We start from the raw sequence: 72,089 nt of genomic DNA on the forward strand, positions 1-72,089 counted from the left end.
TATATATCACCCTGATATCACTACCACCTAAAAAATAAGGCAAATAGATTCCTTCATGTCACCGCTACATGTTCAGGCATGTCACACATGACAGTATTCCTTGAGTTCATTCAAATCAGGATCCAAAGAGCGTCTGTGTTCTGTGAGTGCTGACGGGTGCTGGCCATGTTGGAATCATCTGCTCTTGAAGGAGAGGCTGTGATGGTATTTGAATGGCTTCCACATCATGTCCTGAGGATGTAGCAGCAGCTTCTAGTCCACCTTGAACAGATACCTGCTGGATGTGTCCCAGGGCTTGGCTCCCCTGTTCCTCTTGCTGTTTTGTGCTTGGAGGTGCTCAAGAATCTTGACTCCAGACACATGTAGTCACTTTTTCAGACTGGAGTAAGACAGGAAGGAATACATCCCTTTCTGTTAGTGACAAAACAAGTGTGGTGCAGGATAATTAAATTTTAAAAAATTGGTTTTCTCCCTGATTCTGCTGAAGCATTTGGGGGAAGCATCTTAATAGTTTCAGTAACTTGAATATCTGAAGATAAGAGTTGCAGCCAAACATCTTTTGAGAAGTCAGGAAATAAGATTGGTACATCCTTTCTCCTTTCAAAGGAAGGTACATGGCACTGTGGGCAAACGAGCAGAAGGAGGATTCAGGGCAAGGCAGGGGGTGTCCGGACTTCCTCGCTGAAAAATGACAAGCACAGATGCTAAGGTGTCCCTGGTGGTCCAGTGGTAAAGGACCTGCCTGCCAATGCAGGGGACGTCAGTTCGATCCCTGGTCCGGGAGGTTCCCAAATAATCCAGAGTCTGTGAGCCACAATTGCTGAGCCAATGCTATAGAGACTGGAGTCCACAACTTCTGAAGTCCACGACCCACCTAGCACCTGCACTCCACAAAAGATGCCACAGTGATGAGAAGTCCATGTACCACAATGAAGAGTAGCCCCCACTCTCTGAATCTAGAGAAAGCCTGCGAAGACCAAGTGCAGCCATGGAATGTGTTCCCCCTCCCCGCCCACCCTTACTGTAGGACTTTTTAAAATCTTTTTTTGTTCCTGGACAAATTGCACAGCTTGTGGGATCCCAATTCCCTGACCAGCGATTGAACCTGGGCCATGGGGGTGAAACCACAGAATCCTAGCCACTAGACCACCAGGGAAGTCCGGCCCCAGTTTTACTTAGACTTCACTAACATACAGCACTGGGAAATGTTTAGATATCCAGCACAATGACTCACATTTTCCACAAAATATTTACTAAACACCCATCAGCTCATATACATGCGAAAATATATACATATTTTTGTTTACTGAGCTCAAAGCGTTGGACATGACTGAGTGAGTTTACTTTCACTTTTCACTTTCTTGCATTGGAGAAGGAAATGGCAACCCACTCCAGTGTTCTTGCCTGGAGAATCCCTGGAACGGGTGAGCCTGGTGGGCTGCCATCTATGGGGTAGCACAGAATCAGACATGACTGAAGCGACTTAGCAGTAGCAGCAGTAGAGCTCAAAGCAGATCTCTATAGTGAAAACAACAAAGTACTATTTGGAAGAAAACATTATTTCTGTTCTTTGCGCTTAAGAATGAGAGGCGACATCTTTAGGATGTTAGTGTCCATAATTCCCTTTGGTTGTATAGGACACAGTGTATATGTGGTTGTCTATTTTGAAGGATATGTTTTGTATGCCAACTATACAGATTAGCTAGTATCCAAGTCTGTGCTGTTCATTTCCCCTTCAGCATTTTGTGTTATACAGTGTACACTCAAACAGATGTTATCACAAACCTCAGAAGCCTAATATATACCTGGAGCGTGGATACTGACTATAGGCGAATTAGATATCTGGATCTAAGAGCGAGGAACACTCACAAATAATAAATGTCAGAAGTAGATTACCAAGAGCTAACTTGTGAAAATCTTCATTTTTTATTTATCTATTTTTTTAAAAGAACGGAAGAACTCTCTTCGACAACTTCAGAATAAGCTTTTTCGGGACTTCGCTGGTGGTCTGGTGGTTGAGAATCCACCTTGCAATGCAGGGCACGTGAGTTCCATCCCTGGTCGGGGAAGATCCTACATGGCATGGAGAGACTAAGCTCATGCCCCACAACTGCTGAGCCCACGAGCCATGACTACTGAGCCCAGGTGATGAACCTACTAGAGCCCAGGTGCCCTGGAGCTGGTTCTCCACAAGGGAGGCCACAGAGACAAGAAGCCCAAGAGGAGTACCCCTGCTCGCTGCACCTGGAGAAAGTCCCGTTAGCAGCAACAAAGACCAATCAATAAAATAAACCAATACATCCTTTAAAAAAATTTAAGAATGTGCTTTTTTTCAGTCGTTCTTTTTTTTTTTTCTTTTTTTAACTTGAGGATTAGTTAAGCAAGACATTAAAAATACAGCCAAGAAACACAGTTACACCATCACTTCTTAGAGGCAAATAAACGAACAAGCAAAATAAGGAATGTGACTGTAGCTGATGTCAGTGGAAGTGGAAATTAAAGTGCCTGGGATTGCTCCACAACCATAATCCTTATCTTCTGAGTTTTGTTTTTTTCTCCCCCCTTGGTCTCTCCTGCACCCACCAACATGTGTATCTTTCATCTCTGCCTCACTCATGTCTTTCTCTCTCCTTCCCTATCTTCTATCCATCCATCCTTTCATCTGTCTATGTGTCCGTTTGTCCATCCATCATTTTTACAGTCACCAGGTCCCCTTTAGGTCTGAGTCAGGAGTAGATACAAAGAAAGTGTTATCACATGGCTGTCCGTTAGGCATTGCTGTCTGGTCTGCGGTGTGGTTAGGGTTTCTGAGTTTTGTGGACTACATGTCCACCTTGAACAGGACAGATGTGTGGCCAGCTGTCTTCTGTGTGCGGAGTGCAGTAAGTGTGGCTTCCCTGGTCCCCTCTCCGCACCCCTTCACTTCCTTCTGTTACACTGAGTCCTCAAAGTATGGTCCTGACCCTCCCACTAACCCAATGTGACTTTTAGAAAAGCTCAGAGACCCTCACCCTTACCCCAATGACCAGGGACCCTGATGGGGGAGGGCCTGTTTGTAATTTAACAAACCCTCCAGGGGTCTCTGGAGCTTCCCAGGTGGCTCATGGGTGAAGAACCCACCTGCATATGCAGGAGATGCGGGTTCGACCCCTGGATTGGGAAGATCCCCTGGAGGAGGAAAGGGCAACTCACTCCAGTATTCTTGCCTGGAGAATCCCATGGACAGAGGAGCCTGGCGGGCTACAATCCATGGGGTCACAAAGAGTCAGACAAGACTGAGAAACTATACAATAACCAGTGGCCTCTGAGCCACACTGAAGTCTCTAGAACCACGGTGCTAATATTTTCCATCCCCCATCCTTAAATTACACATGCAATCCTTACCTGAGATTTAGCCAACATCAAAACAAGCTGGCTTAAAAAAAAAAAAAAAGGAAGAAGTATTTTATTGATTCATTGGATGTATCTACTTACAAAATTGAATTTAAGTATATTTGTTCCTGGGCTTCCCAGAGATGCCAGTGGTAAAAGAACCCACCTGCCAATGCAGGAGCGATAAGAGCTGTGGGTTCAATTCTCCACCTTTGGGAGCAGCAACCTGAAACCTTGGGGTAATTCAGTTCAGTTCAGTTCAGTTCAGTTGCTCAGTCATGTCTCTTTGCGACCCCATGAATTGCAGCATGCCAGGCCTCCCTGTCCATCACCAACTACCAGAGTTCACTCAACGCATGTCCATTGAGTCAGTGATGCCATCCGGCCATCTCTTCCTCTGCCATCCCCTTCTCCTCCTGCCCCCAATCCCTCCCAGCATCAGGGTCTTTTCCAATGAGTATGGACAGTGATTGTTCACAAGGTTTAATTCAGTTCAGTCACTCAGCCGTGTGCGACTCTTTGCAACCCCATGAGTTGCAGCACGTCAGGCCTCCCTGTCCATTACCAACTCCAGGAGTTTACCCACACTCGTGTCCACTGACTCAATGGCCATTCGACCATCTCATCTTCTGTTGTCCCCTTCTCCTTCTGACCTCAATCTTTCTGAGCATCGGGATCTTTTCAAATGAGTCAGCTCTTCACATCAGGTTGCCAAAGTATTGGAGTTTCAGCTTCAATATCAGTCCTTCCAATGAACACTCAGGCCTGATCTCTTTAGGCTGAATTGGTTGGATCTCCTTGCAGTCCAAGGGACTCTCAAGAGTCTTCTCCAACACCACAGTTCAAAAGCATAAGTTCTTCAGCACTCAGCTTTCCTTATAGTCCAACTGTCACATCCATACATGACTAATGGAAAAACCATAGCTTTGACAAGATGGACTTTTGTTGGCAAAGTAACGTCTCTGCTTTTTTATATGCTGTCTAGGTTGGTCATAACTTTCCTTCCATGATACCTAGCCTTACAAAATGGCCAGGTGTCCCACACTGAAATAAAAACAAGAACAAACCACATGATCAGGAAGGAAAGTTGCACAGGTAAATGCAATTCAGTGAAGAAAGCTGCCTCAGGAAATATGCCTTATTTGCTTTATTATAAGTGATATGAAAAGTTAAATTGCAACATGATATCACAATTGAGAAATCAAAAAAAGGCTACTGGTAGTATTTCCTGATTCTGTTAGATCCAGGCCATTTCTATTCTCCATTGCGCTAATCTTTGCAAGAAATATTCCTTTGGTATCTGTCATTTTCTTGACGAGATCTTTAGTCTTTCTCATTCTATTGCTTTCCTCTATTTGTTTGGATTGATCACTGAGGATGACTTTCCCATCTCACATTCACATCCACAACTGGTCATTGTTTTTGCTTTGGCTCCATCTCTTCACTCTTGCTGGAGTTAGTTCTCCACTGATCCTCAATAGCATTCTGGGCACATACTGACATGGTAAATTCATCTTTCTTTGTCCTATGTTTTTACCTTTTCATACTGTTCATGGTGTTCTCAAGGCAAGGATCCTGAAGTTGTTTGCCATTCCCTTCTCCAGTGATCCATGTTTTGTCAGAACTCTCCGCAATGACATATCCATCTTGGGTGGCCCTGCATGGCATGGCTCATAGTCAAACCTGTGGTCCATGTGATCAGATTGGTTCGTTTTCTGTGATCATGGTTTTCAGTATCTCTGGTCTCTGGTGGAGAATGATAAGAGACTTATGGAAGATTATTGATGGGAGAGACTGACTGAGGGGGAATCTGGGTCTTGTTCTGATGGATAGGGCCATGGTCAATAAATCTTTAATCCAATTTTCCATTGATGGGTGGGGCTGTGTTCCTCTCTGTGATTTGAGCTGAGACCAAACTATGGTGGAGGCATAATGAAGAAGATATCAGTCTCATTCAAAGGTCCCATGCACACATTCGTATGTACACTCAATACACACTCTGCTCAGTACCCTGCAGCAGGCCACACCTCTGCTGGATACTCATGGACACTCAAGGGCAAGTCTGGGTCTCTTGTGGGGTCACTGCTTCTTTCTCTGGTTCCTGGTGTGCATAAAGTTCTGTTTGTGCCCTACAAGAGTCTGTTTTTCCAGTCCTGTGTAAGTTTTGGTGGTGGCTCTATGGTGGGGTTAATGGCGACTTCCTCCAAGAGAGCTTATGCCATACCCAGGTCTGCTGCACTCAGAGCCCCTGGCCCTGCAGCAGTCCCCTGCTGACCCATACTTCCACAAGAGACACTTTACCACAGTTCTGTCTTAATCTCCATGGGGTGTCTTGGTCCTGATGTGCACAAGGTTTCTCTGAACCCTCTCAGAGTCTCCAGCAGTTATGGAGTTTGGTTCTAAGTGTGATTTCGCCCCTCCTACCATCCTGCTGGAGCTTCTCTGCCCATGGACTTGGAGTATTCAGGGGTACTTAGGACTGATTTCCTTTAGGATTGACTGGATTCATGTCCTTGCATTTCAAGGGTCTCTCCAGAGTTTATGTAGGTATGAATAAATATGTATCATCTTTTTGTTGCCCTTTCATGGAGAAATAGAAGAATGCTTATGACTGTAATTTATAAAATCCAGATGTATTCTTTATACATTGAAAAAGATACTGTATAACTTTATTAAAAAATAACACATGCTCATAACAGAAAACTTAAAGTTGCCAGAAAAATATAAATAAAGGGAAAAAATCACACATGATCTCACCTGACCATTGGCTCAGAATTCTGAGTTCCTGGGATGGGGAGATTAAAAAAAAGATAAGGACGTGCTAGTTCTTTTAGTATATTATCTTTTCTGCTATTTGAATGCTAATGTAGAACTTGGTTGTGATATGGGATTCTTGCTTTCCTTATCTTTAACCCTGTGCTTTTACAAATATCTAGCAATTTGACCCCTTGTTTAGAGACTGTTTGCTTCATGTATTTTTGTTTATTTGCTTTCCGTTTTTGCTATGTTTAAAAAATGTTGCATGTCTTGGCTATGTAAATAGTGCTGCAATGAACACTGAGGTGCATGTATCTTTTTGAATTAACATTTTCTCCAGGAAAATGCCAGTGTTGGTCATATGGTGATTATATTTTTAGTTTTTAAGCAGCTGCCATATTGTTCACCATAGTGGCTGTCCCAATTTATATGCCCACTGTCAGTACAAGTGGGTTCCCTTTTCTCCACACCCTCTCCAGGAATTATTGTTTGTAGAATTTTTGATGATGGCTATTCCAACTGGTGTGAAGTGATACCTCATAATCTTTTTGAACTCTGCATTAATAAGGTAAATCACCCTTTGTCAGCTATCTTCCAAATATTTCCCAATTTTCATTTTATAATCTTTGTTTATTGTTTATTTACCCACGCAAGAACTTTACTACAAAGTATAAATTTTCCCTCTTTATCTTCTAGACAAAGGTTCTTAAATTAAGAAATTTATTATTTTTAATATAAATTTATTTATTTTAATTGGAGGTTAATTACTTTACAATATTGTATTGGTTTTGCCATACATCAACATGAATCCACCACAGGTATACACGTGGGGGGGGTCCTGAACCCCCCTCCCTCCTCCCTCCCTGTACCATCCCTCTGGGTCATCCCAGTGCACCAGCCCCAAGTGTCCAGTATCATGCATCAAACCTGTACTGGCGATTCGTTTCACATATGATATTATACATGTTTCAATGCCATTCTCCCAAATCATCCCACCCTCTTAAATAACTGAATAAAACCCCAGGGAGCTAGAGGATGTAGGTTGAAAGATTGGTGGAGGGTGTCTTTCTGATTTCACCTGAATGCCTTTCCACATGCACTTTTCAACAAGCTTTTAACTTTACCCTGAAATATATCTATCTAGATATAGATATAAATAGAAAAAAATGAAGTGGAGGCAGGTAGCGCTATGATGGGCCAAGATAAAGCCAGGATGGATGAGGCTGCACCTGGGACTCCAAACAGATGAGTCAGCCACAGGCTTGGTCAGCCCGAAGCCAATGGGGACATGTCTCTAGAGCTGTGATTGGAGGACTCTGGGAGCCCCACCAGGTGCTCAAAGGCAAGGACGAGGAGGGAGGAACAAGCAGGGTAGTAGGTAGTAGGCCTGTCTACCTTGGGCCACAGGAAAGGTGATGTTACTTTTGTTATGGAAAATGTAGCCTGTGAATATTGGGGAAAGAACTTAGTCAGTGTATGGAGTGTTGAAAAGTAAGTAAAAACCATGATTATTTTCACTGCAGTTCATATTTTAGTCTATTTCCTCCCCATAATTTTTTAGTTCATATTTTTAAAATTGGAATTACACTTCATGTGCATTTTGGTTTTCATTGTTCTTTGTTCTGTACTTCTCAAACATTTTATTATAAAAATTTCCAAACAGTCAACAAACTTGAAAAATTTTCAATAAAGGACAGAAATGGTAGGAACCTAACTGAAGCAGAAACTATTAAGAAGAGGTGGCAAGAATACACAAAAGAACTGTACAAAAAAGATCTTCATGACCCAGATAATCACGATGGTGTGGTCACTCACCTAGAGCCAGAAATCCTGGAATGTGAAGTCAAGTGGGCCTTAGGAAGCATCACTATGAACAAAGCTAGTGAAGGTGATGGAATTCCAGTTGAGCTGTTTCAAATCCTAAAAGATGATGCTGTGAAAGTGGTGCAGTCAATATGCCAGCAAATTTGGAAAACTCAGCAGTGGCCACAGGACTGGAAAAGGTCAGTTTTCATTCCAATCCCAAAGAAAGGCAATGCCAAAGAATGCTCAGACTACCACACGATTGCACTCATCTCACATGCTAGGGGCTTCTCTGGTAGCTCAGATGGTAAAGCATCTGCCTGCAGTGTGGAAGATCTGGGTTCAATCCCTGGGTTGGGAATATCCCCTGGAGAAGGAAATGGCAACCCATTCCAGTACTCTTGCCTGGAAAATTTCATGCATGGAGGAGACTGGTAGGCTACAGTCCATGGGATTGCAAAGGGTCAGATACAACCGATCAACTTCACCTCACTTCACTTCACACACTAGTAAAGTGATGCTTACAATTCTCAAAGACAGGCTTCAGCAATACATGAACCATGAACTTCCATATGTTCAAGCTGGTTTTAGAAAAGGCAGAGGAACCAGAGATCAAATTGCCAACATCTGCTGTATCATCAAAAAAGCAAGAGAGTTCCAGAAAAGCATCTATTTCTGCTTTATTGACTATGTCAAAGCTTTTGACTGTGTGGATAACAATAAACTGTGGGAAATTCTGAAGAGATGGAAATACCAGAGCACCTGACCTGCCTGTTGAGAAATCTATATGCAGGTCAGGAAGCAACAGTGAGACCTGGACAATGAACAACCGACTGATTCCAAATAGGAAAAGCAGTATGCCAAGGCTGTATATTGTCACCCTGCTTATTTAACCTATATGCAGAGTACATCATGAGAAACGCTGGACTGGAAGAAGCACAAGCTGAAATCAAGACTGCCAGGAGAAATATCAATAACTTCAGGTATGCAGATGGCACCACACTTATGGCAGAAATTGAAGAACTCACTAGCCTCTTGATGAAAGTGAAAGAAGAGAGTGAAAAAGTTGGCTTAAAGCTCAACATTCAGAAAACTAAGATCATGGCATCCAATCCCATCACTTCATGGCAAACAGATGGGGAAACAGTGGCTGAGTTTATTTTTCTGGGCTCCAAAATCACTGCAGATGGTGATTGCAGCCATGAAATTAAAAGATGCTTACTCCTTGGAAGGAAAGTTATGATCAACCTAGACAGCATATTGAAAAGTAGAGACAGTACTTTGTCTTCAGCTTTCTACAAGCATCCTTCTAGTGGTCATATATGGATGTGAGAGTTGAAATATAAAGCTGAGCGCAGAAGAATTGATGCTTTTGAACTGTGACATTGGAGAAGACTCTTGAGGGCCCCTTGGACTAAAAGGAGATCCAAACCTTCCATCCTAAAGGAGATCCAACCCTTCCATCCTAAAGGAGATCAGTCCTGGGTGTTCATTGGAAGGACTGATGTTGAAGCTGAAACTCCAAAACTTTGGCCGCTTGATGCAGAGCTGACTCACTGGAAAAGAAGACCCTGACGCTGGGAAAGATTGAGAGCAGGAGGAGAAGGGGATGAGATGGCTGGATGGTATCGGGAGTTGATGATAGGCAGGGAGGCCTGGCCTGCTGCGGTTCATGGGGTTGCAAAGAGTCACACATACACGACTGAGCGACTGAATTGATTGACTGAAGATGCAAAGACTTCCCACCTAGATTATACTTGGCCAGAGAGAAGATGATGCTACTTTATTATGGAAAATGCAGTCTTTGGATTTTATTTTTTACCATATTGGAAAAGAATATAAGAAATAATACGTAAAAGATTTTTTCTTTTAGCAAAAGAACATGGTCAGTCCACAGAGTATGAGATATAAGACATGTTCTGTTTTACTACAGTTCATATTTGGGGGCTTCCTTAGTTGCTCAGTGATAAAGACGCTGCCTGCCAATGCAGGAGTCAGGAGTTAGATCCCTGGGTTGGGAAGATCCCCTGGAGAAGGGATTGGTAACCCACTCCAGTTTTCTTGTCTGGAGCATCCCATGGAGAGAGGAGCCTGGTGGGTTACAATGTATTGGGTTGCAAAAGAATCAGACACGACTGAGTGACTGAGCACACAATATTTTAGCCTATCTCCCCCACATCTTTTATCAGCTCATAGTTTTGAAATTTGAAATTATACTTCATGTGCAGTTTGGCTTTCATTGTTGTTTGCTCTGTACTTTTCCCAACACTTTAGTATAAAAGTTTCCAAACATTCAACAAGGTTGAACATATTTTCTAGCTAATACACAAAGACATCCCACCTATATTCTACTGTAACTATTTGAAAATGGTTCCATTCTGACGGGTCTATCCATTTGTCCATCGTAGTATCCATCAATTAATCTATCTTATTCCTTGGTATTTTTGACAAATTGCAGATATCATCAGTATGCATCTCCCTAAGTATTTCAGCAAGCCTGCAATGAATTGGTGACCTGTATTTATTTACAGCAATTTTCTTTCGATATGAACTTTATATACAATGAGACATAACAATTGTTTTTTCCCGTCATGTTAGTTTTTTTTAATTGAAGTATACACTATTGTGTTAATTTCTGCTTTATAACAAAATGACTCAGTTATACACATATATGTGTGTATATACATTGTGTGTATATATTTATACATATACATATTACATATACATGTATTAATCTTTTTTGTTTGTTTGTTTTTGTTTTGCTATGCTAGTGTTGTAGGATTAGTTCCTGAACAGGGATTGAACCAACACCCCCTGTAGTGGAAGTGTGGAGTCTTAAACACTCTACCACCATGAAAGTCCCATATGTATTATTTCTTATATTCTTTTCCAATATGGTTTATCATAGGATACTGATTATACTTCTCTGTGCTCTACACCAGGGCCTTGTTTTTAATGCGTTACATATGTGATAGTTTACATCTGCTAACACCAACCTCCTATTTCTCCCTCCACCTACCCCCTCCTTCTTCTAAACCACAGATCTCATCTCTGTTTCTGTGAGTCTGTTTCTGTTTCATAGATACATCCATTTGTGTCATACTTAGATTCCACATTAAGTGATACCACTTGGTATTTGTCTTTCTCTGACTTGTTTCACTTTGTATGATAATCTCTCAATCCATCCATGTTGCTGGAAATGGCACCATTTCAATTTTTATGTCTGAGTACTATTCCATTTTATATATGTACCACTTCTGGCTTATCCATTTATGTTTCATTGGACATTTAGGATGCGTTTATGTTTTGGCTGTTGTGAATAGTGCTGCTATGAACATCGGAGTGCATGTATCCTTTGTGATTACAGTTTTGACTGGATTTATGCCCAGGAGTAGAGAAAGCATTGGCAACCCACTCCAGTACTCTTGCCTGGCAAATCCCATGGACAGAGGAGCATGGTAGGGGTCGCTAGGAGTCCAACATGAGTGAGCAGCTTCACTTTCACGCATTGGAGAAAGAAATGGCAACCCACTCCAGTATTCTTGGCTGGAGAATCCCAGGGACGGGGGAGCCTGGTGGGCTGCCATCTATGGGGTTGCACAAAGTCGGACACGACTGAAGCAACTTAGCAATAGTAGCAGCATGCCCAGGAGTGGAATTTCTGGATCATATAATTCAATTGACTTTTCTCAGGAACTTCCATACTGTTTTCCACAGTGGCTGCACCAACTAGGAGGGTTCCCTTTTACCCACAACCCCTCCAGCATTTGTTATCTCTAGATTTTGATGGTGAACATTATGACTGGTGTCACATGATGCCTTATTTTGGTTTTGATTTGCATTTCTCTAATAATTAGGGATATCAAGCATCTTTTCATGTACATCTCGGGCATCCATTTCCTTGGAGAAATGTCTATTTAGGTCTTCTGCCCATTAAAAAAATTTTTTAAATTTTATTTATTTTTGGCTGCACTGTATCTTCCTTGCCATGCATGGGCTTTTCTCTAGCTTCAGTGAGTGCAGGCTATTCCCTATTTGCAGTATGAGGAGTTCTCTTTGTGGTGGCTTCTTTTGTTGCAGAGCAAGGGCTCTAGGGCATGTAGGTTTCAGTTGTTGCCATGAGTGTGCTCAGTAGTTGTGGTGCATGGCACAGTCCATTGCCCCTTGACATGTGGAATCTTCACAGAGCAGGAATCAAACCCATGACCCCTGCACCGGCAGTGGGATTCTTAACCATTGGGCCACTGGGGTTTTCCCTGCCCATTTTTTTTATTGGGTTATTCAGTGTTTTAGATATTGAGCTACATGAGATCTTTGTGTATTCTGAAGGTGAATTCTGTCTGACTTTGTTTGCAAATAATTGCTCTCATTCTGAGGGTTGTGTTTTCATTTTGTTTACTGTTTCCTTTTTTGTGTGCAAAAGGTTAATTATGCTGAAGCTTAATTAAGTCCCATTTGTTTGTTTTTAGTTTCATTATTCTAAGAGATGGCTCAAAAAAAGATCTGTGTATACATTAAATAATGTTTTTCCTATTTTCTTTCAAGAGTTTTATAGTGCCTGACCTTAGGGAGGAGCAACCCAAGGAGTGGTGGCTGCGCAGGCACAGGAGGGCCTAGGAGAGCTATCCCACGTTGAAGGTAAGGAACGGTGGCAGTGAGGAGATACCCCTCATCCAAGGTAAGGAGCAGCGGCTGTGCTTTGCTGCAGCAGCTGTGAAGAGATACCCCATGCCCAAGGTAAGAGAAACCCAAGTAAGATGGTAGGTGTTGCAAGAGGGCATCAGAGGGCAGACACACTGAAACCATACTCACAGAAAACTAGCCAATCTAATCACACTAGGACCACAGCATTATCTAACTCAATGAAACCAAACCATGCCCGTGGGGCAACCCAAGATGGGTGGGTCATGGTGGAGAGGTCTGACAGAATGTGGTCCACTGGAGAAGGGAATGGTAAGCCACTTCAGTATTCTTGCCTTGAGAACCCCATGAACAGTATGAAAAGGCAAAATGATAGGATACCAAAAGAGGAACTCCCCAGGTCATTAGGTGTCCAATATGCTACTGGAGATCAGTGGAGAAATAACTCCAGAGAGAATGAAGGGAAGGAACCAAAGCAAAAACAATACCAAGCTGTGGATGTGACTGGTGATAGAAGCAGGATCTGATGCTGTAAAGAGCCATATTGCATAGGAACCTGGAATGTCAGGTCCATGAATCAAGGCAAATTGCAAGCGGTCAAACAAGAGATGGCAAGCCCTAGTGTGCTGTGATTCATGTGGTCATGTATGGATGCGAGAGTTGGACTGTGAAGAAAGCTGAGCACCGAAGAATGGATGCTTTTGAACTGGTGTTGGAGAAGACTCTTGAGAGTCCCTTGGACTGCAAGGAGATCCAACCAGTCCATTCTAAAGGAGACCAGCCCTGGGATTTCTTTGGAAGGAATGATGCTAAAGCTGAAACTCCAGTACTTGTGATTAATGCAAAGAAAGAAGAAAACAATAGAATGGGAAAGACTAGATATCTCATCAAGAAACTTAGAGATACCAATGGAACATTTCATGCAAAGATGGGCACAATAAATAACAGAAATTGTATGGACCTAAAGCAGAAGGTATGAAAGAGGTAGCAAGAATACACAGAACTGCACAAAAAAGGTCTTAATGAACCAGGTAACGATGATGGTGTGATCACTCACCTAGGGCCAGACATCCTGGAGTGTGCAGTCAAGTGGGCCTTAGGAAGCATCACTCTGAACAAAGCTAGTGGAGGTAACGGAATTCTGGCTGAGCTATTTCAAATCCTAAAAGATGATTCCGTTAAAGTGCTGTACTAAATATGCCAACAAATTTGGAAAACTGCTCAGCAGTGGCCACTGGACTGAAAAAGTTCAGTTTTCATTCAAATCCCAAAGAAGAGCAATGCCAAAGAATTTTCAGACTGCAGCACAACTGCATTCATTTCACATGGTAGCAAAGTAATGCTAAAAATCCTTCAAGGTAGGCTTCAATGATACATGAAGGAAAAACTTCTATATATAAAAACTGGATTTAGAAAATGCAGAAGGATAGTCCCAACATGATGGAGGAATAGGACATCTTCCCCGTCACCCAAATTTATCAGAAGATCTGACTGCTGAGCAACTTCCACAAAACAATTTCTGAACACTGGCAGAGAAAACTAGGAACTCAGAAAGGCAGCCCATTCTCTTCGAAGGAAGTAGGACAAAATATAAAAGACAAAAAGAGAGACAAAAGACTTAGGGGCAGAGACTCATCCTGGGGAGGGAGTCAAGGAGAAGTTTCCAAACAGCAGGAAATCCTCTCACTGGTGGGTCTGTGAGGAGTTTTGGATCTCAGAGGCAAACATAACTGGTAGAAAAAGCAAAACAAAACCACAGAATAGGTGCCTAACTGCAACTGCCAGCAGAGAAGTAGCCCAGATGCACTCGACCCCCACCAGTGAGTGGAGGCACAGGTTGCATGCTTAGGGTAAGGAACTGGCCTGAATGCCCTGAGCACAATCTGAGGGAGCTAACATGAGATAGCAACCCAAACTGTGAGACAGAGAGAGAGAGGAAAAAAAGAACTTTCCTGAAGAAGGCTCTAACCTAACACACAGCCTGGCATGCTGATAGAAAAAAGGATTGAGCGAATACCAAAGGAGAGCTAGCCAGGTGCATACAGGCCCCTCCTCTACTGCCACAGGCAGAAAGGTAGGTGAGTAGCAGCCAGAGCCAAAAGGCAAGGGGCAATCTTGACACCAGAGAGTGTCATCCTCCACCAAACTGTGAGCAGGCTCCAAGTTGCCAAAAAGTCTTCCTCAGATCCTGAACAGTTGACACCTGCCAGGAGCATTGCGGCCTGAGATCAGATCCTCAGAGGAGACACACAACACACCTGAGACGGTGCTCCCGTGGTGCATCAGGGAAACTGAGCGGCCTGGACCAGGGAGGTGATTAAGATGCATGGCCCACCTGGGATAGTGTGCTCACAAAGCACCTGGTCTTCTGAGCTGCTCAGACCTGGGAAGACACAAAATGCATGCACAACTGAGTCCGTGTCTATGCAGAGTACCTGAGAACCTGAACCTGAGCAGCTTAGACCTGGGAAGTGCACCAAGCGTAGGGCTCAATTTGGACAGTACCACTGCAGAACAACCTGGAGCCTGAGCCATGGAGACCCAGAAAGCACATGCCACTGTGATCTAGGGCAAACTCAGTGTGGTCCATACACTGTGAGCACTCTGCCCACCTCCCACGCACACACTCCAGCGATATTTGTTTCCAGTGTTCCCGCCTCCCCACAATACAATTGAACAAGGGACCCTAAATAAGCGACCACCTTCACCCCCTTGTGTCAGGGTGGAAATTAGACACTGAAGAGATTTGGAAAGAGAAGACGCCAAAATAAACAAAGAGGGAACTGCTCTGGAAGTGACAGATTAAAACCCTGTAGTTAACATTGACTAAGCACTGGAAAAGCCCTGTAGATCTTGAGAAGTACAAGCTGGAACAAGGAACTATTTGAAAGTGAACTGATCCCACACTGCCCACAAAAGCTAGAGAAAAATTCCTATATATATATTTTTACTATTATCATTTTTTAAATTTTTTCTATTTTTAAGTTATTACTTTTTCATTTTTATAACCTATTACCTTGCAAAAAAGACCCTATTTTAAAGAAAATTTCATATATATTTTGTAACTTTTGATTGATTTTGTATTGTACTTTTGAGAGTCTAACCTCTACTCTAGATTTTTAATCTTTCCATTTTCCTATTTGATATCAATTTTGTACCTTTAAGAATCAAATCTTCAGTATCCATTTTCACATAGGGATGTAATTACTGGCTTGATTGCTCTCTCCCCTTTTGATGTTCCATTTTCTCCCAGGTCATCTCCATCTCATTCCTCCCCCTTCTCTTTGCTATTTAACTCTGTGAATCTCTCTGGTGTTCCAGGCTGTGGAGAGCACATAACAAAGCTGATTACTGGCTAACCTGCACGCTCCCCTTTTTACTCGCCCTATTCTCCTCCTAGTAACCTCTATCTCCCTCCTCCTTCATCTCTACTCCATGTTCTCTGAACCTCTCTGGGTGTCCCTCACTGAGAATCTTTTCAGTATTAATCTAGATGTTTTATCATCTGTGCTGTACGGATTAAGAAGTCTTGAGTCTACAGTAAGGATAAGACTGAAAGCCAGAGGCAGGAGGCTTAAAATACAAAACTCAAAAACCAGAGAACTCCTGATTCCAGAGAACATTAATCGACAAGAGCTCATCCTCACCTACACTGAAATCAAGCTCCCCCAAGAGCCAACAAGTTGCAGAGCAAGACATGCCACACTAATTCTCCAGCAGTGCTGGAAGACAGCCCTGAGCATTTAATCCAGGCTGTGCAAAGTCATGCCAAACACACTCCAACTACCCTACTGAACACTTCACTGCAATCCAGAGAAGAGATACAGTTCTACCCACCAGAACACAGATGCTAGCTTCCCAAACTAGGAAACCTTGACAAGACACTCGTCCAAACCCACCCACAGGGAGTAACCTCCACAATAAAGAGGAACCACAAACTTCCAGCATACAAAAAGGTTACCCCAAACATAGCAATCTAAACAAAATGAAAAGGCAGAGAAATATTCAGCAGGTAAAGGAATATGATAAATGCCCATCACACCAAACAAAAAGAGGAGATAGTCTACCTGAGTAAGAATTCAGAATAATGATAGTAAAGATGTTCCAAAATACTGAAAAAAAATGGAGTTAACAGACAAAAAGACTGGAGACAAGGATTGAGAAGATGCAAGAAATGTTTAACAAGGACCTAGAAGAAATAAAAAAGTCTATCGATTATGAATAATGCAACAACTGAGATCAAAAGCACTCTGGAGAGAACTAACAGTATAACAATGGAAGCAGAAGACAAGATAAGTGAGGCAGAAGATAGAATGGTGGAAATAAATGAAGAGGAAAAAAGAAAAAAGGACAGCCTCAGAGACCTCTAGGGAAATGTTAAATGCCCCAACATCCGAATCATAGGAGTCCCAGATGACAGAAAGACAGACCATGGGAAAATACTTGAGATAATAGTTGAAAACCTCCCTAAAATGGGGAAGGACATATTCACCCATTTTGAAGAAATCCAGAGAGTCTGAAACAGGATAAACCCAAGGTGAAATACCCCAAGATATATATTAATCAGATTAACAAAGATCAAACACAAAGAACAAATATTAAAAGCAGCAAGGGAAACCCAACAAATAATATACAAGGGGATTCCCATAAGGGTAACAGCTGATCTTTCAACAGATACTCTTCAGGCCAGAAGGGAAAGGCAGGGCATACTTAAAGTAATGAAAGAGAAAAACCTACAGCCCAGATTACTGTACCCAGCAAGGATCTCATTCAAATATGAAGGAGAAATCAAAAGCTTTACAGACAAGCAAAAGCTGAGAGAATTCAGCACCACCAAACCAACTCTCCAACAAACGCTAAAGGATCTTCTCTAGACAGGAAACCCTACAGAAAGGGTGTATAAACTCAAACCCAAAACAATAAAGTAAATGCCAACAGGGTCATACTTATCAATCAGTTCAGTTCAGTCGCTCAGTTGTGTCTGACTCTGCAACCCCATGAATCACAGCATGCCAGGCCTCCCTGTCCATCACCAACTCCCAGAGTTCACTCAGACTTGCGTTATCGAGTCAGTGATGCCATCCAGCCATCTCATCCTCGGTCGTCCCCTTCTTCTCCTGCCTCCAATCCCTCCTAGCATCAAAGTCTTTTCCAATGAGTCAGTTCTTCGCATGAGGTGGCCTAAGTACTGGAGTTTCAGCTTTAGCATCATTCCTTCCAAAGAAATCCCAGGGTTGATCTCCTTCAGAATGGACTGGTTGGATCTCCTTGCAGTCCAAGGGACTTAACAATAATTACCTTAAATGTAAATGGGTTGAATGCCCCAACCAAAAGACAAAGACTGGCTGAATGGATACAAAACCAAGACCCCTATATATGCTACAAGACACCCACCTCAAAACAAGGGACACATACAGACTGAAAGTGAAGGGCCGGAAAAAGATATTGCATGTAGATGGAGACCAAAAGAAAGTAGTAGTAGCAATGTTCATATCAGTTAAAATAGACTTTTGAAATAAAGGCTGTGAAAAGTGACAAAGGACACTACATAATGATCAGAGGATCAATCTAAGAAGATATAACAATTATAAACGCACCCAACATTGGAGCACCACAATATGCAAAGCAAATGCCAGCAAGTATGAAAAGGGAAATTAACAGTAACACAATAATAGTGGGAGACTTTAATACCCCACTTACACCTATGGATCTATCAACCAAAAAGAAAATTAGCAAGGAAACACAAAGTTTAAATGATACAATGGCTCAGTTAGACCTATTGATACCTATAGGACATTTTACCCCCAAACAATGAAATTCACCTTTTCCTCAAGTGCACACAGAACATTCTCCAGGATAGATCACATCCTGTGCCATAAACCTAGCACTGCTAAATTCAAGAAAACTGAACTCATTTCAAACATCTTTTTTGATCACAATATGGTAAGATTAGATGTCAACTACAGCAAATATATATATATATATATATTAAAAATACAAACATATGGAGCCTAAATGTCATGCTCCTGAATAACCAACAAATCACAGAAGAAATCAAAATACACATAGAAACAAATGAAAATGAAAACACGATAACCCAAAACCTATGGGATTCAGTAAAAGCAGTGCTAAGGGGAAGGTTCACAGCAATACAAGCTTATCTCTACAAACAAGAGAAAAATCAAATAAATAACAACTTTACATCTAAAAAAACTAGAAAAATAAGAAATGAAGAACCTCAGGGTTAGCAGAAAAGAAATCATAAAAAATTATGGCAGAAATAAATGGAAAAACAAAAAAGAGAGAGAGACTAACAAAAATCAACAAAACTAAAAGCTGGTTCTTTGAGAAGATAAATAGACAAACCATTAGCCAGATTCATCAAGAAAAAAAGGGAGAAGAATCAAATCAACAAAATTAGAAATGAAAATGGAGAAATCACAACAGACAACCCAGAAACACAAAGGATCCTAAGAGACTATTGTCAGCAACTATATGCCAATAAAATGGACAACTTGGAAGAAATGGACAAATTCTTAGAAAAGTATAACATTACAAAACTGAGCCAGGAAGAAACAGAAAATCTTAACAGACCCATCACAAGCATAGAAATCAAAACTGTAATAAAAAATCTTCCAAGAAACAGAGACCAGGACTAGATGTCATTATGGGTGAATTCTACCAAATATTTAGAGAAAAGCAACACCTATCCTACTCAAATTCTTCCAGAAAACTGCAGAGAAAGGTAAACTGCCAAACTCATTCTATGAGGCCACCATCACCCTAATACCAAAACCAGACAAAGATGCCACACAAACACACACAAAAAAGCAGAATCCAACTACATATTTAAAAGATCGTATATCATGATATATGATAGTGGCAGGGGTACAAGGAGTCTTCAATATTCACAAATCAGTGTGATACACCACATTAACAAATTGAAAGATAAAAACCATGTGATTATCTCAATAGATTTAGAGAAAGCCTTTGAAAAAATTCAACATCCATTTATGATTTAAAAAAAAAAACACCTACAGAAAGCAGGCATAGAAAGGACATACCTCAACATAACTAAAAGCCAAACATTATCCTACAAACATTATCCTCAATGGTGAAAAACTGAAAGCATTTCCCCTAAAGTCAGGAACAAGACAATGGTGCCCACTAGCATCATTATTATTCAACATAGTTTTGGAAGTTTTAGCCATAGGCATTAGAGAAGAAAAAGAAATAAAAGGAATCCAGGTTGGAAAAGAAGTATAACTCTCACTGTTTGCAGATGGCATGATCCTCTAAAGACACCACCAGAAAATTACCAGAGCTAGTCAATTAATATAGCAAAGCTGCAGGATATAAAATTCACACACAGAAAGCTGTTGCATTTCTATACACTAACAATGAGAAAACAGAAATTAAGGAAATAATCTCATTCACTATTGTGACAAAAAGAATAAAATACTTAGGAATGTATCTACCTAAAGAAACAAAAGATGTATATATAGAAAACTATAAAACACTGATGAAAGAAATCAAAGATGACACAAATAGATGGAGAAATATACCATGTTCATGGATTGGAAGAATCAATATAGTGAAAATGAGTATATACCCAAAGCAATCTACAGATTCAATGCAATCCCTATCAAGCTACCAGAGCTAGAGTAAATAATTTCACAATTTGTATGGAAATGCAAAAAAAAAATCTCAAAGAGCCAAAACAATCTTAAGAAAGAGTGTATCTGGAAGAATGAACCTGCCTGACTTCAGGCTATACTATGAAGTTACACTCATCAAGACAGTATGGTACTGGCACAAAGACATAAACATTGATCAATGGAACAAAACAGAAAGCCCACAGATGAATTCACTCACCTATGGATGCCTTATTTTTGACAAAAGGAGGCAAAAATATACAATGGAGAAACGACAATCTCTTTAACAAGTGACCCGGGAAAATTGGTCAACCACCTGTCAAAGAATGAAACTAGAACATTTTATACACCATACACAAAAATAAACTCAAAAGAGATTAAAGATCTACGAGTAAGACCAGGAACAATAAAACTCCTAGAGAAAAACACAGGCAAAACACTCTCCAACACAAATCACAGCAGGATCCTCTATGACCCACCTCCCAGAGTAAAGGAAATAAAAGCAAAAATAAATGGGACCTAATTAAACTTAAAAGCTTTTGTACAACAAAGTAAACTATAAGCAAGGTGAAGAGACAGCCTTCAGGATGGGAGAAAATAATAGTGAATGAAGCATCTGACAAATAATCTCAAAAATACACAAGCAGCTCATGCAGCTCAATTCCAGAAAAATAAATGACCCAATCAAAAAATGGGCCAAAGAACTAAACATACATTTCTCTGAAGATATACAGATGGCTAACAAATGCATGAAAGGTGCTCAACATAGCTCATTATCAGAGAAATGCAAATTAAACCTACCATGCGGTATCATCTCACGTTGACCAGAATGCCTGCTATCAAATAGTCTACAAACAATAAACGCTGGAGAGGATACAGATAAAGGTAACTCTCTCATACTGCTGGTGGGAATGCACACTGGTACAGCCACAATGGAGAACGGTGTGGAGATTCCTTTAAAACCTGGAAATAGAACTGTCATATGCAAGAACTGAAAGAGACACATGTACCCCAATGTTCATTACAGCATGGTTTACAATAGCCAGGACATGGAAGCAACCTAGATGTCCATCAGCAGATGAATGGATAAGAAACCAGTGGTACATATACACAATGGAAAATTACTCAAGTATTAAAAGAACACATCTGAGTTACTTCAAAGGTGGATGAAATTTGAGCCTATTATACAGTGAAGTCAGAAACAAAAACACTAATACAATGTATTAACATATATACATGGAATTTAGAAAGATGGTAATGATGACCTTATATGCAAGACAGCAAGAGACACAGATAGAACAGACTTTTAGACTTGGTGCAAGGTGAGGGTGGGATGATTTAAGAGAACAGCACTGAAACATGTATATTACCACATGTGAATCAGATGCATGAAAGGGGCACTCAAAGCCAGTGCAGTGGGGCAAACCCTGAAGGATGGGATGGGGAGAGAGGTTCAGGATGGGGGGACACATGCATAACCATGACTTATTCTTCGATGTATGGCAAAAATCACTACAACATTGTAAAGTGGTTAGCTTCCAATTACAATAAACAAATAAATAAAATTTTAAAAGGGAGTATACTAAAAATTTTACTAAACTGAATCTATTTTTAAGCAAATAAAAAAGTAGCAAAAAAAAAAAAAAGGCAAAAGAACCAGATCAAAATGCCAACATCTTTTGGAACACAGAAAAAGCAAGAGAATTTCAAAAAACCATCATCTTCTGCTTCACTGACCAGGCTAAACCCTTTGACTCTGTGGATCACAACTGCAGAAAATTCTTTTTTAGAGAGAGATGTGACTACCAGACCATTTTGCCGGTCTCCTGAGAAACCTGTATGCCTGACAAGAAACAACAGTGAGAACCATACATGGGACAACTGACTGGCTCAAAACCGGGTAGTTTGTCAAGGTTGTGTACTGTCACGCTGCTTACTTAACATCAATACAGAGTACACCATGTGAAATGCCAGGATGGATGAAACAGAAGTGGGCATTAACATGGCCAGGGAAAGTATCCATCATCTCAGACATGCAGATGACACAACTCTAACAGCAAAAGTGAGTCACTGAGTCATGTCTGATTCTTTGCAACCCCATGGACTATACAGTCCATAGAATTCTCTAGGCCAAAATACTGGTGTAGCCTCTTCCTTCTCCAAGGGATCTTCCCAAGCCCGGGATCAATTCTAGGTCTCCCACCTTGCAGGTGGACTCTTCACCAGCTAAGCCACAAAGGAAGCCCAAGAATATTAGAGTGGGTAGCCCATCCCTTTCTCCAGCAGCTCTTCCCAACCCAGGAGATCTAACAGCAGAAAACAAACAGCAGACGACCAGAAGCAGAAAGTGGACTAAAGAGCAGCCCCCTGATGAAAATTAAAGAGGAGAGTGAAAAAGCCTGCATAACACTCAACATTCAAAAAAAGATCATGGCACCTGGTCCCATCACTTCTTGAAAAACAGATTGGGGTTGGGTTGGGGAGCAGATGGAGAGTTGACCATACGGGACTGAGCAGCAAAAATTTATGCTTTCCAACTGTGGTGGTATCTTAAGACTGCAAGGTGATCAAACCAGTCAATCCTAAGGAAATCAGTCCTGATTATTCATTCAAGACTGATGCTGAAGTTCCAATACTTTGGCCCTCTGATGCGAAGAGCTGACTCAGTGGAAGAGATCCTGATGGTGGGAAAGACTGAGGGCAGAAGTAGGCAACAGTGGATGAGCTGTTTGGGTTGTATCATCAACTCAATGGACATGTTTGACTTAATTCTGGGAGGTAATGGGAAGGATGGTAAGCCTAATGTGCCACAAGAAGTCCATGGAGTCACAGAGTTGGACATGACTGGTTATACAACATACTTCTAAGTAATGCTGATACTAGATATCTTGGCTGGCAGTTCAAAAATAACTGTTCTGAAATAGTGTATCTTTTAAGATATCGACTGGTTGTGGATTTTGATTTCAGATAATACAGCTATAAATTATCTGGGAAGTAGGGATCTGAAAAGGAAAACTGGCTCAGTTGTGTCCAATTCTTTGCAACCCCATGGACTACACAGTCCACGGACTTCTCCAGGCCAGAATACTTCAGTGGGTAAACCGTTCCTTTCTCCCAGGGAACCGGTGCAGGTCTCCTGCATTGCAGGTGGATTCTTTACCAGATGATCTACTAGGAAAGCCAAAGAACACTGGAGTGGGTAATCTTATCAAGTGTTACTTATAATGGGTGTCTGTGTGTCTGTGTACATGGTCAGTTCTGTACAACTTTGGGACCCTCCAAACTGTAGCCAGCCAGGGCCTCTGTACAAATGGTTCTCTAAGCAAGAAGAGTCTTCTCCATTGGCCAGTGGATTCTTTACCTCGGAGCCACCTGGGATGCCCATTTATAAAGTAGTGTATTATAAATAAGTTATTCAGTTGCCATGGTCTCATCTGACTTATGACAAAGTAACATTCACCATTTCAGTAATTTTTAACTCAAATTTAAATTATTTATGATTTGAGCCATCAGACAAATACATGTTCCTGTAAAGTGGAAGAAAATGCAAGATCCTTATTTTCAAAATCAAAGACTTTTGAAACTAAATAGAGGTGATGGCTGCAGAGCACTGTTTATGAATTAAAGGCCAACTGTACACTTTAAGTGACTTAGGGACATCCCCGGTGGTCCAGTGGCTAGGACTCTGCACTCCCAATGTGGGGGCCCAGGTTCCATCCCTGGGCAGGGAACTAGATCTCACATGATCCAACTAAGAGACAGTAGAGCCGAATAAGTAAATAAAAATAAATATTTTTTAAAAACCTGACATATATTGCGTCAATTTTATCTCAATAAAAATCTGAATGTCCCAATCATTTTTTAAAATTCCCCTTAACTGTGACACCATAAAATTATTATGTTTTCATGTGCTAGCTAATTCCAGTGTGATGGTGTTAGTAGGTGGGGCCTTTAGGACCCAATTTGGTCATGAGGATATAGCCCTCACAAGTGAAAATATGCCCTTCTTCATATCTCCCTCACTCTACCATCATGTGAAGACATAAATAAAAAATGGCAGTCTGTGAAGGAGCAGTCAGTGTCTGTCTTGACCTTGAACTCCACAGCCTCTGCCACTGTGAGAAATACTTATCTGTTGTTCATGAGCTAACCACTCTATGGTATTCCACAACAGCATTCTGAATGGACTAAGACAATTCCTGATAATTTAAGTCTAGCTTCTAATTTTACCATGATAATAACCCATTCTGTCAGTGTTTGTAACACACCTCCAAATTGGGCACAAAAGAATAACTCAAGGACAGGTTCTTTGCTCTGAATATAGTAATCATCACCACTGATTTTTGTGATCGCATACTGAAATGAACTTTAAGTGCTCTAGAACAATTTTATACATGGGAAACCTCAGAATTTGGAAACACTGAAAAAATAAATCTTTTCCAAAAAAGAAAAAAAGTTCAAAGACATGATAATTAACAGGATTCAACAATCAACTATTGTAAAGTATTACCTGCAAAATCACAGGAAACATTTCTAACCAAGTCAAAAAAGGAAGGGCAACTAAGTGTTTTGAACACATTCCACTGCTACACAGAGAATTTAAAAATCCAGAAGAAACAGTCCACTGTTTTATGTTTATTAGATTTAACAAAATTGTATTATTTTTTCTGTTAAAGAAGTATTACTTTGTACTGGTAACAGACTAAACACTGATTATCAGGAAAATAAGTCTGATTTTTATTTTTGCATGTTACTCTTAAGTACACATTTATAATAGTGTCACATTTCTCTGTATGAATTTCTTATTAAGTATTTTACAATGTACAGAGGGAGGAACATACAATATTTAACAGGTTATTTCAACAAATAACTTATGTTTTCTAAAAACTGGTACCTCTTTAAAACATTACACTGAAACATCCTTTTTTTTTTAGCTTTGCTCATCAGTTGTTTTAAGGATTAAAACAACTTCAACTAATATCAGCACATAACAGTAAGTACAATTTAATTTTTTCTTTAAGAAGAGAAATATTTTACCATATTTACTTGACCAAATCCTTAAATACCTTTTGAAGGTTTCAATATTGTGCTTAAAAACAACTGTGACTCCAGCATATATGAGAAATATGTAAAGTTCTGTGTTCTGTATCTTTCAGTGTATTCTTTAAAATATAAATAGCTATTTATCTGTATTAATTTTACAGAATGTTCTAAAATTCATAAATGTAAACTTTCATTAAACATTTTCTGTTACTTAAGGGATTAACAAATTCAAGGGAGATTTACAAGATTCTTACACACAGAAACAATTTTCCAGAACAGGACAACAGATGGATACTAAAACGTGGATACTAAAACAGGTGGGGACATACATGGAGGCCAAGAAGGCAGAGGTTCCAAAATCCATCCTGTGACTGTGGCTGGCATTAAGTTTAAATTCCTATGTACCTAAAGCATTTGATTTAGAATGAGAATAAATTAACCTAGCCTTGAGTGGCTGTCAATAAACACAAACAATTTGATTTCTAACCCTATTAATATAACTTCTGAACATGAATATTAATGGCACACAGAAAGGCAGAAGGTGAAACTTTTACAGGAGTAGAAGAAAGCACCATATGATGAAGTTGTAAAGTACTTATCCTAAGAGAAAAAAAATTTCTAATCTCCCCCAGTGTGCTAGTATATATATGCCAGTAGCTAATTTAAGCACTAAAACACTAAAAAGAGTTTAACTGTGGTATAAAATTTGTATTAACATAACCAAATGTAATTAACTGTTTGAATTCATTTTATATGTTAAAATGTCAACACTTGTCAAGTTATTTTGCAGTAATCTTCAGTATATAGAGCTACTCTTTTGTTACTCTACCTTCTTATTCGCTGAGATGAGTTTCTTTAAAAGCTTCTCAGTCAGAACTGAGAGACAAACGTCTTGATACTTGATACTCCATTAGCTTTTCAGAAATTTTTTAAGGTATAAAAGATAAAGCTGTTAAGTAGGCCTTCTATCTAGACATTTCTTTTCCAATTACCAAAGATGGTTATTGTAACTTTTTACAATAACTAGTGTCATTTCCCCCTCCCCCAATTCTTCAGCTAAATTTTAACCTCTGAATTACAAGCTGCAGAAAACGCTCCTTCATACACCCTGGATCTTCCAGGTTATAGTACCTTTAATTCTCCCCATTATAGACTTAAAATTTGGGACTGGGTGCAGATGTACATAAAGCAAGCAACAAAAAGGTACACATAAAATTTGGGGGTACCTTACACAAGCAGTTGTGCAACCTATGAGCCACATACATCTCTAAAAAAATTTCAACTTAGTTCAAAGTCTCATCTGCAGAACACAACTATTCCAAAACAAAGGAGTATAGACAAAGGAATAAAAAACAGGAAAAATAAAACCTTTTAATATGACTTTCTAAAAGCATGCTATGCTGGTAAAAAAAAACCCACAACACTACAAAGGGTAAAACGTAGCACACTTTTTCTGTTAAACAGGATGAAAATTAAACACAAACCTAGCCAATATTCAGCAAATGTAGAGTTTCAACCAGGAAGTTTCATGGTCATGTGGCCTGAAAATGTTAAGCCAGACAAGGAAATGACTTTCATGCTGTAATTTAGACCTGACAGTAAAATCTCTCATTGACATTAGCAGATGTTTCTGTTTAATGCTAAAATTTGTGTGGGAAAAATGAGAAAATGATTACTTTTAGAGTTACCAATACTGTGTTTTTAAAATCTTTACATGGTCTTAGAAGAGTACCATATAGATGAATAAAAAATAGTAAAACTTTTAAGACTGAAAAATTCAATATAGACTCAGAGATTATTAAAAACAAAATTTTGGTTGCTACTCTTCCTCATTTAAACTGAAGAGGATGCAGAACACTCTACATCAGTAGAATGTACTGATGTACACAGTAAAATGAAAAGTTAAGAAGAAATAATCCTACCTGTACACAGTATAAGTCAATATACAGTACTGTATGTGAACAAGACTGACTAGCTTTAACATGAAATTTCTGCTTTCAAGGCCAATATCTCTACAAAGACTGTAGAAGTACTGCTGTTAGGGCAGGCCAACTTCTTTATGATGTCGCGTTATGTGCTGGTTCTTTTCTGAAGGTCTTCGGAACCCTTTCTTGCAGTACTCACAACGATGAGGATAGTCTTTCGTATGAATGGAAATAACATGCCGTTTAAAGCCTGAGGCATCTGTAGTGCTATATTCACAGTACTCACACTGATACACTTTCCTGCCACTGTGTGTCTTCATATGCTTTTTAAGCTCATTCTGTTGCCTAAATCCCTTTTTACATCTCTTACACCTAAATGGAAGATCTTTCGTGTGAACTGAGAGAATATGGCGACTTAGAACAAAGGGATCTGCAATCTTAAAGTCACAATGTCTACACTGGTGCATTTTTTTACCCTTGTGGGCAGCCACATGCTTCTTGAGTTCTGATGGCCTGTGAAAGCCTTTATCACACATGTCACACTTATGAGGGTAGTCCTTTGTGTGAACTGAAATTATGTGACGTTTCAAATCGCTAGAGTTTGAACTCTTGTGGTCACAATGCAAGCACTGGTGTGTTTTGCTTTCTTGGTGGATAAGAGCATGTTGCTGAACCTCTTTGGTATCTGAGAAAGTCAGAAGACAAATGTCACACTTGAAAGACATTTCTTTACTATGCTTAGTTTTCACATGTGTCTTCAAATTAGAAGAGTCTGCAGACCTATATTCGCAGTACTGGCATTGGTACGGTTTCTCTCCAGTATGGATTCGCATGTGCTTTCTAAGCTCTGATGGGTGACGAAAACCTTTACCACACTCTACACATATATGAGGAAAGTTCTTGCTGTGGACTGCCAAAAGGTGGCGATTTAATAACCCTTGTTCAGCTGTCTCATACTCACAGAATTTACATTTATGCATTTTGCTGGCTCCTTTTTCCTTATGCACCATTTTGTGAGTAAACAAAGCCCCAGCATGGGAGAAATGCTTCCCACATTCATCACATTCGATGGCCTTCTCTGCCTTGCTGGTAAGCTTGTGGCTCTCCAGGTGATTGTGTAAACTTATCTTCTTATTGGTAGTGTAATCACAATCAGTACAGCGGTACTTCTTTTTGGTAAGGTGTTCAGGATGGTTTTTCATGTGCCTTTTCAAAAAACCTCTCGACTTAAATTTTTTCCCACAAATCATACAAGGATAGACAGTCAAGGGATGTCCATCAGGACCAATAATTATTGCTAAGAAAGGAGAAGAAAGGAGCATGAGTGATCAAATGAAGTTCAGCTGTCGTCTCTTCAAGCATATAAAGTGAGTTCTGAACACATTTACAAGTACTATTTCTTATATATTACACTTTTCAAGAAAAAACATAGTTACCATAGTAATAAAGTGAATTTGGTCCAGAAAACTCAAAATGACTGTACCAATTAAAATATAATAAAAACCCAATTAAAATATATGAAGCAGCAAAAATTGAAAGTCTTACTTGCTTAGATATCTGGGGAAAACATTCATAAAGCTCAACCATTTTGGTTTTGTCAATTGTCAAATTTATATTGACAGTAAACTACAATCATAGCCATAAAAAATTCTAATGTGCAAATCACTAGACAAGCAATACAGAAAAGAAATATATTCAATTAATAGCTATAGTATTTGTCCTGCTCCTCTGTGAATGTGCCTGCTTCATGCTGACACAAAATGACTTTAAATTTTTTCATTTAAAGTTAACCAACATAACATTTTAGTGATTTACCTGCATTTCCAATAAAGTAACCTGATAGTTTTCAGTGTTTTTCCTGAATTACATTCTGATTCAAAACTGTTTCTTTTTATGAAAGGAAATCATTCATGAATATCACTTAATTCTTAAAAATTGTATTTTCAAATTCAGTGCATGTATTCTAGCACCTAAAATGCCATCACAACACCTTTACAGAATATATACTGGAATTTCCTCTGAGAGCTCGCAAAGCATGCTGTGCTGTGGAACTCATGTGCCCTCACCTGTTTGGTACTGCCTGGAATCAGGTCTTCTCCTTTTCTTTGGCTTTTGTTTAGCCAGTCTGCCAAGTCCAGCAGACTCATCTATGTGCAAGAGAGCACTTGCAGTGCCATTCCGATTTTCAATTCCATCAGAATTATTACCTAACAATGTGCATTAAAAAACAAAATTATACAGTATTATAAATTATAAAGAATTAGGGACTCTTTATTAATGACAACAATGTAAAGCCATGATACTCATGAATGAGAGAAATTCCCTATCTAGGTATAAACATTGGGCATATTTGTATAAGATGAAAGAAAATGCCTAGCTTCCAAATACAGCATTTTCCCCCATTAACTCTCATTCTCATTCAAACAAATTACATACTAAAGATGAAAAATATGGGTCTGAAAATCTACGTGCTTGTATGCTCAGCCATGTCTGACTCTTTGAGACCCCATAGACTATAGCCCACCAGGCTCCTCTGTCCATGGTATTTCCCAGACAAGAATACTGGAGTGGGTAGCCATGCCCTCCTCCAGGGTATCTTCCCAACCAAAGGATCAAACCCAGGTCTCCTTCACTGGCAGATGGATTCTTTACCACTGAGCCACCTGGGATGCCCTCTGGAAGTCTTCATACTTCTTAAAAAACATAAGCATAAAGAAAGTTCCTATTAAAGTTAAAGACAAATGACAGACTACACCATTTTTCTCAGTTTTTATTTAAATCAGTTCATTAGTATTCATATTTCTGAAACCTACAACAATGAAACCTATTTTTTAATTCTGAAATCATGTTCAAGAATCATACAATCCTAAAACTGCAATGTGACTTACCATAAGCTGCTGCCCATGCTATTGGCATGAAGGTTTTGATTTCACTGTCATCCATTTCCTGTTCATGAACAGTGGTAGCAGCTGCTGCAGCAACAGCAGCATCTTCCTCTCCTACAATCACTTCCATATAAACTTCATCTGCAATTTCAGCAACATCTGAGTACAAAATTAACAGAACCACTTTTGTGACCAAGTTTACAGACGAGATAGGAAAAACATTTTTATTTGAATTCTGTTAATAAACAGAAAGTTCAAGTGTTACATATCTAGAATATTACTTTCACATAGTAAATACACTATAAACATTTATTCAATGAATTATTTTCTTGGTTTTCACCATAACTTCTTTATAAAATGATATCTTGAGTAAACATGAAGAATCAATGATATTTTCTTTGTCCTATGGCAGTACAATAATGTCTGCCATAGTACTACTTTTCTTTCTTCAAATAGTGGTACAGTTTTTAAAGCATATAGAAACATAAAATGCTCTCCCACAAAAAGGCCACCTACTTACTTAAATCTTCATCTTCTTGTTGAGAGTCACTGACAGTCATATAAACCATCTTTTCCCTTGGCATACGAATACTGTTATTCTGATCAAGGAGTTCAACTCCATGATCATTCTCAGGCTCACTCTCCACAATGTCAACAGTCCCACCTATCAAGGAAGATGACAATTCCAAGTATTTATGTGAAAACTTCATTTCCTCTTGTTTCATCTTAATAAGTAATTAGCTCTTTCAATACTTTTGCATACTAATACAATAAAAACCCATTTTAAAAGTTATCTTCAGAAACAATTACAAGTATTTCCAGTCTAAAACACCCTAAATTAATTAGGTTAAAGTGTTAGATGGGGATCTACCCATGTTTAGTAGGGAAAAGAATCTCTCTTCTACTGCAGGAGATGCAGGTTTGATCCCTGGATTGGGAAGACACCCTGGGGAAAGAAATGGCAACCCACTCCAGTATTCTTGCCTAGAAAATCCCCTGGACAGAGAGGTGGAAACAAGTGAGCACAAACCACACATAATGTGCTCAAGGTTTCTCCTTACCTAAGTCATCCTCTCCAGGGTCAGCTTTAAAAATATACACCTTGATGACTTCAGGGCAAGTGCCATCCACCTTACAAGGATCAATTTCCGACTCTCTGTCTATGGTCATACCAGCAGAACAGTCCTGTTCCATTTTGCCATCATCATCCACTAAAAAAGCAGAAAAGACATAACATGCTAATAGCAGAAATTTAAATATTACCATTTTCTAAAATTCTTTTTCCAAATATAATCTCTAAATTGATTTATGTAAAACTCAATGATTCTACCTAGAAAGTAGATGATTCAATGAATAAATCTTGAAAGTTTTCTAAAATTTTGAAAATTCTGCAAGCTCTTAAGGTAAAATACTTAAAAGTAAAATGCTGGTAATTTAGGAAACCAACAAAAGTAATGAAGTAATGTATTTTACCTTTAGATACACATATCACTAAGGTTAAAAGCATTTTATAATCTCAAGGATCTTGTGGAAAATGTCCTACTAGAAAAATCAACAAGTAATAGCCTTAATATAAAGATTTTTACTGGTGTTATCTCATGTTTACTACTCCTGAACACGTTCTGGTTTTATCAGTTTGATTTAGAATGGTATGTATTTTTAAAAAATCAGTATATGATTTTCACTAAAGCACACTGCACTGGTCAGTATAAACATCAGACTGTTTCATGTAAAACTATATACTCACAGACATGGTATGTACATGCATATAATACATACACACACACATACTTGAGTTTTGTAAAAAGTAGTAAGTCTGTGTCACTGCTTGAGAATGCAGTAAATCCATACTTCAACATACTCCTATAAGCCCTAAACAAGGTTAGGTGTTTTGCAAAAAACACCAACAACTCTTTCCTATAAATTGACACTCACATGGTTTCCAATAATAGAGACCTGAATATAAAGAACAAATAGATCCTATTTTGAACTTTGTAACAGAAGAAAAAAAATAAGTGGCAGCATTATGCTTAAGGTTTGAGAACTTAAAAATCTCTTAAAGAAACATATTCTGGATAAAAATAACATGGAAAATATAATTCCCAAATCATGTAACCTTTCATGCATTGCCATCTGTGGCACAAAAGAAACTTTGGGAAATTTGATAAAAACCAAGCCAGTAAAATTCAATTCATCATCAACATGTGCATTAAGCAAAGACTAAAGGAGTCTTCTCTCTGCTTTGGCCACTAACTATCTTGCAGAGCTGCACAGAGAGCAGAATCAAAGCCTAGAAAAAGAATGTGATAATGCTAATAACATACCTAACGTTTCTTAAGTGATTATCTATCCAATCACTAAATACTTAGCAGGGAGATTTTAAAATATTGTTAAAATTTTAAAGGAGAGGAAAGATGTTTATGCAAGTCGAATGACTTATCTGAGGTCATACAGCTAATGATCTAAACAAAGCATGTGTGCTCAGTTCAGCTCAGTTGCTCAGTTGTGTCTGACTCTGCGACCCCATGAATCACAGGACGCCAGGCTCCCTGTCCATCACCAACTCTCGGAGTTCACTCAGACTCACGGCCATCGAATCAGTGATGCCATCCAGCCATCTCATCCTCTGTCGTCCCCTTCTCCTCCTGCCCCCAATCCCTCCCAGCATCACAGTCTTTTCCAAAGAGTCAGTTCTTCGCATGAGGTGCCCAAAGTACTGGAGTTTCAGCTTTAGCATCATTCCTTCCAAAGAAATCCCAGGGCTGATCTCCTTCAGAATGGACTGGTTGGATCTCCTTGCAGTCCAAGGGACTCTCAAGAGTCTTCTCCAACACCACAGTTCCAAAGCATCAATTCTTCGGCGCTCAGCCTTCTTCACAGTCAACCTCTCACATCCATACATGACCACAGGAAACACCATAGCCTTGACTAGACGGACCTTAGTCAGCAATGTCTCTTTTTGAATATGCTATCTAGGTTGGTCGTAACTTTTCTTCCAAGGAGTAAGCGTCTTTTAATTTCATGGCTGCAATCACCATCTGCAGTGATTTTGGAGCCCCAAAAATAAACTCTGACACTGTTTCACCATCTATTTCCCACGAAGTGATGGGACCGGATGCCATGATCTTCGTTTTCTGAATGTTGAGCTTTAAACCAACTTTTTCACTCTCCTCTTTCACTTTCATCAAGAGGCCTTTTAGTTCCTCTTCACTTTCTGCCAGAAGGGTGGTGTTATCTGCATATCTGAGGTTACTGATATTTCTCCCGGTAATCTTGATTCCAGCTTGTGTTTCTTCCAGTCCAGCATTTCTCATGATGTACTCTCCATATAAGTTAAATAAGCAGGGTGACAATATACAGCCTTGACATACTCCTTTTCCTATTTGGAAACAGTGTGTTCTTCCATGTCCAGTTCTAACTGTTGCTTCCTAACCTGCATACAGATTTCTCAAGAGGCAGGTCAGGTGGTCTGGTATTCCCATCTCTTTCAGAATTGTCCACAGTTTATTGTGATCCAAGCAGAAATAGATGTTTTTCTGGAACTCTCTTGCTTTTTCCATGATCCAGCGGATGTTGGCAAGTTGATCTCTGGTTCCTCTGCCTTTTCTAAAACCAGCTTGAACACCAGGAAGTTCATGGTTCATGTATTGCTGAAGCCTGGCTTGGAGAATTTTGAGCGTTACTTTACTAGCGTGTGAGATGAGTGCAACTGTGCAGTAGTTTGAGCATTCTGTGACGTTGCCTTTCTTTGGGATTGGAATGAAAACTGATCTTTTCCAGTCCTGTGGCCACTGCTGAGTTTTCCAAAAATGCTGGCATATTGAGTGCAGCACTTTCACAGCATCATCTTTCAGGTTTTGAAATAGCTCAACTGGAATTCCATCACCTCCACTAACTTTGTTCGTAGTGATGTTTTTTAAGGCCCACTTGATTTCACATTCCAGAATGTCTGGCTCTAGATGAGTGATCACACCATCGTGATTATCCAGGTCATGAAGATCTTTTTTGTACAGTTCTTCTGTGTATTCTTGCCACCTCTTCTTAATATCTTCTGCTTCTGTTAGGTCCATATCATTTCTGTCCTTTATTGAGCCCATCTTTGCGTAAAAATATTCCCCTGGTATCTCAAATTTTCTTGGAGAGATGTCTAGTCTTTCCCATTCTATTCTTTTCCTCTATTTCTTTGCATTGATTGCTGAAGAAGGCTTTCTTATCTCTTCTTGCTATTCTATCTTTCCTTTTCTCCTTCGCTTTTCACCTCTCTTCTTTTCACAGCTATTTTTAAGGCCTCCCCAGACAGCCATTTTGCTTTTTTTGCATTTCTTTTCCATGGGGATGGTCTTCATCCCTGTCTCTTGTACAATGTCACAAACCTCATTCTATAGTTCATCAGGCACTTTATCTATCAGATCTAGGCCCTTAAATCTTTTTCTCACTTCCTCTGTATAATCATAAGGGGTTTGATTTAGGTCACACCTGAATGGTCTAGCGGTTTTCCCTACTTTCTTCAATTTAAGTCTGAATTTGGCAATAAGGAGTTCATGATCTGAGCCACAGTCAGCTCCTGGTCTTGTTGACTGTATAGAGCTTCTCCATCTTTGGCTGCAAAGAATATAATCAATCTGATTTCAGTGTTGACCATTTGGTGATGTCCATGTGTAGAGTCTTCTCTTGTGTTGTTGGATGAGGGTGTTTGCTATGACCAGTGCATTTTCTTGGCAAAACTGTTAGTCTTTGCCCTGCTTCATTCCACATTCCAAGGCCAAATTTGCCTGTTACTCCAGGTGTTTCTTGACTTCCTAGTTTTGCATTCCAGTCCCCTATAATGAAAAAGACATCTTTTTTTGGTGTTAGTTCTAAAAGGTCGTGTAGGTCTTCATAGAACCCGTTCAACTTCTGCTTCTTCAGCGTTACTGGTTGGGCCATAGACTTGGATTACTGTGATACTGAATGGTTTGGAAATGAACAGAGATCATTCTGTCATTTTTGAGACTGCATCCAAGTACTGCATTTGGAATCTTGTTGACCATGATGGCTACTCCATTTCTTCTGAGGGATTCCTGCCTGCAGTAGTAGATATAATGGTCATCTGAGTTAAATTCACCCATTCCAGTCCATTTTAGTTCGCTGATTCCTAGAATGTCAGCGTTCACTCTTGCCATCTCCTGTTTGACCACTTGCAATTTGCCTTGATTCATGGACCTGACATTCCAGTTTCCTATGCAATGTGTGCTCAGTCATGTCCAACTCCTTGCAAACCCCTGGGCTGTATGTATCCCATCAGATTTCTCTGTCCATGGGATTTTCCAGGCAAGAATACTGGAGTGGGTCACCAGGTCCTCCTTCAGGGGATCTTCCTGACCTAGGGATTGAACCCAATCCTCATGTCTCCTGCACTGGCAGGAGCATTCTTTACCACTAGCACCAAAAACTTGACCCATGTGACTCCCAACTAACATTCTTCAACTTTCAGTATTTTAAGAATATTTTCTCTGATATTTAAGGTGACTTTCTGGAAAAGTCAATAATCAGTATATTTAACCCAAGATGGCTTCTCTGAAAACTGATCAGTTGAATATGTTCATGACTCAAGTACAGTTCACCTAAGGCTGTGGTGATGGTTTTGACTATGTAATTTTTTGTGCCTTAAACTATTAACAATGGTTTATAAAGAATTTAGAGTTTGATATCTTTAAAATACTTTTCCAAATCCCCCATCATTTCCCTTAAAAGATCAAAAAATTACCTCTGTTTTAACAAATTCTTACACAGAAGTGCAGAATATTATGTAGAATATTCAGATAAATTTGGTATTACACTCATGAAAAATGGACACTTTAGTTTCTTGCTTACTACAAATAAACACTATCACCTTTCCTAAGAAATTACTTCATAAAACTGCTTTCAAAGAGCATTCTGAAATCTTATGGAAGGGTAAATCCTTCTATAAACCCATACAGTAACACAACACCCAAACAAAGTTAAGAATGAACAACTACATTGGCCTACAGTAACTCAGAGGTCACTGATGTTCTTGATGAAAAGTGTCTTAGTGAACGCTGTGGGGGTCAGACTGAAGCAGGTTGAGAATCTGATGTAAGATGCCAATTTCTTTGATGTTTAGTTTAAAAAAGGAGGACAAAGGAGCAGCAATCAAAAAGGACTGCAAAATCAAAGTGATTACTATCTGATAAAAAAATATATCAGCATGTTCAAAGTCTGTGGATAATAAAGAAAATGAGATTCTGGAATTAGAAGACTGTGGACTGCTACATCAGGATCTTGGATGGAAAGAGAGACTAGAAACAAAGATCAAGAAAATTTCCTTATACTGGAGGATGCACATTATTTCTTTGGAGTCCTGGAAGTAAACAGCAACAGTAAGGTAGGTGCATTGTTTGGGGGCAGAGGGCTGGACAGTAGTGAGAAATGTAGAAAGCAAGGAAAAAAAAAAAAAAAAAAGTCCTGACCTGTGGTTTCAAGCACATATACACAAGAGGAGGAAATGATTCAAGTTTAAAAGTAAGAGACTGGTAGACTGGGCTAAGAACTTGATGACTGAGGGAGAATAAGTTGGTAGATAAAGAAGTTAATGATGATACCAAGATTCAGAAAGCCCACCTAGTTGAACTCTTGGCAATTATTAATAAATATACATACACACCCACTCCTCCTTCCCTGAACTGTGAGTTTATCTAAAATGTCTTGATAATGTTTTATAAATACAGCTTGTGAGGACAAAAAGGCATGGTGTCCTTAACTCTGGGTCTGACATGTACGTAGCCTTTTTTTTTTCCCAAACCTGAATATTTTTGCATGACTACATATCAAACTACTATGATATATCAGACCGAATTAAGATTATTTCCCTTAAAGTGACTTGGGGGTGTCAAACTAAGATAGCATTAGAGGGTGAAGATCTCAGCAAATAAGGTAGGAAAATCCAGAATAAATTTGTAATTCTTTGAAGAACCAACCACTAAGAACCTTAATTACAGATGAAGCTGGCCTCTTTGGGCAAATCTGAAAAATATGAGTCTAAGTGTGAGTGAAAGGTGCTCAACTGTGTCCAACTCTTCGATTAGAGCCCATGGAATTAGTAAGGCCAGAATACTGAAGTGTGCACCTGTTCTATTCTCCAGGGGATCTTCACAACACAGGGATCAAACCCAGGTCTCCCACAGTGCAGGCAGACTCTACCATCTGAGTCACCAGGGAAGCTCAATAATACTGGAGTAGGTAGCCTATTCCTTCTCCATGGATCTTCTCAACTCAGGAATCGAACTGGGCTCTCCTGCAGTGCAGGCAGATTCTTTACCAGCTGAGATACCAGTGAAGCCAGGTACTGAAAAATCTAATGTTCAGTGTCTGTGATAACACATTAGATTATTTTACAAGTGGTGGTTTGTAGGCAATCATAAAATAAAACTCTGGAGGACTGGGAAATTAAATAATTTTCAAATTCCCAAATATCACATATTTACCTGTAGCTTGTAGAAGATTCTTCTAGTTGTGTCTATGATTTTAAAAATATGCAATAAAGGGAGTTTCCTAGTGGCCAAGCAGTTAAAAATTTCAGGCTTTCACTGCTTGGGCCTTGGTTCAACCTCTGGCCAGGGAACAGAGATCCTCCAAATCCTGTGGTGTGGCCATAAAAACAAACCACAGCAGAGCTTTTCCTCTGCACCAAATTAAAAAAATAAAAAGTTAAAAATATAGGTGTCCTGTTACTACTCAACTTCTGATTTTAAAATTAATTTTAAAATTTAAAGCCTGCATTAAATTGAGTCATGTTACAAGAAAGAAAGAAGAGCTTTCAAATCAGGCCGCTCCAAACAGAGAGTGTAATTTCTGGAAATTAGGACTGCTTCTAATCAGAGCTACCTTCTACACATGGCATTTTAGAATTTCTTTGGCAGTTCTAAACATTTTGTCTCCCTCCCTTCTCACAGATAAAGAAATGAAAGTTTTGGGGTGGCATGTTAACTGCCAAAAGTTGGTGAGCTTACTAAGTAAAAGCCGATGGAGAAGGAATGAGAAAGATGTCTTCAAGAACTGTTTCATTTCATTTTTCACCAGGTTATGTTATCTTACTTCTCTATAAACTTCTGGAAAAAATTGGTTATGATTTTACATGGAAAAAAATGGTATCAAATTTGCACTGGTACTGTACTTTTTCTAAACTAACCTCATAAACTGAGGTATCTTTTACCATCTGTTATGATGTTAAAATATAAAATGCAAATATATGGCTTATCTCTCCATTTACTTAAACTGCCTAATCTTTCAAGATCAGGTCATCATTAAAATTTATCAATCACTGCTCAGATCCCAGAAACCTAATGATTATCTACTGGATCTTCCCTCTCCAGGGTTCCCACTTATCACCCTGATACTGCTACCAATTTAATTTCCTAAAAACATCCCTGTTTTCCTTTTCTACCAAGTAAAATAGAAATCAGGCTTCCCCATCAGCTCACCAGTTAAGGAGTAAGTCTGTAGAAGATCCAGGTTTGATCCCTGGGTACTGAAGATCCCCTAAAGAAGGAAATGGCAACCCACTCCAGTATTCTTGTCTGGGAAAACTTACATATAGACAAGCCTGGTGGACTACAGTCCATGGAGTCATAAAGAGCCAGATACAACTGAGCACACACACTGCAATGACAAGTAAATGGGCTTCCCAAGTGGCTCAGATGGTAAATTCATTATCTGCCAATGCAAGAGACCCAAGTTTGATCACTAGGTTGGGAAGATTCTATGGAAAAGGAAATGGTAACCCACTCCAATATTCTTGCCTTGGAAAATTCCATGGACAGAGAAGCCTGATTGAGCCCTTCTGTGGCTGGGGTCACACAAAATTTGGGCACAACTTAATGACTACTTAATGACTACTACTAACGACAACGACTAATAACATTGATCTTCTATATGCTTACTTTTTCCTTTGGTGAAATACCACTCAAGTTCTTTGCCCATTTTCAAAATTATGTTGTCTTTTTTTTTTACTGAATTGTAAAACTTTAATATTCTGGTTCCTAGACCCTTGAATTTAGGCTTCAGAAATACATAGAAAAATTTTCTCCAGCACTGAGTTATTTTTTAGTTTCTTGACAGTGTCTAAGAAACAAAACATTTTCAAATTTGACTTAGTTCTATTTATTTTCCCTTTGCTGTTTGTGGTTTTTGGTGCCAAACCTGAGAAGCTACTGCCATTAATAATTCAATTTAATAGTTTCACCTAATTTTCTTCTCAGTATTTTAGAATTTTAACTCCCACATTTAAGTCTTATCTTTTTTAAGGGTAGTTTTTTAAATACTCAACATTTTTTTTTTTTTGGTGCACTGGGTCTTCCTTGCTTTGCACAGGCTCTCTCTAGTTGTAGTGAGAAGGGCTACTATTCATTATGGTGCCCAAGGCTCTCATTGCAGTGGCTTCTTTTGTTGCAGAGGTCAGGCTCTAGGCATGAGCATAAGCAGCTGCAGCATGTGGGCTCCACAGTTATGGTGCACAGAATTGGTTGTTCCATATCATATGGAATCCTCCCATACCAGGGGTCAAATACGTGTCCTCTACATTGGCAGGTGGACTCTTTTCCACTGTGCCATCAGTGAATCCTACATTGAAGTCCTGAGTTATTTTTGCATATGTTCCAGATAGTGGCCCAACTTCATTCATTGATATGTGGATGTAAAATTATCCCAGGACAGTTACAGTTATCCCAGTATTTATTATTATCGGCTGAAGAGACTATTTTTTACCTTACTGAACTATCTTGACAACTTTGTGAAAAATCAACTGACCACAAACGTACAGATTTATATGTGGGGACTTTACTCCATTCACTTACATGCCTATCCTTATCCAACACTAGTCAAGTCTTGATTACTTTAGCTTTTCTTTTAACATGGGAAGGCCTTAATTTCCCCTTTATTTTTAAAACTTTAGAGAATACTTGGTTGACAATCTTTGTTCAACTTTTTACATGTTGAATACATCATCCATTGTCTTCTAGCCTCCATTTTTCCTAATGAGAAAACTGCCATTACTCTTTTTGAGGAAAGATCATTTGTATGAGAAGAATCGATTCTGCCTGGCTTTCAAGATTTACTGTCTTGTAACAATTTAAAAGTCACCTCTTAGTTTCTATCAATTTTCTGATAATGTTTAATTCAATTTTTTAACCACGTCATTTTTGTAATTTTCTAAAACGTGACCAAAAGATTAATAATTAATGACATATTTTAATTTTTATTCCTGCTTCTGTTTTGCCAACTAGTTTACACATGGTATTAAGTTCAAACAGCACAAAGGGTATACAATAAAAAATGTCTCCCTGCAAGTCATATCTGCAGTGGAAATGGCAACCCACTCCAGTACTCTTGCCTGGAAAATCCCTGGTTTTGAAAATGCCTGGATGTAGGCTTCTACAGGGTCACAAAGAGTCGGACACGACTGAGCGATTTCTCTCTCTTTCTCTGCAGAACAATTCCTGAGAGCTTCTGGGTAAATATTCAGAATCTCATGCATATGCAAGCATATCTGTATGAATTCCTAAAAGCATAATTTTTGTCATGGGTAAAATCACTGCAGATGGTGACTGCAGCCATGAAATTAAAAGACGCTTACTCCTTGGAAGGAAAGTTATGACCAACCTAGATAGCATATTCAAAAGCAAAGACATTACTTTGCCAACAAAGGTCCATCTAGTCAAGGCTATGGTTTCTCCAGTGGTTACGTACAGATGTGAGAGTTAGACTGTGAAGAAAGCTGAGGGCCAAAGAACTGATGCTTTCGAACTGTGGTGTTGGAGAAGACTCTTGAGAGTCCCTTGGACTGGAAGGAGATCCAACCAGTCCATTCTAAAGATCAGCCCTGGGTGTTCTTTGGAAGGAATGATGCTAAAGCTCAAACTCCAGTACTTTGGCCACCTCATGCGAAGAGCTGACTCATTGGAAAAAGACTCTACGAGGGATTGGGGGCAGGAGGAAAGGGGACAACGGAGGATGAGATGCCTGGATGGCATCACCAACTCGATGAACGTGGGTGTGAGTGAACTCCGGGAGCTGGTGATAGACAGGGAGGCCTGGTGTGCTGCAATTCATGGGGTCACAAAGAGTCAGACACTACTCAGCGACTGAACTGAACTGACATGCATTTAAAATTTTGTTATATGTAGGTGACTTTCCTGACAGTCTCAGTTCTTAAGACTTATGTTCCCACTGTAGGGGATGCAGGTTTAATCTCTAGTTATGAACTAAGATCTCGCACGTCATCCAGTACAGCCAAAAAAATCAATAAATAGACTTTTGTACACCGACAATACAGTGGATTAGAGTGACAACACAGTGACCTTTACCTTGATGATGACTTCCTGAATTTAACAGTTTAGTATTTACTTTCTTTTATTGCTGAATAACAGTTCCTTTGACATAGTGTACACCTGGTATACATTTCCTAAATACATTTTAGAGTCCTTATACCAAAAAACATCAGTTTCAGCCTGACAAACAAAACCTTGTTTCTGTACCTTATCAGAACAAACTTAAAAAAACCAATTAAGACTTCCTTGGTGGTATAGTGGATAGAAATCTGCCTTCCAATGCAGGGTACATGGGTTCTATCTCTAGTCTAGGAAGATCCTACATGCTGTGGAGCTACAAAGCCTGTATGCCACAGCTGTCAAAGCCCCCAAGCCCCAGGGCCCATGCTTGGCAACAAGAGAAGCCACCACAATGAAAAGACTGCATACCACAACTACAGAGTAGATTCCCCTCATCACGACCAGAGAAGGCCATGTGCAGTAACAAAGACAGAGTGAAACCAAAAATAAAGTATCTGAGTAGGACATAATCCCTAAAATATCCTTATTCATTTTTCAGAAACAATTTCTATGTATGTTAAACTGTTATTCTCTTTTACCATTTAAAATTAAATTCTAAAAACAAACAGAAAGCCCCTGGTAGTGAGCTTACAATGGTAAGGTATATAACATGTCCAATTAGCTATTGAACAAAGGAATAAAAACACAGACTTTAAGAATATTAGATAAGTGAAATAAATATTTTATCATCCTTTGTATTCTTATAACTACTAAAAGCAATAAACCATAAATTGTATGCATCATCTAAGTTTATGCATTAGGTAAGGTCTGGGCTTCATTTACTCACTCACCACAAAACCTCTTTATAGTAAATGTTCAATATAACCAGTCATAAATTGGAAACTAATACCATAATACCAGGTCAACTGATTAAAACATCTAAACTAAATGGCCCTGTAAGGGTCATGATAATGACAAAATTTTAGCCATAAAGTTAATGTATTCAATATTCAATAAATATTTCATACCTAATATGCATAGAGTTTGATGGGAGAGATACCTAAAACAAGTTAAGATGCACCAGATTCTATCCTCAAGAAAGACATGGTCAATTTAAAAGCAACAATAATAGCACCTAGACTGCAAGTCTATATATTACCATTGTGCTGTAAAGGTAATCATTTGTGTCTAGATACATTACTATATAATAAAAAATGAGAATTCTCCTTAGTCATTAAGGGAGCTCTTCAGAAGGAAGAAAATTGATGAGATCAACACTAAATGTTGTATAAAAACTTGGGCATTTAGATTTAATAACTTATGAACATTTCTAGAAAGAGAATAGACATCTGTTTACATTCTTTGATCTACATATGTTGAATAAATACATTCAAAGAACTGAGATACTTCCTATTATTATTAAAAGTCAATAACAATATCTCAGGTTTCTCTATCATGTATAAAATCAGATTAGACCATAACTTCACTGCATTCATAACAAAACAGGTGCCAAGCATGTCTCTTCCTCATAGAGTTTTAAATAACAATAGAGAATAAAAAGAAGTATATTTCATAGAAGGCAAAAACAAGTACATACTAATGAAAAAGAAATCTCTAGATAAAATCATCTTTAAAAATTTATATTCTAATTAAATTTTCATTAAAATTAAAACCTAGATTAGTTGTGATAAATACTAACCATATCCCATTTTCTTCAGAATATACAATCAAGGTCAGAAACTGTAAATTATTAAGAACCTCAATACTTAAATCTAAAATAAGGTTTTATACACAGGAGGAGTTCAATGAATATTTATTAAACCAGCACAGTTAGATTTGTGACAGCTACGAAGCAAGTTCAGTTGAATATTAAAAATTATAATTATAAAGTTGGGCCATATGATATGCCCAATCACAAAAGAGATGTATAAATGCTTACCATCTCTGTCCCCAAAAATTGTGCAGTAACTTTTAACGGTGCTACGCTCAAGACAGAGGGATAAAGATTTATATTCAGAATTAATGGGAATCTCTTAACTCCATCTACACAGTAGAACTTGTTTCCAAAGAAAACAATTGTCCCATGACCTAGCAATTTAGGATAAACAAGTAATTTAAATCAGCAGCTAGATGACAGAGCTAGTCAACAACGTGAACCTCATTAACATAAGGAATATATAGAAAAACTGAAGTTAGAAAAGAGCAAACTCCTACAAACTGTGATTCTACCAACTATTACAAGTATGACATAAAGCATAAGCTAAACTATATTTCCCAGGTGACTTTAAACAAAAAACATTTTTTTAAGGTAAATACAATGAAGAAACCCAGTATTCCATTAAGAGCTATGAGCAGAATGCAAAATCAATGGTATTAAATTTCTAATCAATCTAAAATCTAAATAAATTAATTGTTTACACTCTTGTACATTACTACTTTATTCCACAGCATTAAACTAACATAATTCCAAGCCAAAAGAGAATTTATTTTTTAACATATAATTACCCAAGGGGAAGAGGGACACTGGTGTGGATAAAGACCATAAAGTGCAAAAGTGACTACATTTATAAAGACAAAGTTTCTTTTTCAAGTTGAAACTCTTTCAAATTTCAGTGATAATTATAATACAGCAGGCAACAGCCTCATCACATCTTCCATGATTTTGGCTTTTATCTTTCTACTAAATCCTTATATAGAAAAAACTATTTATTTTTGTACATTTAACTTTCCTTAATTCTGGCTTATCTGACAGGAACCAAACTATAACAATAATGCAAACAAGCCTAAGAGATTTATCTTAATTTTATATAAGTTTAAGACAAGAAAATATTCCCCGGATGTAAGTTAGGAAAGACAGCCTTTGAAAACACCTTTGACAATCACTGTACCCCAGGACTTACAGGAAATCATAAGGTAGTCCTCACAGTTGCCTTTGTCATCATCCTGCTGGTCCACAGGGATCCCGCTGGCATCTATGACTGCTTCTGAGGCACAATCTGCTACCAATACTTCTTCTGACACTACGTCGTCTGTCAGAGGATCAGTGACAATTTCTGCCTCTACTACACTACCATGAACAATTCGTTCAACATGTCCAACATCAGACACATGTACAGACTCACTGGTCAAGACATGTTCTGGCATAGACATTGAGGCTGAAGTAATATCAGAAGCTAAGACGTCATCTGGGACTGTGCAATGTGCTAAAGACACTTCTTCTGTTACATCTGAGGAAAGCATTTGCTCAGGAATGATGACATTTCCAGACACATCTGCTTCTTCTAAGATATCTGAGCATTGAACATCCTCAATAACAACATTCTCAATAACATCTTGGATTACAACTGAGTCTGGATCATCAGGAACAAAATTATGCACAGTTATATCTGAATCCACAACATCTGAAACAAAAACAGTTTCTTGTACTTCCACAACAATTTGATCACCATCCATGTGTGTAGCATCAGTTCCTTAAAAATACAAAAATTAAAATGACAAATTTCAGGTAGGCATGAATGACAATCTCAAATGATGTTAATGTTATTTCATTTCCACCAGGGAAACAGACCATATACTTGGCTTTGTCAAACATTAAAACAGCTTTAAAAAATAAGGTATTAACACAAATACTGTTTTTACTCAACCCCAAACAATTAACATGTAAAGAAATAGAAAAATAAGAAAGGCAGTCATAAAAGAAAAACTTCCCAGCAACTGAAAGGATAGGCACATCAATGAAAAGAGACAGAACACCACAGTTACAGAGAAAGTAAGAAAGACAACTAAGAATCTCTGAGGACCCATAAGATGAAAAAATGTGCAGCTGCATGAAGCAGTGGAGGTTGAGGTCCTGACCAAGTTCACAGTATTATGCCTCCACTGAGCCTCTTCCTGAGCCCTTACCCTTCCATCTCCAGGGTAGTTTCCCAGAATATAAGCAACTCTAGTGTATTCCATTCTGTAGTTAAGGAGTGAAGGTAGAGAGGTGAAATCAACTGGAGCTCATCAAGATTAAAGGACTTCACCAAGTTCACAGTTGTTTGCACAACATAAGAATGTCATGAGTGAGGAAAGAAGAAAATATTCCTAACCAAACATGACATAGATAAACGAAAACAAATCTGGTATCTTGGCTCTTGGACCAGTAAAAAAGATACGGAAATCTTAGCTAACTAGCTGGTTAGTTAGCTAAGATTGCCTTAGTTGTCCTTAGTGTCTGGTTGCCTTAGGGTCCCTGGCTGTGACTTGGAGAAGCTGAATTTACACAGATACCTAGCCCAATGACCCTGTGTCAATGAGCATGCTCTGAGAGCAGATTCTTTAACAAACAAAAAAGATCAAGAATGACTGAAGAATAATATAACATGCAATAACTCTTTAAACAAGTAAATCCCATCTAATTAAATATAGAAATAATAACAAAAGGACATTTTCTTTCTATAAAACTTCTGACAAAATATTCAATGATAATTTGTTTTCAATGTTTGTAATAATTCACATTATGCAACAGGTAACTTTAAACTCCATCTTAAAAACATTACTGTGAAAAAGCATTAAAAGAGAACTGATTTTAAAAGGTCTAAATCAGAGAACAGTTAGGACATTCAATCTGTGACTCTGGACAAGTCATTTACCCTCTGAGTTTTTGTTTCCTCATCAGTGTAATGAGGACAGTAGTATTTGCCAAGCATACCTCATGGGACTGTTGTGATGACCAAATGCAAGTGTAAGGGAAGTGTTCTGAAAAAACTGTAATAAGAGGTTTCATAATTAGGACATATGAAAATGGAGGACCTGATAAGATTAAGTGCCTGGCTCAAAGACAAACAACAGAGTGTTAATGTTAATACAGAGGGTTAAAATACAAAGCTCCTCCATCTACCTTGGCTAATGCTCACCCAGGCTTCCTTGTGCCCTTAAGTTATTATGTGTGTTTCTCCAAAGCCTGTGACTTCTTTGGAGAAACTTGTGGAGAAACACACATAGTATTTACAAATTTAATTAATTTTTATATTTTAAATTTTAATTTACATTTATATTTAATTTACATTTAATTTACATTTTAATTTAATTATTATTTTTGTAACTGTAATTCAACTACACTTCACTATGTTCAACTGACTAAAGAGGGAGGCACTATTTATCAAGCAGAAATTACCAAAAAGACTATCCCAAACTGTTTAAGAAACATACATACATACATACATACATACATGGGACTCAGAAACCTCATGTTAAAAATCACCATATTTCTTCGTAAAGTTAATTAGTTTCATTAATATATAGAAATATGATCATATAAAATTCAATGAATGAAATCCTTAATGAGAATGTGTAAGAGAACTTGTGTTAATCATTTTAACAATATTCTGTACTTAGAACCATGGGTAATTTGTAAATGTCAATATATTTTTTCCCACTACTGTAACTTCATGAATATCATCATTCTTGTGCAGTGGGAGAAATAAAGCAAGAGTCCATCTGCTTGATGCACAAGGCTCCTTTCAGGAAAACTTTTGAGAAACAGGTCTATATAAGTAGGACACTATCAAAACAAAAGATTTCAGGTTTATACTTTATCTCTGGGTCCATGATGAACACACATGACACCATCCATATGTTATTTTAGATTAGTTCTCTATTGGCAAAGTTAATGAAAAAAAAAAACTTTGAGGAAAATAATTTAATATTATAGGTTAAGAATGAGATAAAAGTGCCTGGGTTAAGTGGTAGGACTGGTATGAAAAGCAGTGTGGTACACAGACTGCCCTGACCTATCCTCCTTGCAAAATGTCAATGTCCCAATGGCTGGAATTGTGAATGTATCAAATTACGATGTACATAGGACATGAGTAGTTTGGGCATATAATTAAAGGAATCTTAAAACAGTGCGATTTCACTACAAAATTTAAGTAGGTCCAATTTGATTACACAAACCCTTAAAGCAAAGAAATTCCCTAGACTAGCATTAGAGAATTGAAGCAGAACATTAGTTTTGAGAGACATGCAATTCTCTGCTCCTGGGGGTAGGCACGGGAGGGAGGTATTGGCACATGAAAAGCAGGAGAAGGTATACAATTAGCAAGGAGCAAAGAACAGCCAGCAAGGAAATAAGGACTGTGGCCCCACAAAGGTAAGGAAGTGAATTCAGCCAACCACATAAATTAGCTTGGAATCAGTTTCATCCCCAAAGCCCCAGAAACACTCTGCGGACACCATGATTTCAGCCACATGAAATCCAAACCAAATAGCATAGCTATGTCACAACAGATTTCTGACTATGGAAACTGTGAAATGTAGAATTTCACTGTGTTAAACTGTTGTATTTGTTTAGAGTTTGGCATAGAAATGAATATAGATTTTGGATACCAGAGTGTGGAGGGGCACTATAACAGATGCCTACAAATGTCAAATAGCTTTGATTTCCCCTTGAATAGACCAAAAATAGGAATATGGATATTAACAATTCACATTAGTGAGAACTCAGAAGGCAGAAACAACCGAGGCAGAAAATTCTTGTATGGACTTAGAGAACACTTAAGTCACCATGTACAGATAGTTAATACAAATCTAGACTTTAAAATATTGCTGATACTGTTTACAGCCAGTACATGGAAGCAATCTAGATGTCCATTGGCAGATGAATGGCTACGAAGGCTGTGGTACATATATACAATGGAATATTACTCAGCTATTAAAAAGAACGCATTTGAATCAGTTCTAATGAGGTGGATGACTGGTGCCTATTACAGAGAGTGAAGTAAGTCAGAAAGAAAAACACCAATACAGTATATTAACTTATATATATGGAATTTAGAAAGATGGTAATGATGACCCTATATGCAAGACAGCGAAAGAGACACAGATGTAAAGAACAGACTTTTGGACTCTGTGGGAGAAGGCGAGGGTGGGATGATTTGATAGAATAGCACTGAAACTTGTATATTATCATATGTGAAACAGATCACCAATCCAGGTTCGATGCATGAGACAGGGCACTCGGGGCCAGTGCTCTGGGACAACCCTGAGGGATGGACTGGGGAAGGAGGTGGGAGAGGGGTTCAGGATGGGGGACACATGAATGTGTGGCAAAACCCACCACAATACTGTAATTAGCCTCCAAGTTAAAAAACAAAACAAAACACTGCTAATAAAAGCTCAAAACGTAGAAAGGAACATGTTTTTCAAAAACTAAAGAAAGGAACATACTGTTATGTTGTAATGGGTAGCTTATTAGCAAAACTCTATCCTGCAATTCCATAGAAAGTGTCACTTATAAAATTTAACTCAGATATTTTAGCTCAGGAGCTTTCAGCGATGTTGCTGCTGTAACCTGGTTTCTTTCTGCTGGTATGCTAAATTCAAGAAAAGAAAAGGAAATTATAGAAGATTAAATAAAAAGCTAGAAGGACTTAATTTGGGATATTCTGTCTCAACAGATGAAAAAAGAGTTAAACCTGGGGTGATGTGATGTCAGGACAAAACTTTCTACAGAAAAAGTAGTTTGTGACTCCATACCTCCCTGAAATTTCAGACAGACCAAACTGTCTGAGAACAAGGTCTTTCTGAGGCTGTAAATGGTGTGCCTCACACTATTTAAACAAACTAAAATGTTTCTAAGGTGTTTAGGGTATTGTCCCTCAATTATCTTGGCAAAAGTCAAAAAGAAGTGGTATTATTTCTAAAAGACATGTAGATAAATCCTACATGTAAAGAATGTAGTAAATCTAGTAAAGAAAATGCCCATGAAACACAGTAGAGACTCACAAAATTCTTTAAAAATTTGTACTTTCAGAATCAATACTATTTTGGATTATTAACTTGGAGTAAAGAAGATAGAAAAAATAAAACGTAAGGAAAGCTGACATTCCAAATTCTAGGAATAAGAAGCACACAGATAAAACTACTCAGTTGAAAAACACTATCTTTGATGAAAAAGGGAAGGATAACTCAAGGCAGCCATTAAATGCCCAGGATTTGAAACCTAATGGTGAGTACTGCATTAACCTACCCAACTATTTCTGAACATTTATTAATACCATTTCACCCTTCTTTCACCCTGTTTGAATGAACCAGAATATTCAAGGCTGCCCTTCCATTTACATTTAGAGTAGATAACTTGTTTCTGTATAGGACTGCAGATGAAGAGGAACTGTAAACCTTGAGCTATACCTAATGAACTATACCCAGAGTATCATGAACACTTGATACTGATGCTATTTTAGATTTTTCTAAATGCAGGAGACCCAGGTTCAATCCCTGGGTTGGGAAGATCCCCTGGAGAAGGAAATGGCAACCCAGCAGTACTCTTGTCTAGAAAATCTCACTGAGATTTCTAGTAGGCTACAGTCCATGGGGTCACAAAGAGCTGGACATGACTGAGCAACTTCACTTTCTTTCTCTAGATTTTTCTTAACTTCAGATGAGCATTTTGGATACCAAAAGTCTGAGAACCTCAGGAGAGGATGAATGGATTTTACACTTACAAGAGGCTTAAATGTTTGGGAACCAGTGATAGGCAAAATGGTCCCTCAAAGACATCCAAACTCTAATTCTTGGATCTAGAAAATATGTGTGTGACATGGTAAAAGAAATCTTGCAGATGGAATTAAGGATGTCAATGTAAGATACAGGCATATTATCCTGGGTGGGTTGCTGGCTGGAGCCAAGAAAATGTGACAGGAAGGAATGTTAGATTCAAAACATGATAGGGGCTGAATTTGCTCCTGCTAAAGAGAAACACATGTAAACATGAAAAGGAATACAGGCAGTCTCCAGAAGCAAAATTAGAAAGGCAATCAGCAAAGGAATGAAGCCCTGCCAACACTGAGTTTGGCTTTGTGAAATTCTACATAAATGACAGTTAAGTAACACTGTATATGAATTTCCAACCTACAAAAATGTGAGGTAACAAACTGATGCATTTTACCGATTACCAAATTTGTGGAAATGCATTACAGCAAAAAGACAAAACCAATACCAGCAGAAATAACAGGACTTAACTGGAAAAAATGAAAATGAAGTCAACAGCTAAGAATTTGATACTGATGGTATTGATGACAAGACTGAGCTGGCAATGAGATTTTTATAAGATAAGACACCTAAGTATGAATAAATTACAGATCTAAAAATCCATCCTATAGATAAACAATTCCAAATCTGGCAAATGGAAAGTGGAACAACCAAGAAACAGATATACCTATTCCATCAAAACATGAGTTTGGCTCCTGTGGCTGTAATTCAAGTTCATCTTCATCCATGGCCTCTGATTCTCATCAGTCACAGCTCCTAAACCAGGGAATAAAGTACACCAAATATTAAACTATTTAATGTTAAATAGTACATATGTATTAAATATTGATTAATTAAACATTACATTAAATATTAAATATTACATAAGTCATATTTATATTTCTGAAATGGGTACATTTATTGATTAATCAGAAACTTATCAATGTAAAATAAAGGAAACATCATGATTTCCCAAAGTATTTGGACAATTATATCATAAGAAAGGGCAGTAAATCAATCAGGTTGACAGTGTCTGGGGACTTCTCTTATCATAATATAAAACACAGTGATTCACAATATTTGAAAGTTATATTCTACTTATAATTTAAAAATATTGACTATGTTCCCTGTGTGGCACAACATTTCTTTGAGCTTATTTATTTCACACATAATAGTCTGTACCTCTTTATTTCCTACCTTATCTTTCTTCTCTCCTTTGCACTGGCAACCCATAGTTTGTTATCTATGAGTCTGTTTCTTTTCTGCTGCAATTCAGTAATTTCTTTTATTAAAGTGCATAATATTAAGTGTTTAGTTTAATTTAAATATGTGTATTTTTGTATTAGCATAACTCAGAATAAGATACAGAATATTTCTGGACCCCAGAAAGCAACCTCTAGCTTCCTCTCCATTAACAGTAAATGACTCTTTTAAGATTCAAGTTTAACAAACTTTATATTGAGGGAATTCCAGCAAAATTCTTATTACATCTTTGAATTTAATACAGACTATCATCTTTCTACCAATGAATTACAGAAGGGTAAAAGATAAAAATTTATTACAATGATAAACATGCTTGAGATTTCTGCTTAGCTTACAATCACTTCCCTTCACTGACCTTCTGATTGCAGAAATAATTCTCAAAGTATATCTATATTCTCCAGGCAACAAATGATTTGGTAGCAGCTAGAATGAAAAAAAAAATCATCTTTGAACATAATAAAATCAAGGTTCTACTTGTAGGGTATCTGAAAACCATAAGCAAGAGTTTCTCTTTCTCCTAGGGACTGAAATAATAACATTTGAACATAAAGATGATGGTCATTTACAAAAGTTAATCTATGGTAGAAGAAATAGCCAGTTAAAAAAGAAGTTAAAATACAAGAATGCAAAGTACCTAGCACATGTCTAAAAAACAAGTGCGTAGAAAGAGGGAGCAGAAAGCATGACTTACTTAGCACCAGTTCAGTTCAGTTGCTCAGTCGTGTTCAACTATTTGCGACCCCATGAACTGCAGGTATCTCTGTCCATCACCAACTGCTGAAGTCCACCCAAACCCACATCCACTGAGTCAGTGGTGCCATCCAACCATCTCATCCTCTGTCGTCCCCTTCTCCTGCCCTCAATCCTTCTCAGCATCAGGGTCTTTTCAAATGAGTCAGCTCCTTGCATCAGTGGCCAAAGTATTGGAGTTTCTTAGCACCAAGTACCACAAAAACTTAAGGCTGGTTTTTCCTATCTCCACTCTCTTAATTCACCTTCAATCCTGCTATCACACATAGGATTATTTTTGTTGACAATATACAGAATGTCTGCTTGTTAAAATTTCAAATAATGTAGTGTAGTGGAGTATATTTTTCTCTTTTGGGTCCTTGATCCTGGAGGAACTGCCCCTCCCACATGTAGGTAAATCCTACTGAAAGCAATAGTCTCCTTTTTGAGTCCACCTTTGATATGCAAATCAACCAATCAAAGTCTGCAAGCTTAACCATCAAACTGATACACTATGGCTAGAATACATTTACCAGAAAATAATCCAAAGCCACAAACCAAACAACTAGGAACAACAACTGGGTTCCTACAGCCCAGAGACCATTGAAATTATTCAAAGTATCCAACCATAAATTTAGTATACCTTCTCTTCCTTGCCCATTCCTTCTCTACAGAATCCTAGAAAAGGCTCTACATCATATTTCCTCTGCTTCTTTCCACTATGTGGTCCTTCAAGGAATGCCATGCCCCTCTCCTTCTCCTTATGTATCTGTGACTGTAAACTTCCTTTTCTAAAGCATAATTTAAATGATGTCAGACCTTAATGCAAAACATGCTAATGGCTCCCTGATGACTCTAAACAATATTCAAACCCTGTGGACTACAAGCCTCCAAGATCTGTTTCTGACAATCCCTCCATTATTCTTTTAATTTCCCTTAATTCATCTTCTCCTCCTTTCTACCACCAACACCAATGTGTTTGTCTCTCTCAACAGTCAAAAATATACATCATCTCCACAGGACCCAAACTTTATCCCTGGTTTCAGATATGGAAAGATCTTTCTGTATCATTATCTATTTTATCTCTTACATGTACTTCCCCATAAAAAGAAAATTCTTAAAAAACTCCTCCCTCTGGTGAGAGTCCCCTTCATTCTTTTTCTCTTCTAAAGTGTATGTCACAGTTCTTGATGTATGTCTCAATGTTTGACATTTTAACCACATAGTGCTTAACAAATACACAAGTAAAAAAACTCTATTGTAATTTATATTAAAAAATTAATTTCCAAAATGTCATCCCTAAGACATTTCCAATCCATTTTCAAAAGATAATCTATTTCATGACTTTTATTCCAAATGCTTCAAATAGAAACATCATGGCAGGGGCAGTCCTAAGATGGCAGAGGAATAGAACAGGGAGAAAGTGGTCTCATCAAAAGAACATTTAAACACTGAGTAAATTCCACAAAACAACTTCTGAATGCCAGCAGAGGATATCAGGCACCCAGAAAAGCAGCCCATTGTCTTCTAAAGGAGGTAGGAAAAAATATAAAAGACAAAAGAGGTATGAAAAAGTATAGAGGTAGGAAAAAGGAGGTAGGAAAAAATATAAAAGACAATAGACAAAAGAGGTAGGGATGGAGCTCCGTCCCGGGAAGGGAGTCTTAAAAATCGAGAGAAGTTTCCAAACACCAGGAAACACTCTCACGGCCGAGTGTGTGGTGAGCCTTGCAACTACAGAGGGCAACATAACCAGGAGGAAAAATAAATAAGTAATTAAACCCCACAGATTACATGCCAAATGGTAACTCTGCCAGTGGAGAAGCAGAGCAGACGCCTGCACCCACCACTAGCAAGTGTGGGCTGGACAGGGAGGCACAGGCTGCACTGCTTAGAGTAAGTAAGGATCCAGTCTGAATGCCCCTTGGTCAATCTGAGGGCCCTAACTTGGGCTAGCAAACTAGACTATGGGATAGCTACCACATGAAAAGACTTAATCTAAGACACCACCAGGCCCGCTCACAAAACAAAGGACTGAACAGAGCTGGCTGGCTGCAGGCCATCCCCCTCGGGTGACAGACAGCCAGAGCCGGAAGGGGACAATCACAGTCCCAGAGAGATGTTATCTACCAAACTGCAAGCAGGCTTCTTTGCTAAGACTTCTTGGGGTTCTGGACAGTCAACATCCACCTGAGAAGGAGTGCTGGTTGTACATCCAGAAAACCGAGCGGCAGGGACAGGGGAGGCAAAAGTCGCAGCTACTGCACTCGCCAAACACCTCATCACCTGAGCTGCTCAGACCTGGGAAGGGCACAAAACCGAGTCTGAGCCTCTGAGGACTACCCAAGTGCCTGAACCTGAGCGGCTTAGACCCTGGGAGGTGCATGCAGCCCAGAGCCGGCCTCGGATGGTTCCAGGCGGAGCAACCTGGAGCCTGAGCAGTGTGGGCAGGGAGGGCACATGCACCATGAGCAGGGGCAGGCCCAGTGTGGCTGAGCACACGCAAGTGTTATCTGTTTGCAGCGTCCCTCCTCCCCACAGTGCAACTGAACAAGTGAGCCTAAAAAGGTGTCCACCACAGCCCCCTTCTATCAGGGCGGAAATCAGACACTGAAGAGACCAGCACACAGAAGAAGCTAAAACAGAGGGAACCACCTTGGAAGTGACAGGTGCAATAGATTAAAACTCTGTCGTCAGTACCGACTACATAGGAAGGGGCCTATATAAGCCAAGGAACTAGCCGAAAATGTAAGCCGAGGAACTAGCCAAAAATGAACTGACCCCACACTGCCCACAGCACCACCAGAGAAAGTCCTAGATATATTTTTACTATCATTTTTAAATTTTTTTATTTTTAAGTCCTCTATTACTCTTTTAATTTTTATAACCTACTGTTACTTTGCAGAAAGAAAAGCGACCCTATTTTTTATAAGCAAACTTCATATATTTATATATAATTTTTGTGACATTTTTTCTTTTCTTTAACATTGTATTTTTGAAAATCCAACCTCTACTCTAGATTTCTAATCTTTGCTTTTTGGTATTTGTTATCAATTTTGTACCTTTAAGAACCCGATCTTCAGTACCCATTTTTACTTGGGAGTGAGATTACTAGATTGACTGCTCTCTCCTGCTTTGGACTCTCCTTTTTTTCCACCAGGTCACCTCTATCTCCTCTCTCCCCCTCTCTTCTCTACTCAACTCTGTGAATCTCTTTGTGTGTTCCAGATGGTGGAGAACACTTAGGGAACTCATTACTGGCTGCATCTGTCTCTCTCCTTTTGATCCCCGCCCCCCCCTTTATCGTCCTGGCCACCTCTGTCGCCTTCCTCCATCTTGTCTTCTCTGTCTAACTCTGTGAACATCTCTGAGTGGTCTGGACTGTGAAGTGAACATAAGGAAGTGACTACTGGCTAGCCTGCTCTCTCCTCTTTGGATTCCACCTCATCACATTCGGGTCACCACTAACTCCCTCCTCCCTCTTCTCTCCATGTAACTCTGAGAACCTCTCTGAATGTCTCTCATTGTGAAGAAATTTTTCATCTTTAACCTAGATGTTTTATTAACAGTACTGTATAGATGGAGAAGTCTTGAGGCTACTGTGAAAATAAGACTGAAAACCAGAAGCAGCAGGCTTAAGTCTAAATCCTGAGAACATCAGAGAACTCCTGCCTCCAGAGAACATTAATCGACAGGAGCTCATCAAATACCTCCAAACCTACACTGAAACCAAGCACCATCCAAGGGCCAACAAGTTCCAGAGCAAGACACATGACGCAAATTCTCCAGCAACACAGGAACCCAGCCCTGAGCTTCAATATACAGGCTGCCCGAAGTCACTCCAATCCCACTGACATCACATAACTCATTACTGGACACATCACTGCACTCCATAGAGAAGAAACCCAGCTCCACCCACCAGAACACTGAAACAAGCTTCCCTAACCAGGACACTTTCACAAACCACCTGTACAACCCCACCCACAGCAAGGAAGCTCCACAATAAAGAGGACTCCACAAACTGCCAGAATACAGAAAGGCCACCCCAAACACAGCAATATAAACAAGATGAAGAGGCACAGGAATACCCAGCAGGTAAAGGAACAGGATAAATGGCCACTAAACCAAAGAGGAACAGATAAGGAATCTACCTGAAAAAGAATTCCAAATAATGATAGTGAAAACACCCAAAATCTTGAAAACAAAATGGAATCACAGATAAATAGCCTGGAGACAAGGACTGAGAAGATGTAAGAAAGGTTTAACAAGGACTTAGAAGAAATAAAAAAGAGTCAATATATAATGAATAATCCAATCAAAAACACTCTGGAGGAAACAAATAGTAAAATAATGGAGGCAGAAGATAGGATTAGTGAAGCAGAAGAACAGTTCAGTCGCTCAGTGGTGTCCAATTCCTTGCAACCCCATGAATTGCAACATGTCAGGCCTCCCTGTTCATCACCAACTCCCGGAATTCACTCAGATTCACGTCCATCGAGTCAGTGATGCCATGCAGCCATCTCATCCTCTGTCGTCCCCTTCTCCTCCTGCCACCAATCCCTCCCAGCATCGGAGTCTTTTCCAATGAGTCAACTCTTCTCATGAGGTGGCCAAGGTACTGGAGCTTCACCTTTAGCATCATTCCTTCCAAAGAAATCCCAGGGTTGATCTCCTTCAGAATAGACTGGTTGGATCTCCTTGCAGTCCAAGGGACTCTCAAGAGTCTTCTCCATCACCACAGTTCAAAAGCATCAATTCTTCGGCGCTCAGCCTTCTTCACAGTCCAACTTTCACATCCATACATGACTACTGGGAAAACGATAGCCTTGACTAGACGGACCTTAGTCAGCAAAGTAATGTCTCTGCTTTTGAATATGCTATCTAGGTTGGTCACAACTTTTCTTCCAAGGAGTAAATGTCTTTTAATTTCATGGCTGCAGTCACCATCTGTGGTGATTTTGGAGCCCAAAAAAATAGTCTGACACTGTTGCCATTGTTTCCCCATCTATTTCCCATGAAGTGATGGGACTAGATGCCACGATCTTCATTTTCTGAATGTTGAGCTTTAAGCCAACTTTTTCACTCTTCTCTTTCACTTTCATCAAGAGGCTTTTTAGTTCCTCTTCACTTTCTGACATATGGGTGGTGTCATCTGCATATCTGAGGTTACTGGTATTTCTCCCGGCAATCTTGATTCCAGCTTCTGCTTCCTGATATTGCCTTTCTTTCGGGTTGGAATGAAAACTGATCTTTTCCAGTCCTGTGGCCACTGCTGAGTGTTCCAAATTTGCTGGCATACTGAGTGCAGCACTTTCACAGCATCATCTTTCAGGATCTGAAACAGCTCTAGTGGAATTACATCACCTCCACTAGCTTTTTTCATAGTGATGCTTTCTAAGGCCCACTTGGCTTCTCATTACAGGATGTCTGGCTCTAGATGAGTGATCACACTATCGCGATTATCTGGGTCATGAAGATCTTTTTTCAGTTCTTCTGTGTATTCCTGCCACCTCTTCTTAATATCTTCTGCTTCTGTTAAGTCCATCCCATTTCTGTCCTTTATCAAGCCCATTTTGCATGAAATGTTCCCTTGGTATCTCTGATTTTCTTGAAGAGATCTCTAGTCTTTCCCATTCTGTTGTTTTCCTCTCTTTCTTTGCATTGATCGCTGAAGATGGAATAGCAGAAATAAAAGAATCAGAGAGGGAAAAAGAAAATGAATTAAAAGAAAAGAGGACAATTTCAGAGACCTCCAGGACAGTGTTAAACGCCCCAACATTCAAATCACCAGAGTCCCAGAAGAAGAAGACAAAAAGAATGACCATGAGAAAATACTTGAGGAGATAATAGTTGAAAACTTCCTTGAAATGGGGAAGGATATAATCACCCAAGTCCAAGAAACCCAGAGAGTCCCAAACAGGACAAACCCAAGGCAAAACACCCCAAGACACATATTAATCAAATTAACAAAGATCAAACACAAAGAACAAATATTAAAAGCATCAAGGGAAAAACAACAAATAGCACACAAGAGGATTCCCATAAAGATAACAGCTGATCTTTCAATAGAAACTCTTCAGGCCAGGAGGGAATGGCAGGACATACTTAAATTGATGAAAGAAAAAACCTACAGCCCAGATTACTGTACCCAGCAAGGATCTCATTCAAATATGAAGGGGAAATCAAAAGCTTTACAGACAAACAAAAGCTGAGAGAATTCAGCACCACCAAACCAGCTCTCCAACCAGCTAAAGGATCTTCTCTAGACAGGAAATACAGAAAGAGTGTATAAACTCGAATCCAAAACAATAAAGTAAAAGGCAATGGGATCACACTTACCAATAATTACCTTAAACATTAATGTGCTGAATGCCCCAACCAAAACACAAAGACTGGCTGAATGGATACAAAAACAAGACCCCTATATATGCTGCCTACAAGAGACCCACCTCAAAACAGGGGACACATGGACACATACAGACTGAAAGTGAAGGGCTGGAAAAAGATATTCCACCCAAACAGAGACCAAAAGAGAGCAGGAGTAGCAATACTCACATTAGATAAAATAGACTTTAAAACACAGGCTATGAAAAAAGACAAAGGACACTACATAATGATCAAAGGATCAATCCAGGAAGAAGATATAACAATTATAAATATGTATGCATCCAACATAGGAGCACCACAATATGTAAGACAAATGCTAACGAGTATGATAGGCGAAATTAACAACAACACAATAATAGTGGGAGAGTTTAATACCTCACTCACACCTAGGAACAGATCAACTAAACAGAAATTTAATAAGGAAACACAAACTTTAAATGATTCAATAGACTGCTGCTGCTAAGTCACTTCAGTTGTGTCCAACTCTGTGCGACCCCAGAGACAGCAGCCCCATCCCTGGGATTCTCCTGGCAAGAACACTGGAGTGGGTTGCCATTTCCTTCTCCAATGCATGAAAGTGAAAAGTCAAAGTGAAGTTGCTCAATTGTGTCCAACTCTTAGCGACCCTGTGGACAGTAGCCTACCAGGCTCCTCCGTCCATGGGATTTTCCAGGCAAGAGTACTGGAGTGGGGTGCTATTGCCTTCTCCTATACAACAGACTAGTTAGACCTAATGATAGCTATAGGACATTTCACCCCAAAACAAGGAATTTCACCTTTATCTTAAGTGCACACGGAAACTTCTCCAGGATAGATCACATCCTGGGCCATAAATCTAGCCTTGGTAAATTCAAAAAACCTGAAAACATTCCAAGCATCTTTTCTGACCACAATGCAGTAAGATTAGATATCAACTATAGGAGAAAAATTATTAAAAATTCTGACATATGGAGGCTGAACAACACGCTGCTGAATAACCAACAAATCACAGAAGAAATCAAAAAAGAAATCAAAATATGCCTAAAAATGAATGAAAATGAAAACACAACAACTCAAAACCTGTGTGACACTGTAAAAGCGTGCTAAGGGAAAGGTTCATAGCAATACAGGCATACCTCAAGAAACAAGAAAAAAGTCAAATAAATAACCTAACTCTACATGTAAAGCAACTAAAAGGGAAGAAATGAAGAACTCCACGGTTAGTAGAAGGAAAGAAATCTTAAAAATTACGGCAGAAATAAATGCAAAAGAAACAAAAGAGACCATAGCAAAAATCAACAAAGCCAAAAGCTGGTTCTTTGAAAGGATAAATAAAACTGACAAACCGTTAGCCAGACTCATCAAGAAACAAAGGGAGAAAAATCAAATCAATAAAATTAGAAAGGAAAATGGAGAGATCACAATAGACAACACAGAAATACAAAGGATAGTTAAAAGACTACTATAGCAATTATATGCCAATAAAATGGACAACTTGGAAGAAATGGACAAATTCTTAGAAAAGTACAACTTTCCAAAACTGAACCAGGGAGAAATAGAAAATCTTAACAGACCCATCCCAAGCACAGAAATTCAAACTGTAATCAGAAATCTTCCAGCAAACAAAAGCCCAGGTCCAGACGGCTTCACAGCTGAATTCTACCAAAAATTTAGAGAACAGTTAACACCTATCCTACTCCAACTCTTCCAGAAAACTGCAGAGGAAGGTAAACTTCCAAACTCATTCTATGAGGCCACCATCACCCTAATACCAAAATCGGACAAAGATGCCACCAAAAAAGAAAACTACAGGCCAATATCACTGATGAACATAGATGCAAAAATCCTTAACAAAATTCTAGCAATCAGAATCCAACAACACTTTAAAAAGATCATACACTGTGACCAAGTGGGCTTTATCCCAGGGATGCAAGGATTCTTCAATACCCACCAATCAATCAATGTAATATACCACATTAACAAATTGAAAAATAGAAGCCATATGATTATCTCAATATGCAGAAAAAGTCTTTAACAAAATTCAACATCCATTTATGATAAAAAAAACTCTCCAGAAAGCAGGAATAGAAGGAACATACCTCAACATAATAAAAGCTATATATGACAAACCCACAGCAAACATTATCCTCAATGGTGAAAAATTGAAAGCATTTCCCCTAAAGTCAGGAACAAGACAAGGGTGCCCCCTTTCACCACTACTATTCAACATAGTTTTTGAAGTTTTGGCCAGAGCAATCAGAGCAGAAAAAGAAATAAAAGGAATCCATATTGGAAAAGAAGAAATAAAACTCTCACTGTTTGCAGATGACATGATCCTCTACATAGAAAACTCTAACGATTCCATCAGAAAATTACTAGAACTAATCAATGTATATAGTAAAGTGGCAGGATACAAAATAAACATACAGAAATCCCTTACATTCCTATACATTAATAATGAAAAAAATAGAGAAATTAAGGACACAATTCCATTCACCATTGCAATGAAAAGAAGAAAATACTTAGGAATAAATCTTCCTAAAGAAACTAAAGACCTATATATAGAAAACACTGGTGAAAGAAATCAAAGAGGACACTAATAGATGGAGAAATACACCATTTCCTGGATCGGAAGAATCAGTATAATGAAAATCAGTATACTACCCAAAGCAATCTATAGATTCAATGCAATCCCTATCAAGCTACCAACAGTATTTTTCACAGAGCTAGAAGAAATAATTTCACAATTTGTATGGAAACAGAAAAAACCTTGAATAGCCAAAGCAATCTTGAGAAAGAAGCATGCAACAGGAGGAATCAACCTGCCTGACTTCAGGCTCTACTACACAGCCACAGTCATCAAGACAGTATGGTACTGGCAGAAAGACAGAAACATAGATCAATGGAATAAAATAGAAAGCCCAGAGATAAATCCACGCACCTTTGGACACCTTATGTTTGACAAGAGAGGCAAGAATATACAACGAAGAAAAAACAATCTCCTTAACAAATGGTGCTAAGAAAACTGGTCAACCACTTGCAAAAGAATGAAACTAGATCACTTTCTAACACCATACACAAAAATAAACTCAAAACGGATTGAAGATCTACACGTAAAACCGGAAACTATAAAACTCCTAAAGGAGAACATAGGCAAAACACTCTCCAACATAAATCGCAGCAGGATCCTCTATGACCCACCTCCCAGAATACTGGAAATAAAGCAAAAATAAACAAATGGGACAAATTTTAATTTTAATTAAACTTAAAAGCTTCTGCAAAACAAAGGAAACTGTAAGCAAGAAGAAAAGAGAGCCTTCAGAATGGGAGAAAATAATAGCAAATGAAGCATCTGACAAACAACTTATCTCAAAAATATACAAGCAATTCCTGCAGCTCAATTCCAGAAAAATAAACAACCCAATCAAAAAATGGGCCAAAGAACAGACATTTCTCCAAAGAAGACATACATATGGGTAACAAACACATGAAAAGATGTTCAACATCACTCATTATCAGAGAAATGCAAATCAAAACCACAATGAGGTACCATTTCACACCAGTCAGAATAGCCACGATCCAGAAGTCTACAAGCAATAAATGCTGGAGAGGGTGTGGAGAAAAGGGAATCCTCTTACACTGTTGGTGGGAATGCAAACTAGTACAGTCACTATGGAGAACAGTGTGGAGATTCCTTAAAAAACTGGAAACAGAACTGCCTTATGACCCAGCAATCCCACTGCTGAGCATACACACCGAGGAAACCAGAACTGAAGGAGACAAGTGTACCCCAATGTTCATCTCAGCACTGTTTATAATGGCCAGGACATGGAAGCAACCTAGATGTCTATCAGCAGATGAATGGATAAGAAACTTGTGGTACATATATACAATGGAGTATTACTCATCCATTAAAAAGAATATGTTTGAATCAGTTCTAATGAGGTGGATGAAACTGGAGCCTATTATACACAGTGAAGTAAGCCAGAAAGAAAAACACCAATACAGTATACTAACGCGTATGTATGGAATTTAGAAAGATGGTAACGATAAACCTGTATGTGAGACAGCAAAAGAGACATGGATGTATAGAACAGTCTTTTGGACTCTGGGAAAGGGAGAGGGTGGGATGATTTGGGAGAATGGCACCGAAACATGTATGTTATCATATGTGAAACGAACTGCCAATCCAGGTTCAATGCATGATACAGGATAGTTGGGGCTGGTGCACTGGGATCACCCAGAGGGATGGTAACGGAGAGGGAGTTAGGAGGGGGTTCAGGATGGGGAACACGTGTATACCCACGTGCCAGATTCATGCTGATATATGGCAAAACCACTACAATATTGTAATTAGCCTCCAATTAAATCTATTTATTTTTTAAAAGGTCATGGTAAGTACAGTAATAAACATTGTTCAATCATAAAAATATGGTAGATACTTCTAAATACATTGTCACTGCTTCCTCTCCCAAAGCTTTCTAGCTTGTCTTTTTCCTCTGAAAAATGCAACCATTAAAGGTAATTGAGAAAATGTCTTATGAGCATAAGAAAAAATAAAATAATGTATTATTTAAGGCATCTTCAAATTTCCCTTCAAAACTCATTTTATTACCTCTAATAAAAGTTTAATTTGGATACATCTTGGTAGAGTAAGTTTTCTACAATTCTCACACAAAAAACACTGCCACTGCTCTGTGACCACCCAGAGTGGGATGGGGAGGAAAAAAGTAGGGAGGTTCGAGAGATAAACATGTGTATCTATCATTGATTCATAGGACATAATAACATCTATGGTTGATTCATGTTGATGTATGGCAGAAATCGAACTTAATATTGTAAAGCAATTATCCTTGAACTAAAACTAAATAAAATTTTTAAATATATTAAAAGCAAATCAAGGACACATGACAACCAATAGAACACAGTAACTTTCCAGTAATCAACCCCAAAGACACAGAGATCTGCAATATGCCATAAAGAATTAAGAAATCAAGTTCAGTGAACTAAAAGAAAACACAGAAAAACTAAACAAAACATTGGAAGCTACACATGAACAAAGGAAGTTTAACTGCAAGACAGTGATCATAAAAGAGAACCAAACAAATTTCTGAAAGAATACAGACAGCATCAACAGCAAAATGGATTAAGGAAAAGAAAAAAATTTGATAACATGACCTTAATATACATTAGTCTGAGATAAAACAAAAACTATGGGATATCATTATAGAATGCAACTTACATACTACTGGCATCCCAGGAAACGAGGAGAGAAATAGGGGAACAATGGCTTCAAAGAACTAATGGTTTCTCTAACCTGTAAACATCTAGATATCCAAATGTCCTATATCCCCTGAATTTCATCCTAAATGATGAAATTGAGATCATCCTAAAATGATTTCAAGACACATAATTCAACTTTCTAAAAGGAAAACAGAATTTTAAAAGCAGCAAAGAGAAAATTTTCTCTAATATGTAATCCCCATCAAGTTTATAGATGTGTTTCTCAGAAGAAACAATGTAATATTAACAAGCTAATATTAAAAGAAATTTTTTAAATTAGAGAATAGTTGCTGTACAGTGTTGTGTTAGTTTCTACTGTACAACAAAGTGAATCAACTGTATGTGTACATTTACCTCCTCCTTTTGAAATTTCTTCCATTTAGGTCACAAAGAGCATTGAGTACAGTTCCCTGTGTCTTACAGTAAACTCTCATTAGTTATGTTTTTATACACTGTATTTATACTTTCAATAGTGTCTACGTGTCTATTCCAATCTCCCAATTTATTCCGTTTCTCCCCTCCCCATGCTATTTTTCACGTTGGCCTGAAGAACTCCTTTCAGCATTTATTATAACGCAGCTGTACTGGTGACAAACTCTTTTGCATCTGTTTGGTAAATTCTATCTTTCCTTCATTTCTGAAGGACATGTAGGACAATAATAAATTATTCTATAAATCAAAGACAAAAACTATTAAAAATAACATTAGCTACAATTTTTAGATGAATATACAACATAGGAAAGATAAACTGCAATAAGAGAAACATGAATGTGAGGAGTAAAAGAACAGACCTTTTTCTATGCAATAAAGTTTCAAGTTGGCATCAGCTTAAAACAGGTCATTAGGTGCATGACATTATCGCTAAGCCTCATATTGTTAATCAAAAACCTACAGTAGATATACAAAAGGCAAAAGAAAAAAAAGTTACCACTATAAAAAGTAATCAGTTGCCAAAGTGAAGTGAAGTGAAGTCGCTCAGTCGTGTCCAACTCTTTGCAACCCCATGGGCTGTAGCCTACCAGGCTCCTCTGTCCATGGGATTTTCCAGGCAATAGTCCTGGAGTGGATTGCCATTTGAAAAGAAAGCAGCAAAAGAAGGAAAAAACAAAGAAATCCAGGAAAGAGTAAGATACTAAGTCTTCAAGTATCATTAACCACCCTGATGTTAAATGGACTAAATTTTCCAATCAAAGGACAGAGTGGCTAGATCAATTAGTAGAGAAAAAGAAAAAACAAAAGACTCAACTATCATCAATATGCTGCCTACAGGGCACTCAGTGCACGAGTTAAGGACAAACACAGGTTAAATGTGAAGAGGTGGATAAAGATATTCTTTTCAAATGGGTATTAAAAAAAAGACAGAGATAGCCATACATTAGACAAAACAACAGTAGCTCAAAAATGGGAACAGAAGGTCTTTGCTACTGCTGCTGCTAAGTCAGTTCAGTCATATCCGACATCAGACGGCAGCCCACCAGGCTCCCCCGTCCCTGGGATTCTCCAGGCAAGAACACTGGAGTGGGTTGCCATGTCCTTCTCCAATGCATGAAAGTGAAGTTGCTCAGTTGTGTCTGACTCTTAACGACCCCATGGACTGCAGCCCACCAGGCTCCTCCGTTCATGGGAATAATGATAAATGGTCAATGCGTCCAGACATACGTCAAAAACATGTATAAAACCAACACTGTATCTTGCATTGCATACTTAAATATATTAAACAAATACTAAATGGTGGAGTCTTACTATTGTAATATATGTCTTGTTTCAAATTGATTAGTATTTGTTTTGAAGGGAGAAATATATTAAAATAATTAATAAGTCTCCAGAGGCTTCAATATTACAACTTTTAACACATAGATCATCCAAATACAAAACCTACAAGGAAACCCTATTTGAACTACACATGAGATCAAATGGATCTAACACACATACCATCCAAAAGCAATAGGATATTCCATTCAAAACCAACAGGATCCTCATTCTTCGGACTGTTTTTCACACAGACCATAACATATGTCCCAAATCTAAATAAACTTAGGAAAAATTAATTTATAGCAAGTATCTTTCCTTACAACACTGGTATGAAATGAGAAATCATCAAAAATCTTTCAACAAACCAAAATATCTTTCTACAAAACAAAACGAAATTTGGTAGAATTTTGAATCCTACAAAAAATTTAGAAGAGGACTGAGTTATCCTACTCAAACTTGTCCAGAAAATTTGAGAGGTAGGGAAACTCCCAAACGCATACTTTTAAGCCACCATCATCCAGACTGCAAAACAAAACAAAGATGCCACAAAAAAATAAAACTACAGGCCAGGGGATCATATTAAGACGGCGGAAGAATAGGACAGGAAGACCACTTTCTTCCCAACAAACTCATAGAAAGAACATTTGAACACTGAGCAAATTTCACAAAACAACTTCTGAATGCTGGCAAAGGGACATCAGGCACCCAGAAAAGCAGCCCATTGTCTTCGAAAGGAGGTGGGACAAAATATAAAACATAGAACGAGAGATAAAAGGGGGACAGACAGGACACCCTTCTGGGAAGGGAGTCTTAAAAGAGAAGAACTTTCCAAACACCATGAAACCCTGTCATGGGGGGGGGGGGGGTGGGGGGGGAGGTCTGTGGGGAGTTTTGCAATCTCAAAGGGAAACATAACCAGGAGGAAAACGGAGAAACAAATAAATAAAATAAAACCCACAGATTATGTGCTTAATGGGCAACTCCCAGTGCTCAGATATGCCACCAGCATGCAAGGGCTGAACAGGGAGGCACGGGCTGTACTGTTTAGGGTGAGGACATGGCCTGAATGTCTGAGGGCTATCTGAGGAACCTAAGGTGAGACAGCAACCCCAACTGTGGGATAGCCACAGAGAGAGAGAGAAAAAAAAAAGAGAGACAGCGAGCGAGAGAACTATCCAGCAAAAAGCCCTAACCTGATGGGAATCCCAGACCACCTGACCTGCCTCCTGAGAAATCTGTATGCAGGTCAGGAAGCAACAGTTAGAAGTGGACACAGCAAAACAGACTGGTTGCAAACAGGAAAAGGAGTACATCAAGGCTGTATATTGTCACCCTACTTATATAACTTATATGCAGAGTACATCATGAAAAACGGTGACTGAAGAAAGCACAGACTGGTACCAAGATTGCTGGGAGAAATATCAATAACCTCAGATATGAAAATGACACCACCCTTATGGCAGAAACTGAAGAAGAACTAAAGAGCCTCTTGATGAAACTGAAAGAGGAAAGTGAAAAAGTTGGCTTAAAGCTCAACATTCAGGAAATGAAGATCATGGCATCCGGTCCCAACACTTCATGGGAAATAGATGGGGAAAGAGTGGAAACAGTGTCAGACTTTATTTTGGGGGGGCTCCAAAATCATTGCAGATGGTGACTGCAACCATAAAATTAAAAGTCACTTACGCCATGGAAGGAAAGTTATGACCAACCTAGACAGCATATTAAAAAGCAGAGACATTACTTTGTCAACAAAGGTCCATCTAGTCAAGGCGATGGTTTTCCAGTAGTCATGTATGGATGTGAGAGTTGGACTATAAAGAAAGCTGAGCACAGAAGAGTTGATGCTTTTGAACTGTGGTGTTGGAAAAGACTCTTGAGAGTCCCTTGGACTGCGAGGAAATCCAGCCAGTCCATCCTAAAGATCAGTCCTGGGTGTTCATTGGTAGGACTGATGCTGAAGCTGAAACTCCAATACTTTGGCCACCTGATGCGAAAAGCTGATTCACTGGAAAAGTCCCTGATGCTGGGAAAGACTGAGGGCAGAAAGAGAAGGGGATGACAGAGGATGAGATAGTTGGATGTCCACCGACTCAATGCACATGAGTTTCAGTGGACTCTGGGAGTTGGTGATGGACAGGGAGGCCTGAATACTGCAGTCCATGGGATTGCAAAGGGGCGGATATGACTCAGCGACTAAAATGAACGAAAATGAAAAAGAATACATTTGAATCAGTTCTAATGAGGTGGATGAAACTGGAGCCTATTACACAGAGTGAAGTAAGCCAAAAAGAAAAACACCAACACAAACATATGGAATTTAGAAAGATGGTAATGATAACCCTACTTGCGAGACAGCAAAAGAGACACAGATATATAGAACAGTCTATCGGACTCTGCGACTGAAGGGAGGGTGGGATGATTTCAGAGAATTACACTGAAACATGTATATTATCGTATGTGAAACCGATCGGCAGTCCAGGTTCAATGTTGAGACAGGGTGCTCAGGGCTGGTGCACTGGGATGACCCAGAGGGATGGGATGGGAAGGGAGGTGAAAGGGGGGTTTGGGATGGCTGACTGATGTCAATGTATGGCTAAACCACTACAATATTGTAAAATAAGAGACAGCAAGGGTGAACGTCGACATCCTAGGAATCAGCAAACTAAAATGGACCGGAATGGGTGAATTTAACTCAGATGACCATTGTATCTACTACTGCGGGCAGGAATCCCTCAGAAGAAATGGAGTAGCCATCACTGTCAACAAGAGTCCAAAATGCAGTACTTGGATGCAATCTCAAAAACGACAGAATGATCTCTGTTCATCTCCAAGGCAAACCATTCAATATCACAGTTATCCAAGTCTATGTCCCAACCAGTAACGCTGAAGAAACTGAAGTTGAAAGGTTTTATGAAGACCTACATGACCTTTTAGAACTAACACCCAAAACAAGATGTCCTTTTCATTATATGGGATTGGAATGCAAAAGTAGGAAGTCAAGAAACACCTGGAGTAACAGGCAAATTTGGCCTTGGAATGCGGAATGAAGCAAGGCAAAGACTAATAGAGTTTTGCCAAGAAAAGGCACTGGTCATAGCAAACACCCTCATCCAACAACATAAGAGAAGACTTTACACATTGACATCACCAGATGGTCAACACCAAAATCAGATTGATTATATTCCTTGCAGCCAAAGATGGAGAAGCTCTATACAGTCAACAAAAACAAGACTGGGAGCTGACTGTGGCTCAGATCATGAACTCCTTATTGCCAAATTCAGACTCAAATTAAAGAAAGTAGGGAAAACCGCTAGACCATTCAGGTATGACCTAAATCAAATCCCTTATGATTATACAGTGGAAGTGAGAAATAGATTTAAGGGCCTAGATCTGATAGATAAAGTGCCTGATGAACTATAGAATGAGGTTCGTGACACTGTACAGGAGACAGGGATGAAGACCATCCCCACGGAAAAGAAATGTGAAAAAGCAAAATGGCTGTCTGGGGAGGCCTTACAAATAGCTGTGAAAAGAGAGGCAAAAAGCAAAGGAGAAAAGGAAAGATATAAGCATTGGAATGCAGAGTTCCAAAGACTAGCAAGAAGAGGTAAGAAAGCCTTCCTCAGCGATCAATGCAAAGAAAGAGAGGAAAACAACAGAATGGGAAAGACTAGAGATCTCTTCAAGAAAATCAGAGATACCAAGGGAACATTTCATGCAAAATGGGCTCGATAAAGGACAGAAATGGTCTGGAGCTAACAGAAGCAGAAGATATTAAGAAGAGGTGACAAGAATACACGGAAGAACTGTACAAAAAAGATCTTCACGACCCAGATAATCATGATGATGTGATCACTAATCTAGAGACAGACATCTTGCAATGTGAAGTCAAGTGGGCCTTAGAAAGCATCACTACGAACAAAGCTAGTGGAGGTAATGGAATTCCAGTTGAACTGTTTCAAATCCTGAAAGATGATGCTGTGAAAGTGCTGCACTCAATATGCCAGCAAATTTGGAAAACTCAGCAGTGGCCACAGGACTGGAAAAGATCAGTTTTCATTCCAATCCCAAAGAAAGGCAACGTCACAGAATGCTCAAACTACTGCACAACTGCACTCATCTCAAGTGCTGGTAAAGTAATGCTCAAAATTCTCCAAGCCAGGCTTCAGCAATACCTGAATGGTGAATTTTCAGTTGTTCAAGCTGGTTTTAGAAAAGGCAGAGGAACCAGAGATCAACTTGCCAACATCCGCCGGATCATGGAAAAAGCAAGAGAGTTCCAGAAAAACATCTATTTCTGCTTTATTGACTATGCCAAAGCCTTTGACTGTGTGGATCACAACAAAGTGTGGAAAATTCTGAAAGAGATGCGAATACCAGACCACCTAACCTGCCTCTTGAGAAATCTGTATGCAGGTCAGGAAGCAACAGTTAGAACTGGACATGGAAGAACAGACTGGTTCCAAATAGGAAAAGGAGTATGTCAAGGCTGTATATTGTCACCCTGCTTATTTAACTTATATGGAAAGTACATCATGAGAAACACTGGACTGCAAGAAACACAAGCCGGAATGAAGACTGCCGGGAGAAATCTCAATAACCTCAGATATGCAGATGACACCACCCTTATAGCAGAAAGTGAAGAGGAGCCAAAAAGCCTCTTGATGAAAGTGAAAGAGGAGAGCGAACAAGTTGGCTTAAAGCTCAACATTTCGAAAACGAAGATCATGGCATCCGGTCCCATCACTTCATGGGAAATAGATGGGGAAACAGTACAAACAGTGTCAGACTTTGTTTCGGGGGCTCCAAAATCACTGTAGACGGTGACTGCAGCCATGCAATTGAAAGACGCTTACTCCTTGTAAGAAAACTTATGACCAACCTAGATAGCATATTCAAAAGCAGAGACATTACTTTGCCGACTAAGGTCCGTCTAGTCAAGGCTATGGTTTTTCCTGCGGTCATGTATGGATATGAGAGTTGGACAGTGAAGAAGGCTGAGCGCCGAAGAATTGATGCTTTTGAACTGTGGTGTTGGAGAAGACTCTTGAGAGTCCCTTGGAGTGCAAGGAGATCAACCCTGGGATTTCTTTGGAAGGAATGATGCTAAAGCTGAAGCTTTAGTGCTTTGGCCACCTCATGCAAAGAGCTGACTCGCTGGAAAAGACTTTGATGCTGGGAGGGACTGGGGGCAGGAGAAGAGGACGACCCGGGATGAGATGGCTGGATGGCATCACGGACTCAATGGACTCGAGTCTGAGTGAACTCCAGGAGGTGGTGATGGACAGGGAGGCCTGGCGTGCTGCGATTCATGGGGTCGCAAAGAGTCGGAGACAACTGAGCAACTGAACTGACTGTGAAATAATTAGCCTCCAATTAAAAAAAAACCCCACAGGCCAATATCACTGATTATCATAGATGCAAAAATCCTAAACAAAATTCTAGCCAAAAGTATCCAACAACATATCAAAAAGACCACACATCATGACCAAGTGGGCTTCATTCCAGGGATGCAAGAATTCATTCCATGGATACAAGGATTCATTCCAGCGATGCAAGGATTCTTCAATAATTACAAATCAATCAATGTGATACACCATAATACAAACTAAAAGATAAAAATCATGCGATTATCTTAGTAGACGCAGAGAAACCCTTTGACAAAATTCAACACACATTTATGATAAAAATTCTCCAGAAAGCAGACAGAAAAGGAACATACCTCAAGATGATGAAAGCCATAACCACAGACCCACAGCAAATATTTTCCTAAATGAAGAAAAATTGAAAGCATTTCCTCTAAAATAGGAACAAGGCAAGAGCGCTCACTCTCACCAGTACTACTCAACGTAGTTTTTGAAGTCCTAGTCATAGCAATCAGAGAAGAAAAAGAAATATTCAGATTGGAAAAGAAGTAAAACTTTCACTGTTGGCAGATGACATAATCCTCTACGTACACGTACATGTGACTAATTCATGTTGATGTATGGCAAAAACCATCACAATGTTGTAAAGAAATTACCCTCAAATTAAAACTTATTTTTAAAAAGAAATAAGAAATTATAATAAGAAAGTGGGAAACTAACTTAGCAAAACACCTCTGAAACAATCAACTTGTGAAAGAAGAAATCATATTAAAATTCAAAATATTGTGAGGCAAAAAGGAAACAAAACATACTTAGATGCAGCAAAAGCAAATGACAAATTCACATGAAAAATAAACATCTCAAATAAACAACCTTGTATTACCCCCTCAAGGAACTAGAAAAGGAACAAAAACTAAGCTCAAAGTTGGCAGAAAGAAAAAAAAGAACATAGCAGAAAGAAACAAAATAGCAACCAGAAAATACAGAAAAGGAAACCTAGGAACTGGTTTTAAGTAAGATTAAACTGCCAAACATTTAGCAGACTAAAAAAATACCTAAATAAAATCAGAAATAAAAAGACATTACCACAGACATTAGAGAAGCACAATCACTAAGAACAGGTACATGTCAACATACTGGATAACCTACAAAACATGGGTAATGTCCTAGAAACATGTAATTCCTAATAAGACTATACAAGCCAGAAACAAATAACCGAATAAGGCAGCAAAAAAGACAACACCTGATTCCCCTCAACCGCTGGGACTTAGCAGTTAAGACCCTTCTTGACCCTATTAGACAAGAGGTAGACTGGGAGTTTAAGTGTTTCATCTAGTGGAAATACCAAAATACCCGGGATACCGAGTGCATCTCAAACCAAGAAAGAAACATCAACAAGAAAGTAGGATAA

The 72,089-nt window shown here is 38.9% G+C and overlaps 1 protein-coding gene across 1 annotated transcript; it reads right to left on the bottom strand.

Moving 5' to 3' along the window:
• Positions 1-24,843: 24,843 nt before the first annotated feature.
• Positions 24,844-51,883, bottom strand: LOC120859166 (zinc finger Y-chromosomal protein). Its single transcript, XM_040235370.1, has 8 exons — positions 51,535-51,883; positions 50,605-50,693; positions 44,306-44,875; positions 31,143-31,292; positions 30,602-30,745; positions 30,085-30,240; positions 29,263-29,403; positions 24,844-28,493 (listed from the first exon to the last, which is right to left on the bottom strand). The coding sequence occupies exons 2-8, from the start codon at positions 50,663-50,665 to the stop codon at positions 27,310-27,312; spliced, it is 2,406 nt and encodes an 801-aa protein (XP_040091304.1). The 5' UTR covers positions 50,666-50,693; positions 51,535-51,883; the 3' UTR covers positions 24,844-27,309.
• Positions 51,884-72,089: the final 20,206 nt, after the last annotated feature.

This window comes from Oryx dammah, unplaced genomic scaffold (genome assembly GCF_014754425.2).
Source record: "Oryx dammah isolate SB20612 unplaced genomic scaffold, SCBI_Odam_1.1 HiC_scaffold_40, whole genome shotgun sequence".
Classification (NCBI taxonomy): Eukaryota; Metazoa; Chordata; class Mammalia; order Artiodactyla; family Bovidae; genus Oryx; species Oryx dammah.

What these genes read in the sequence shown, in the direction of transcription:
- LOC120859166 (XM_040235370.1), bottom strand. Translation starts at nt 50,665, where the DNA reads ATGGATGAAGATGAACTTGAATTACAGCCACAGGAGCCAAACTCATGT. An exon ending in GGACTACCTTATGATTTCCT is followed by an intron (nt 31,293 to 44,305) that starts GTAAGTCCTGGG and finishes CTGCTTTTTTAG; the next exon opens with TGGATGATGATGGCAAAATG. An exon ending in ACAAGAAGATGAAGATTTAA is followed by an intron (nt 30,241 to 30,601) that starts GTAAGTAGGTGG and finishes TTTTGTACTCAG; the next exon opens with ATGTTGCTGAAATTGCAGAT.